The sequence below is a fragment of the Periplaneta americana genome, chromosome 16 (genome assembly GCF_040183065.1).
Source record: "Periplaneta americana isolate PAMFEO1 chromosome 16, P.americana_PAMFEO1_priV1, whole genome shotgun sequence".
NCBI lineage: Eukaryota > Metazoa > Arthropoda > Insecta > Blattodea > Blattidae > Periplaneta > Periplaneta americana.
In genome coordinates this window covers 18,801,712-18,873,800 of record NC_091132.1, presented here as the reverse complement: position 1 = coordinate 18,873,800, position 72,089 = coordinate 18,801,712, and positions in this window count along the sequence as shown.

Genomic DNA, 72,089 nt, shown 5'->3' with positions numbered 1-72,089 from the left:
ATATTATAAAAACATTTTTCAATTTTTTGATGTTTCAACAATTTTGAAACTTTAAAATATTTCCAAATTTTTTAAATCTTGGCAAAATTTAAAAATTTTTAAACTGTTTTGAATTTTGAAAAATTTGGAAATTTTTTTAATTTTGAGATATTTTGAAAATTTGTGATTTTTGAAATTTTGAATTTTTTCTTGAAAATTCGAAAATTTTTGGAATCTCGAAATATTTTTTTCAATTTTGAAAGGTTATGAAAATTTTTTGAACATTGAAAATTTTGAAAATTCTTTAACCTTTTCAATATCCTTTTCAGTTTTGAATGTTTTTGAAAGTAAAAAAAAAAAATTTTGAGAATCCTGACAATTTCTGAAAATTGGATTTATAATTTTGGGAAATTTAAAAAAATTTGAACTTTCTTCAACGCTGAAAAATTTTGAAAACTTTTGCAAATTTTTTTAAAATTTCGAAATTTTTTTCATCCCTGAGAAATTTCGAAAGTTTTGGAATTCAGCAAAATTTTGAAAAATTTTCGAAAATTTGGAAAATTATCATTTCAAGCAATCAGCCTCTGTTGGCACATTTTGTACAGATGAGGATATTGAAGACGTGTTTACGTAGTGTGAAATTCATAAGTTTCGTTTTAAACTAGTAGATTTTGTACTTTACATTGCAAAAATTGTCTACTGCGCTGTAAATGCTTCGATTTCAGACAGTGCCAATGATGACAACTCTGTTAAACGTGAAAAACATAAGATGTTGAATTTACTCTCAAAAACAGACTCGTAGTGATCCAAAATTCGTAAAATATGTAATCCACACAGGATCCAAATAACGAATAAATATTTTGAATGTTGGTTTCATCCTCTACCAAATAATCAATACAAAGTGAGCTATATATATTTGAGCATATCTTGAAAGAAGCATAAATTGAAATGTTCAGAATGTGGACGTATCCGTTTTAAATCTAAAATGTTCAGAGTCTAGAGTCTTTCTAAAAATGGAGCTATGAGTAGGCTACGTCTACCATCCCGTTCCTTTTTCGTTCTATATATTCTGCTGTTTCTAATAACTGAGAAAAGTTACAAAAATTCATATTTGGCTCACTTCATCCCTAAACTTGAAAAGAAAACTCAGCACAAATTGTAAATCTCTGACATCAAGACTTAAATCGCACACAGCACGCCGTGTATGGTCGGAATTTAAATAATTTACATAAAACAACACCTAAGACATCGGAATGTAATCTGCCGTTGTAAGAAAACCAAGAAAGTTAGCAGGGAATTAAAATCTGTATACTCCTGCCATCTGTTGAGATGTTTGACAGCTGACTGCTGCACTGCTCTTAGAACTGTTGCATTCAGAATTTAAAATCTTTGCTTTCCATCAAATTTGTATCAATGACTTATTAATTTTAACGCATAAAAATCGAAATATTTTAACTTATATCGAGATAAATATAAAAACAAGTAAGTTAGCAAGGAATTAAAATCTGTATACTCCTGCCATCTGTTGAGATGTTCGAAAGCTGAGTACTGCATTCCTCCTAGTGCATTCAGAATTTTAAATTTTTGCCTTCCATCCAATTCGTATCAATGTGTTATTAAATTTAGCGCATAAAAACCGAAATATATTTAATCTATATTCAGATAAATATAAAAACAAAAGATCAGATAATATTGACAAAACCTAAATGTACCACAACTGTAGTATATAATCACGGTAGCATCTTCGGCCCAAGGGTATATAACAACGTAATCGGTGATTTCCGAAACGTGCAATTTGCTAATGCACCTCACTTAAAAAAAAAGCATTAAAATTGCTGTTTAGAGTAAACATTTAAGTTCAATAATTGTCACACATTTGTTTCTCTTCCACACGTTTTAATTTTTACTCTGTATCTAATAAAATCTCATAACATTATGTTGAATACGTCCTGAGCAAGAGTACGCAAATTAAAACTTTCTGTGGACTCAAGAAACTGCTTTAATACAAAGAGCAAAATTTATTTCTATTCTAGCAATATACAATCTATTATTATTATTATTATTATTATTATTATTATTATTATTATTATTATTACTAGTATACGCAAAATGTAAGATACCACGTACAATGTATACCTCATTTTTGAACAATATGTCATTTACCATTGTTTATCACCGACACCCTCAAATATGAATTACAATTTTCAGAACACTGTCGCAACCAGCCTTTTAAGTGACGTCAATATAAAATAAATTTTTTAATATATCATTTCAAAGTATCAGCCTCTCTTGTCACAAAATTTTGTACAGATGAGCGTATTGTAGAAACGTATTTACGTAGTTCAAAATTAATATGTTTCGTATGAAAATTGTGGATTTTGTACTTCACATTGCAAGAAATTGACTACTGCATTGCAAATGCAATACAGCATTGTAAATGCTTTAATTTCAAACAATTTTAATGAGGTGAACTTTCTTAAATCTGGAAAACATGAAAATTTGTTGAGGTTAATTTCCGAAACTCTCGTGTGTAGTGATCCTAACTTGGTAAACTATGTAATCCCTTCTGGAATCAAAATGCCAAAATAAATATATTGATTGTTGGCGTTTCCCCTACCAACTAATTAATAATTAGTACGCTATATATCCTTGAAGATACCTTGAAAGGGGAATGAATTGATATGTTGAGAATGTAGGACGCATCAGTTTCAAACCAAAAATTATCAGCGTCTAGAATTTTTTCTAATAAATGGAGCTATCAGTAGGCTACATCCACCATTTCGCTCCTTTTCCATTCTATATAATCTTCTGATTCCAATTGTTTCTGAGAATTATTATAGATATCGATATTTGGCTCATTTTTTCCCTGAACTTCAAAGGAGAACTCAGCATAAATTGTAAATCTTTGAAAGCAAGCTTAAACTCATACATCCCGTCCCGTTGTGTCTTCTACGAACCCGCTCATGCATGACCCACATGTTGCCAAGTTTCCCCGTCTGACCTCTTACAGTCGATCGTGTCTTAGCGTGTTACATTACGTACATGAGATGATACATAAGTATGACATGAATAAACATTCGCAATAAGTATTTGAGATTGTATACTTTCGAAATCACGATAAATCAGAACTGTGCCCAAATACTGCGAAAGGAAGTTGATAAGCATTTTAAGTATATTAGGATAGTTTTTAATCCACGATAAAAATGCGAAATTGACTACAAAGTGCGAAATGTATGCCTTTCTACCGTATTCCTTGCCTTTATTGCATTCGGTGATAGATGGAAGTGCAAAAAGGATTTTTATGCCAAACCCCGCTATTGTACTTTGCGTAATCGGGCACGTAACATTAGAGATTTTCAACCATAGCGTATTCTCTGTTACCGTTAACAGTAACGTCACGTGTCCGAGTACGATGATTACAGTACTGGGCCTTTCCATAAAAATACTTTTACACTCTTATAAGTAAAGACGGCTTGTTCAGTTATTCATAGCAACCTAAACAATTACTTTAGTGCAAGAATGACTAAAATTTGTCTCATTCACAGCTGATATTTTATTCACTCCTAGAAATACATTTAAAACCTAAATATTACTAGACAAATACAATAAAACCATCACTATGACGATAATAGTCCTCAAATTAATGTAACATTTAATATTAAAATTGACATTAAAATCAAGAGGCCATAGCAATAATGGAAGTAGATTTCTGCGGAACTATCGTCGACACAGACGATTTGGTGACACTAAGCATTTTATCGGAAGAAAACTTCTTCGTTACATATTTTGCATCCGAAGAGTGTAATTTTAAGCTTATTTATTCTGTATCCAACGTGAAATATATTGTTGTCAATTCGTTAAATCATAGCCACGTGTACTAAATATTTAGTTGAGCTAACCGCGGACAACAGTTGGCTTACATAAGTCTCTTGTCACATAAATAATTATTTAGCCAATCCATCTGTCACTGAATACGATAGAAACAAGGAAAATAGAAGAAAGACATACATTTCCGATTTTGTATATTATTTCGAATTAAATGGGAGAATTAAAAACTACACTAGTATATTTAACGTGTTTCTAAACGTAAAATTAATAACGAACGAAAATTAGCTGATCTTTTACGGTGAAAGGGTTGCTCTAGTTCTTGATTTTTGTACTGGATACAGGTAGTGAGTAGCTGTTCTAAAAGCGTGTTCTAAAGTGTCAGTGAAAATGGTTATAGTATATCTGCATCATTTCTTGTTTTTCATGTTTGGTTTCCGAAAATACTTGGTAAAATTGTTTCATAATTTCGAAAATCAGTAATGTCATGTTGCCTAAATATTTATGTGCATGTTTTCCTTGGACTAAGGGTGAAAATAACCGCGGTATGGTCGGAATTTAAATAATTTATATAAAACAACACCTAAGACATCGGAATGTAATCTGCCGTTGTAGGAAAATAAAGTAAGTTACCAACAAATTATAATAAGAGAGAAATGCGCACGAGTGTGCATTGTTAGAGATACTAGTAAATGTCACTTTTTCCTATCTCGGTTATTGATTTGTCTGCCCTCTGACACGTCAGTATGTGATATTGCCGACATAATTCACCACATAATTTGCACACGCAATCTCCGTCAGCAGTATGGAAGCCTGATCTGATGCACAGTCTGTGGTGGTAGCCATGGATTGATAATCTCGTCACCACATGTCGCAACGGTTGGTTTGGTCCCATCCAGTTTCTGTCTATCACGGCTCCGGTGCTGTAGAACCCGTCCGGAATCTGGCGTCTTTTCTCTTCTCTTTCCGATAGAAGCTGCTCGTAGCCGCTGGTAGATGGCAGTAAGTAGTCCGTTCTGAGGTCTTCTATCAGGATGGTTTCCCTTGAAAGTATATATATCAGCCTCGACGGTGCATATTTTGATGTTCCCAGGGCTCTTTTCAGGAAGGTGGCTTTAACACTTTCTAGCATCTCTAGATCCTTCTTCTTTAAGTACTGCCAGATTATTTGAACCCCGTACGTCAGTACTGGCATTATCTTCGCCCTGAATAGCTTCATTGCTGTTTCCAACGACAGTGATTGTAGGTGTTTTATGTCGCTTATTGCCCTGATCGCGGCCACTGACCTCTCCTTTACATGCATAGTAAAACAGGTCCCTGATGTTTGGAAGATCACTCCGAGGTATCTGAACGAGTTCACTACTCCTAGTGGCTCTTGGTTATGCTGGATTATATCATTCCTCGATATCCGACCTCCTTTGCGAAATATCATAACCTTAGTCTTTTCTGTGTTTATATGAAGTCCGTTGTTATTCGCCCAGTCATTCAATCTATCGAAGCACGATTGCAGATCCTCCACATTTGCTGCTGTTAAGGCCATGTCGTCCGCATACACGTATACGTCCGTCTGTCCACCTCCGCGAACTGCTTCTATCACGTCCGCTGTCATTAGGTTGAAGAGTAGGGGGCTGACGGGATCTCCCTGCAACACACCGTTTGTTTGCGTGATGGGTCTTGATGTCCTTAGGTTGTCGCTTATGTTCACCACATTATACTCTAACATATTCCTTATTATGTTAGTGAGATAATTCCGTCCAAACTTGGTCTCCAGCTTTGAAACTAATATCTGTCTATCTAGCAGATCGAAGGCCTTTTTATAGTCTATGAAAACTACGTATCGTTTCCCTTTGTCATGACGTAGAGCTTCCTCTATTACTTGTAATAATTTTGTGACAGCCTGGAGCGTTGATCTTCCTTTCCGGAAACCAAATTGCTCTTCTGGTATTATATTTCCTGCAAGTTCCGAGAGTCTTTGTGTGATGATTTTGGTGAAGATCTTGAAAGCAGCATTCTCTAGAGCGATGCCCCTATAAGCGTCCGGTAGCGTTGTATCTCCTCTCCCTTTGTAGAGGACTTTGATTGTCGACGTCCTCCATACTTCAGGCAATTTGCTTGTCTCCAGGCACTTATTGAATAGCATTGCCCATGTTTCCCTCAAGATTGGTAGAGTGTCTTTTAAATTCTCGTTGAAGATTGCGTCTGGACCTGCGGCTTTTTTGCATTTTAGACTCCGTATTGCTGCAGTGACTTCTTCTTCTGTAATTTTTGGGAAATCCTGTGCTTCTGTTATTATGGTTGTAGGGTATGCTCTCTCAGTATGCCTGTTGTTTAATGTTTTCTGGAAGTGTTCCTCCCAAGTACTCATAGATATTTCCTGTGAGAACTTCGGTTTTCTGGATTTTAGTGCTACATATGGGTCTTTCACTGCTTCTTCGACAAGTCTTCTGCCTTCTTTCTCTACGTGCGCTGCTTTTTTCTCTTTTATCAGTAGTTTGTATTGTCTTCTAGCCTGGCCATACTGTTGTAGTGTCTCCGGGGATTTTGCTTTCTTGGCTGAGTGTAGAAGGTTGAGCACGTCGCATCTCTTCCTGTAGCAAGTAATGTCAAACCATGGTTGGGCCTTTCTATCTCTTTTTTCAGTTACAATTTGCACTGTTCTAATGATGTCCGTTATTTTGCAAGCAGCTTCATTTACTTTGCCATCCTCGATGTTCTTGTTCACCGTTATTATTTGTTCTGTGGTTTCTTCCAGTGATGCTGTGTCTACGTGTCGTGTTGTTTTCTTGCTATTGCTTAATTCTTCCTTCTTATGAGATATCTCGAGGTTTGCCAAAATGGGAATATGCTTCCTGAGAGGGGTTGTAGCCGACTTTGTCAGTGCTTGAACGTAGATTTTTGTGACACGCGGATTCAGGAAAATGAGGTCGATTGTGCTGGCACCATTATAGCTGATATACGTGGGTTCTTTTGGATCGTTTATAAGCTTGAAGCCTTCCTGTTCAAGATACGCTATTGTTTGGGCTGCTTTAATGTTGTGAATGTCCGTCCTACAATTGAAGTCACCGGCTATCACGACCGCTTCTTCTGTACTTGTGTTTGCTATAGATTCGTTCAATGCTTCAATTATCTCTTGGGCAGAAAATTCCGGCTGAAAGTATCCGCCAATGATAGTGATGCAATTTGTTTTTAGCATGAACAGATTTGGGGTCCTCTTTAAAACAGTTATAGGAGCTAGCCATGGCTTCACTAGACATGTTATGCCGCCACTTGGTCTTCCCATATTTCCTTGGTTAGCTAGCACGTGGTAGTTGTAAAACCCTGGGAGGTCTACTTCTTTTGTGAGGAATGTTTCGGTAAGTATCGTAATGTCTTCCTTGAATATGTTTACTGGCATGATATTCCTTACACCGTTCAGTCCTTCTATGTTCCATAGGAGCATGGATGCTTTCCCGCTCCTAGAAGGAGCTGCTTGCTGGCTGATGACTGTCCAGCAGCGCACCGGTGTTTCTTTTTCTTCCCCGAAAAAGGTACTGCCTGACAAGAACATCTTTTGGCCAGAAATCTGGCAGATTCACCCTGTTCAGGTCTGCGAACGGTATGCCTACTCTAAATGCTTTGTTCGTCCCTTTCGTCTCGAGTTGTATACACTCTCGTACTTCTTGAACACCATTCCTAGTTAGGTAATTTCTGAGTTCCTCCGACGTGGTGGCACTGTGAAGCTTGCCTACATAGAGCCACCCGATACGTTCTGCTGCTCTCAGAGAATTATCTGGTTTGTTTCCTGTTATTCGATCCGCTTTCGCGCTTGTCTCTGTACTACATTCGACCACGCGATTTCTCCATGGTCTCCGTCTGGTTCTATCGCCGTACCTGGTTCTCTGCTTGCCTCCTGAACATTTTGCTCACTATCTCCTCGGATTATTGGTTCGCCATGCTGATTTCCTTCTTGGACATCTGTCTTTGTTACTTCTGTGCTTGTTTCCTTCTCCTTGACAATATCGACATGCTTTGGTTCCTCCTCTTGCGCTTCGGTGCTCCCTCGTTGGGTGTCGTTCTTTGCTGTGATAGCGGGGTGGATGTTCTGGGACATCCTAGACAGCACTTTCTCCTCGATATTGGTTTCAAAGGCGCGCAGTTCCGCTGATATTACATTTCTGATCCTTTCCTCGATACTGAGGTCCTCTTGGATTGATAATAAGTTAACAATCATGTCCACTTTGTTTGTTAGCTTGGAGAGTTCGTCCTCTATTGTCTCCAATCTTTTCAGCTTTGGTTTGCCGTCGCCGCAGAGCCACATTAATTTGCAATTAGGTCGTTTTAAATTGTCAAGCTCTGCTTGGGTTAGTCCGGCGCACTTCTTATGGGTCCGGTTATGGCAGCTGTCGCATTTGACTGAGTTACTGTCATCGGTGAGGTCGTTCATGCAGGTTCCGCATATCTCCGTAGCGGCGCTGTTCTGCTGTGGAGTTCCGCTTCCTGGTTTCATGGTCTCTCGGCAGTTTTCTCGGTCCCGTGTTACTTATCTTTGCCACTAGCTGTCTCTGTTTTATTTCCGTTGTCGCACCCTGTTGTTCGTCTGTTCTCTCCTACGTCACTTCCGGTTTTAGATATTTCAGTTTGGCCAACCTTATTGACGCTGCTTTGTTCCTTTGTCTTGCTCCTTAACCTCAATTTGAGGTATGAACTTTTTGTTCGTTGATTACTCCCTCAATAAATTATTGCCATCGTTGCTAACATATACATTTTATCCTTATCTGTATTACTCACGTTTGCATTAACTTCTCGGCTTCTAGTTACACACCTTTGTCGCTAATATTTATTCATTCTATACGTCATTCATCACTGAGCTTGCAATAACAAACACAGGTTATAAGTCATTTTTCAAATTAAATCTGTATAATTCTGCCATCTGTTAAGATGTTGGAAAGGTGACTGGTGCATTCCTCTTAGAACTGCAGCCCATCAGTATTTAATATTTTTGCTTTTCATCAAATTTCTATCAATGACTTATTAATTTTAGCGCATAAAAATCGAAATATATTTAATTTATATTCAGATAAATATAAAAACAAATTAGCAAGGAAGTAAAATGTCTATACTCCTGCCATCTGTTGAGATGTTCGAAAGCTGACTACACCCTTCCTCCTACAACTGTTACGTTCAGAATTTAAAATGTTTGCCTTCCATCAAATTTGTATCAATGTCTTATTAAATTTAGCGCATAAAAACCGAAATATATTTAATTTACATTCAGATAAATATAAAAACAAAAGATCAGACAACATTGACGGAACCTAAATGTACCATAACTGTAGTATATAATCACGGCAGCAACTTCGGCCCAAGGGTCTGTAACAATGTAATAGATGAATTCCGAAACATACAATATGCTAATGCACCTTGATTAAAAAAAAAACAAAAACAAAAAAAGCATTAAAATTTGCTGTTTAGAGAAAACATTTAAGTTCAATAATTGTGACACATGTGTTTCTCTTTCACGCTGTTTAATTTTTACTCTTTTAACTAATAAAATCTCTTAACATTATGTTGAATACGCCCTGAACAAGAGTACGCAACTCAAAACTTTCTCTGGGCTCCAGAAACTGCTGTTATACAAAAAGCAAAATATATTTTTATTCTGGCAATAAAGAAATCTATTATTATAATTGTTATTATTATAATTATTATAACAATTATTTTTACTATTATTATTACAATTATTATTATTATTATTATTATTATTATTATCATCATTATTACTAGTATACGTAAAATGTAAGATACAACGTACAATGTATACCTCATTTTTGAACAAAATGTCATTTACCATTTTTTATGACCGACACCCTTAAATTGTTTTTGAGAACTATTAGAGAAATCAATATTTGGCTTATTTCTGCCCTGAACTTGAAAAGAACACAGCATAAATTGTGAATCTTAGAAAGCCAGCTTAAACTCGTACACCCCGTCCCGTTGGGTCTCCTTTGTACACACTCATGCATGACCCACATGTTGCCAAGTTTCCCCGTCTCATTTCTCACAGTCGATCGTGTCTTAGCGTGTTACATTATGTACATGAGATCATATATAAGTTGACGTTAATAAACATTCACAATAAGTATTTGAGAATGTGTACTTTCGGAATAACGATAAATCAGAACTGTGCACAATTATACCGAAAGAAAGTATTGGAATTTTCGAAAATTTTTGAAAATTTAGATATTTTCTTGAATTTTGATGAAATTTGAAAATTTGAAAATCTTCCAATTTTTTGAAATTTTGAAAATTTCTGGAATTTTTTTTAATTCTTTGAAAATTTTGAAATTTTTTCAATTGTGAGATATTGAAAATTTTGGAAAATTTGAAATTTTTTTAATTTTGGAAATTTTAGGAATTTTCTCAATTTTTGAAAATTTAGAAATTTTTTCAAATTTGAGATTTTGAAATTTTTTAAATTTTCATCAATTTCGGAAATTTTTGAAATTCTCGAAAATTTTTGAAAATTCTGAAAATTTTTGGGATCTTGAAAATTTCTGGAATTACGAAAATTCTTTGATAATATTCAAAGTTTGTTCAATTTTGAAGATTTTTGAAAATTATTGAAAATTCTGAATATTTCCGAAAATTATCAAATCATTTGAATTTTCAAAATGTTTGAAAATGAAGTTTTTAAAAATTTTGAGAATATTTTAAGTTTTTCAAAATTCATGAGAATTTTCACAATTATTAATTTTGTTTTAAATTCTCGGACTTTTGAAAAAATTTTCAAAATTACAAAGATATTTTTCAATTTTTGATGTTTCAACATTTTTGAAGATTTAAAATATTTTCAAATTTTTTTTTTAATCTTGGCAAAATTTGAAAATTTTTAAACTGTTTTGAATTTTGAAAAATTTGGAATTTTTTTAATTTTGAAAATTATGGGAATTTGTATGATTTTGGAAAATTTTTGGAATTTCGAAAAATTTTGTGACATTTTTGTAATTTTGGAAAATTTTTTAAAATTTTGCAATTTTTCAAATTTTGAAAGATTTTAAAAATCTTTATGTATTGAAAATTTCGATTTCTTTGAATTTTTAAATATTTTTGAAAATTTAGAAAAATTTAGAAAAATTCGAAATTTTTCTTAAAGTTTAGGAATTTTGGAAAATTTTGAATTTTTTTAAATATATTTGAGAATTTTTAAAATTTTTGGAATTTTAGACAAAGTTTTAAAATGTTGATATGTTTTTAATTTTCAATGAAAATTTTGAAAATTTTTGGAATGTTGGAGTTTTTGAAAATTATGAACATTTTTAAATTTTTTAAAACATTTAAAAGATTTGGAAAATTTCAAATATGTCCCTTAACTTTTGGAATTTTGAAAATTATGAACTTTTTTAAATTTTTTAAAACATTTAAAAGATTTGGAAAATTTCAAATATGTCCCTTAATTTTTGGAATTTTGAAAAATAATTTTGAAATATTTTGAATTTTGAGAAAGTTGGAAAATTTGTGATTTTTTAAATTTTGATTTTTTTTTAATTTCGAAAATATTTGGAATCTTGAAATACTTTTTCAATTTTGAAAGATTATGAAAATTTTTTGAACATTGAAAATTTTGAAAAAACTTTCACCTTTTCAATATCCTTTTCAGTTTTTTATGTTTTTGAAAATTTAAAAAATTTTTGAGAATCCTGAAAATTTTTGGAAATTGGAATTATAATTTTGGGAAATTTAAAAAATTTTGAACTTTCTTCAAGGTTGAAAATTTTGGAAATTTATTTTCAAATTTCGAAATTTTTTTGATCATTGAAAAATTGCGAAAGTTGTGGAATTCTGCAAATTTTTTAAAAATTTTCGAAATTTTGGAAAATTATCATTTCAAGCAATCAGCCTCTGTTGGCACATTTTGTACAGATGAGGATATTGAAGACGTGTTTACGTAGTGTGAAATTCATAAGTTTCGTTTTAAACTTGTAGATTTTTTGGACTTTACATTGCAAAAATTCTTACTGCGTTGTAAATGCATCGATTTCAGACAGTGGCAATGATGAGAACTCTGTTACACGTGAAAAACATAAGATGTTGAATTTACTCTCAAAAACAGACTCGTAGTGATCCAAATTCGTAAAAGATGTAAGCCACACTGGATCCAAATAACGAATAAATATTTTGAATGTTGGTTTCATCCTCTACCAAATAATCAATACAAAGTGAGCTATATATATATATTTGAGCATATCTTGAAAGAAGCATAAATTGAAATGTTCAGAATGAGGACGTATCCGTTTTAAATCTAAAATGTTCAGAGACTAAAGTTGCTCTAAAAATGGAGCTATCAGTAGGCTACGTCTACCATCCCGTTCCTTTTTCGTTCTATATATTCTGCTGTTTCTAATAACTGAGAAAAATTACAAAAATTCATATTTGGCTCACTTCATCCCTAAACTTGAAAACAAAACTGCATAAATTGTAAATTTCCGACATCAAGACTTAAATCGCACACAGCACGCCGTCTATGGTAGGAATTTAAATAATTTACATAAAACAACACCTAAGACATCGGAATGTAATCTGCCGTTGTAAGAAAACCAAGAAAGTTATCAGGAAATTAAAATCTGTATACTCCTGCCATCTGTTGAGATGTTTGACAGCTGACTGCTGCACTGCTCTTAGAACTGTTGCATTCAGAATTTAAAATCTTTGCATTCCATCAAATTTGTATCAATGACTTATTAATTTTAACGCATAAAAATCGAAATATTTTTACTTATATCCAGATAAATATAAAAACAAGTAAGTTAGCAAGGAAATAAAATCTGTATATTCCTGCCATCTGTTGAGATGTTCGAAAGCTCAGTACTGCATTCCTCCTAGTGCATTCAGAATTTTAAATTTTTGCCTTCCATCAAATTTGTATCAATGTGTTATTAAATTTAGCGCATAAAAAACCGAAATTTATTTAATCTATATTCAGATAAATATAAAAACAAAAGATCAGATAATATTGACAAAACCTAAATGTACTACAACTGTAGTATATTATCACGGTAGCAACTTCGGCCCAAAGGTCTATAACAACGTAATCGGTGATTTCCGAAACGTGCAATATGCTAATGCACCTCACTTTAAAAAAAAGCATTAAAAATTGCTGTTTAGAGAAAACATTTAAGTTCAATAATTGTCACACATTTGTTTCTCTTCCACACTTTTTAATTTTTACTCTGTTATCTAATAAAATCTCATAACATTATCTTGAATACGTCCTGAGCAAGAGTACGCAGCTTAAAACTTTCTGTGGACTCAAGAAACTGGTTTTATACAAAGAGCAAAATTTATTTTTATTCCTGCAATATAAAATATATTACTATTATTATTATTATTATTATTATTATTATTATTATTATTATTATTATTATTATTACTAGTATACGCAAAATGTAAGATACCAGGTACAATGTATACCTCATTTTTGAACAATATGTCATTTACCATTGTTTATGACCGACACCCTCAAATATGAATTACAATTTTCAGAACACTGTCGCAAGCAGCCTTTTAAGTGACGTGAATATAAAATAACTTTTTTAATATATCATTTCAAAGTATCAGCCTCTCTTGTCACCAAATTTTGTACAGATGAGTGTATTGTAGAAACGTATTTACGTAGTTCAAAAATTCATATGTTTCGTATGAAAATTGTGGATTTTGTACTTCACATTGCAAGAAATTGACTATTGCATTGCAAATGCAATACAGCATTGTAAATGCTTTAATTTCAAACAATTTTAATGAGGTGAACTTTCTTAAATCTGGAAAACATGAAAATTTGTTGAGGTTAATTTCCGAAACTCTCGTGTGTAGTGATCCTAACTTGGTAAACTATGTAATCCCTTCTGGAATCAAAATGCTAAAATAATTATATTGATTGTTGGCGTTTCCCCTGCCAACTAATTAATACATAGTACGCTATATATCCTTGAAGATACCTTGAAAGAGGCATGAATTGATATGTTGAGAATGTAGGACGCATCAGTTTCAAACCAAAAATTATCAGCGTCTAGAATTTGTTCTAATAAATGGAGCTATCAGTAGGCTACATCTACCATACCGCTCCTTTTCCATTCTATATAATCTTCTGATTCCAATTGTTTCTGAGAATTATTATAGATATCCATATTTGGCTCATTTTTTCCCTGAACTTCAAAGAAGAACTCAGCATAAATTGCAAATCTTTGAAAGCAAGCTTAAACTCATACATCCCGTCCCGTTGTGTCTTCTACGAACCCGCTCATGCATGACCCACATGTTGCCAAATTTTCCCCGTCTGACCTCTTACAGTCGATCGTGTCTTAGCGTGTTACATTACGTACATGAGATGATGCATAAGTATGACATGAATAAACATTCGCAATAAGTATTTCAGATTGTATACTTTCGAAATGACAATAAATCAGAACTGTGCCCAAATACTGAGAAACGAAGTTGATAAGCATTTTAAGTATATTAGGATAGTTTTTAATCCACGATAAAATGCGAAATTGACTACAAAGTGCGAAATGTATGCCTTTCTTCCGTATTCCTTGCCTTTATTGCATTCGGTGATAGATGGAAGTTCAAAAAGGATTTTTATGCCAAACCCCGCTATTGTACTTTGCGTAATCGGGCACGTAACATTAGAGACTTTCAACCATAGCGTATTCTCTGTTACCGTAAACAGTAACGTCACGTGTCCGAGTACGATGATTACAGTACTGGGCCTTTCCATAAAAATACTTTTACACTCTTATAAGTAAAGACGGCTTGTTCAGTTATTCATAGCAACCTAAACAATTACTTTAGTGCAAGAATGACTAAAATTTGTCTCATTCACAGCTGATATTTTATTCACTCCTAGAAATACATTTAAAACCTAAATATTACTAGACAAATACAATAAAACCATCACTATGACGATAATAGTCCTGAAATTAATGTAACATTTACCATTAAAATTGAAATTCAAATAAAGAGGCCATAGCAATAATAGATGTAGATTTCTGCGGAACTATAGTCGACACAGACGATTTGGTGACACTAAGTATTTTATCGGAAGAAAACTTCTTCTTTACATATTTTGCATCCGAAGAGTGTAATATTAAGCTTATTTATTCTGTATCCAACGTGAAATATATTGTTGTCAATTCGTTAAATCATAGCCACGTGTACTAAATAGTTAGTTGAGCTAACCGGGGACAACAGTTGGCTCACATAAGTCTCTTGTCACATAAATAATTATTTAGCCAATCCATCTGCCACTGTATACGATAGAAACAAGGAAAATAGAACAAAGACATACATTTCCGATTTTGTATATTATTTCGAATTACATAGGGGAATAAAAAACTACACTAGTATATTAAACGTGTTTCTAAACATAAAATTAATAACGAACAAAAATTAGCTGATCTTTCACGGTGAAAGGGTTGCTCTAGTTCTTGATTTTTGTACTGGATACAGGTAGTGAGTAGCTGTTCTAAAAGCGTGTTGTAAAGTGTCAGTGAATATGATTATAGTATATCTGTATCATTTCTTGTTTTTCATGTTTGGTTTCCGAAAATACTTGGTAAAATTGTTTCATAACTTTGAAAATCAGTAATGTCATATTGCCTAAATATTTATGTGGATGTTTTCCTTGGACTAAGGATGAAAATAACCGCGGAATGGTCGGAATTTAAATAATTTAGATAAAACAACACCTAAGACATCGGAATGTAATCTGCCGTTTTGGAAAATAAAGTAAGTTATCAAGAAATTCAATTTCTATACTCCTGCCATCTGTTGAGATGTTGGAAAGCTGATTGCTGCATTGCTCTTAGAACTGCGGCCCATCAGTATTTAATATTTTTGCTTTTCATCAAATTTGTTTCAATGACTTATTAATTTTAGCGCATAAAAATCGAAATATATTTAATTTATATTCAGATAAATATATAAAAAAAGTTAGCAAGCAAAGTGAAATGTGTATTCTCCTGCCATCTGTTGAGATGTTCGAAAGCTGACTACACCCTTCCTCCTACAACTGTTACGTTCAGAATTTAAAATTTTTGCCTTCCATCAAATTTGTATCAATGTGTTATTAAATTTAGAGCATAAAAACCGAAATATATTTAATTAATATTCAGATAAATATAAAAACAACAGATCAGACAACATTGACGGAACCTAAATGTACCATAACTGTAGTATATTTTCACGGCAGCAACTTCGGCCCAAGGGTCTGTAACAATGTAATAGATGAATTCCGAAACATACAATATGCTAATGCACCTTGATTAAAAAAAAAACAAAAACAAAAAAAGCATTAAAATTTGCTGTTTAGAGAAAACATTTAAGTTCGTGTTGTAAACCGCACGAGGAGACAGTTGGTCGGATACAGCGAATACAAGCGATTGCTTTAGTTTGTGGGAAATAATACACCATGGAGATGGAAGACATACTGTACATAAGGATTTTCTGGGTTGTGCTGTGTCTCATAATTATTTCACTTGGAACTGCAACGCTGCTTATCATGCTGTAATTTCTAATACAATATAGCACAAGATTATGTTCAGCTAGAAACTGCAGTCGGATTCAATGCACCAGAGTACTCCTCAATTCGATATCAACAGATGTGATCCTCAATTTTTAATCCTTGATTTGACATCAAGTGTAACATTATTCTGAGAATGTAAGGCGTAAATGTGTGTACAACTTTGTTGTTCACCAAATCGTGAAAATTAATGCCTGTAGTTAGTTAAGAATGAATAATTTTCAAATTTGTTGTTGTTTTGTTAAATAATGTTATAAAATATGTCATTCATGTCACATTTACAACATTGTTAAATAAAATGAAGTAAAACTTGTAAAAAAAAATAATAATAATTGTGACACATGTGTTTCTCTTTCACGCTGTTTAATTTTTACTATTTTAACTATTAAAATCTCCTAACATTATGTTGAATACGTCCTGAGCAAGAGTACGCAACTCAAAAATATCTGTGGGCTCAAGAAACTGCTTTTATACAAAGAGCAAAATGTATTTTTATTCTAGCAATAAATAATCTATTATTATTATTATTATTATAATTATTATAACAATTATTTTTACTATTATTATTACAATTATTATTATTATTATTATTGTTATTATTATTATCATCATTATTACTAGCATACGTAAAGTGTAAGATTGTTGTCGTCATTACAATTCGCTAAATAATAGCCAAATGTACATAATATTTAGTTGAGCTAACCGCGGACAACAGTTGGCTTACATAAGACTCTTGTCACATAAATTATTATTTAGCCAATCCATCTGCCACTGAATACGATAGAAACAAGGAAAATAGAAGAAAGACAAACATTTCCGATTGTGTATATTATTTAGAATTACATAGGGGAATAAAAAAACTATACTAGTATTTTAAACGTGTTTCTAAACATAAAATTAATAACGAACGAAAATTAGCTGATCTTTCACGGTGAAAGGGTTGCTCTAGTTCTTGATTTTTGTACTGGATACAGGTAGTGAGTAGCTGTTCTAAAAGTGTGTTGTAAAGTGTCAGTGAATATGGTTATAGTATATGTGTATCATTTCTTGTTTTTCATGTTTGGTTTCCGAAAATACTTGGTAAAATTGTTTCATAACTTTGAAAATCAGTAATGTCATGTTGCCTAGATATTTATGTGCATGTTTTCCTTGGACTAAGGCTGAAAATAACCGCGGTATGGTCGGAATTTAAATAATTTAGATAAAACAACACCTAAGACATCGGAATGTAATCTGCCGTTGTAGGAAAATAAAGTAAGTTATCAAGAAATTAAATTTGTATACTCCTGCCATCTGTTGAGATGTTGGAAAGCTGACTGGTGCATTCCTCTTAGAACTGCTGCCCATCAGTATTTAATATTTTTGCTTTTCATCAAATTTGTGACAATGACTTATTAATTTTAGCTCATAAAAATCGAAATATATTTAATTTATATTCAGATAAACATAAAAACAAGTTAGCAAGGAAATAAAATGTGTATACTCCTGCCATCTGTTGAGATGTTCGAAAGCTGACTACACCCTTCCTCCTACAACTGTTATATTCAGAATTTAAAAATTTTTGCCTTCCATCAAATTTGTATCAATATCTTATTAAATTTAGCGCATAAAAACTGAAATATATTTAATTTATATTCCGATAAATATAAAAACAAAAGATCAGACAACATTGACGGAACCTAGATGTACCACAACTGCAGTGAATAATCAGGGTAGCAATTTCGGCCCAAGGGTCTGTAACAATGTAATAGATGAATTCCGAAACGTACAATATTCTAATACACCTCCATTTATAAAAAAAAAAGCATTAAAAACTGCTCTTTAGAGAAAACATTTAAGTTCAATAATTGTGACACATGTGTTTCTTTCACGCTTTTTAATTTTTACTCTGTTAACTAATAAAATCTCATAACATTATGTTGAATACGTCCTGAGCAAGAGTACGCAACTCAAAACTTTCTGTGGGCTCCAGAAACTACTGTTATACAAAGAGCAAAATGTATTTTTATTCTAGCAATAAAGAAATCTATTATTATTATTATTATTGTTATTATTATAATTATTATAAAAATTATTTTTACTATTATTGTTACAATTATTATTATTATTATTATTATTATTATTATTATTATTATTAATATTATGATTATTATCATTACTATTATTATTATCATCATCATCATCATTATTAATAGTGTACATAAAATGTAAGATACAACGTACAATGTATACCTCATTTTTGAACAAAATGTCATTTATCATTTTTTATGACCGACACCCATAAATTGTTTCTGAGAACTATTATAGAAATCAATATTTGGCAGATTTCTTCCCTGAACTTGAAAAGAAGAAAACAGCATAAATTGTAAATCTTAGAATGCCAGCTTAAACTCATACACCCCGTCCCGTTGAGTCTCCTTTGTACACACTCATGCATGACCCACATGTTGCCAAGTTTCCCCGTCTCATCTCTTACAGTCGGTCGTGTCTTAGCGTGTTACATTACGTACATGAGATCATATATAAGATGACGTTAATAAACATTCAAAATAACTATTTGAGAATGTATACTTTCGGAATAACGATAAATCAGAACTGTGCACAATTATACCGAAAGAAAGTATTGGAATTTTGGAAAATTTTTGAAAATTTAGATATTTTCTTGAATCTTGAAAAAATTTGAAAAATTCAAAATCTTCAAATTTTTTGGAATTTTGAAACTTTCTGGATTTTTTTAATTTTTTGAAAATTTTGAAATTTTTTCAATTGTGAGATATTGAAAATTTTGGAAATTTTGATTTTTTTTTAATTTTGGAAATTTTAGGAATTTTCTGAACTTTTGAAAATTTAGAAATTTTTTCAAATTTGAGATTTAGAAATTTTTTAATTTTCATCAATTTCGGAAATTTTTTAATTCTCGAAAATTTTGGAAATTCTGAAATTTTTTTGGATCTTGAAAATTTTTGCAATTACGAAAATTCTTTGATAATATTGAAAATTTTTTCAATTTTGAAGATTTTGAAAATTATCGAAAATTCTGAATATTTCCGAAAATTTTCAAATCCATTTGAATTTTCAATGTTTATGAAAAAATTTTCTATATTATAAAAACATTTTTCAATTTTTTGACGGTTCAACATTTTTGAAAATTTAAAATATTTTCAAAATTTTTTGAATCTTGGCAAAATTTAAAAATTTTTGAACTGTTATGAATCTTGAAATATTTGGAAATTTTTTTAATTTTGAAAATTATGGAAATTTGTATAATTTTGGAAAATTTTTTAATTTGGAAAAATTTTGTAACATTTTTGTAATTTTGGAGTTTTTGAAAATTATGAACATTTTAAAATTTTTTTAGAAAATTTAAAAGATTTGGAAAATTTCAAATACGTCACTAATTTTTGGAATTTTGAAAAATATTTGAAAATTTTGAAATATTTTGAATTTTGAGAAATTTTTAAAATTTGTGATATTTGAAATTTTGAATTTTTTTTTAAATTTCGAAAATTTTTTGGACTCTCGAAAATTTTTTTTCAATTTTGAAAGATTATGAAAATTTTTTGAACATTGAAAATTTTGAAAATTGTTTAACCTTTTCAATATCCTTTTCAGTTTTGAATGTTTTTGAAAATTTAAAAAATTTTTGAGAATCCTGAAAATTGTTGAAAATTGGAATTATAATTTTGGGAAATTTAAAAAATTTTGAACACACTTCATCCTTGAATATTTTTGAAAATTTCGAAAATTTATGCAACTTTTTTTAAAATTCGAAATTTTTTTTATCCCTGAAAAATTTCGAAAGCTTTGGAATTCAGCAAAACTTTGAAAAATTTGCGAAATTTTGGAAAATTATCATTTCAAGCAATCAGCCTCTGTTGGCACATTTTGTACAGATGAGGATATTGAAGACGTGTTTACGTAGTGTGAAATTCATAAGTTTCGTTTTAAACTTGTAGATTTTGTACTTTACATTGCAAAAATTGTATACTGCGTTGTAAATGCATCGATTTCAGACAGTGGCAATGATAAGAACTCTGTTAAACGTGAAAAACATAAGATGTTGAATTTACTCTCAAAAACAGACTCGTAGTGATCCAAAATTCGTAAAAGATGTAAGCAACACTGGATCCAAATAACGAATAAATATTTTGAATGTTGGTTTCATCCTCTACCAAATAATCAATACAAAGTGAGCTATATATATATTTGAGCATATCTTGAAAGAAGCATAAATTGATATGTTCAGAATGTGGACGTATCCGTTTTAAATCTAAAATGTTCAGACTCTAGAGTTTCTCTAAAAATGGAGCTATCAGTAGGCTACGTCAACCATCCCGTTCCTTTTTCGTTCTATATATTCTGGTGTTTCTAATAACTGAGAAAAATTACAAAAATTCATATTTGGCAGACTTCATCCCTAAACTTGAAAAGAAAACTCAGCATAAATTGTAAATCTCCGACATCAAGACTTAAATCGCACACAGCACGCCGGTATGGTCGGAATTTAAATAATTTACATAAAACAACACCTAAGACATTGGAATGTAATCTGCCGTTGTAAGAAAACCAAGAACGTTAGCAGGAAATTAAAATCTGTATACTCCTGCCATCTGTTGAGATGTTAGACAGCTGACTGCTGCACTGCTCTTAGAACTATTGCATTCAGAATTTGAAATCTTTGCTTTCCATCAAATTTGTATCAATGACTTATTAATTTTAACGCATAAAAATCGAAATATTTTAACTTATATCCAGATAAATATAAAAACAAGTAAGTTAGCAAGGACTTAAAATCTGTATACTCCTGCCATCTGTTGAGATGTTTGACAGCTGACTGCTGCACTGCTCTTAGAACTATTGCATTCAGAATTTGAAATCTTTGCTTTCCATCAAATTTGTATCAATGACTTATTAATTTTAACGCATAAAAATCGAAATATTTTAACTTATATCCAGATAAATATAAAAACAAGTAAGTTAGCAAGGAATTAAAATCTGTATACTCCTGCCATCTGTTGAGATGTTCGAAAGCTCAGTACTGCATTCCTCCTAGTGCATTCAGAATTTAAAATTTTTGCCTTCCATCAAATTTGTATCAATGTGTTATTAAATTTAGCGCATAAAAAACCGAAATATATTTAATCTATATTCAGATAAATATAAAAACAAAAGATCAGACAATATTGACAAAACCTAAATGTACCACAACTGTAGTATATAATCACGGTAGCAACTTCGGCCCAAGGGTCTATAACAACGTAATCGGTGATTTCCGAAACGTGCAATATGCAAATGCACCTCACTTAGAAAAAAAAGCATTAAAAATTGCTGTTTAGAGAAAACATTTAAGTTCAATAAATGTCACACATTTGTTTCTCTTCCACACTTTTTAATTTTTACTCTGTTATCTAATAAAATCTCATAACATTATCTTGAATACGTCCTGAGCAAGAGTACGCAACTTAAAACTTTCTGTGGACTCAAGAAACTGCTTTTATACAAAGAGCAAAATTTATTTTTATTCCTGCAATATAAAATATATTACTATTATTATTATTATTATTATTATTATTATTATTATTATTATTATTATTACTATTATTATTATTATTATTATTACTAGTATACGCAAAATGTAAGATACCAGGTACAATGTATACCTCATTTTTGAACAATTTGTCATTTACCATTGTTTATGACCGACACCGTCAAATATGAATTACAATTTTCAGAACACTGTCGCAAGCAGCCTTTTAAGTGACGTGAATATACAATAACTTTTTTAATATATCATTTCAAAGTATCAGCCTCTCTTGTCACCAAATTTTGTACAGATGAGTGTATTGTAGAAACGTATTTACGTAGTTCAAAATTCATATGTTTCGTATGAAAATTGTGGATTTTGTACTTCACATTGCAAGAAATTGACTACTGCATTGCAAATGCAATACAGCATTGTAAATGCTTTAATTTCAAACAATTTTAATGAGGTGAACTTTCTTAAATCTGGAAAACATGAAAATTTGTTGAGGTTAATTTCCGAAACTCTCGTGTGTAGTGATCCTAACTTGGTAAACTATGTAATCTCTTCTGGAATCAAAATGCCAAAATAAATATATTGATTGTTGGCGTTTCCCCTACCAACTACTCAATACATAGTACGCTATATATCCTTGAAGATACCTTGAAATAGGCATGAATTGATATATTGAGAATGTAGGACGCATCAGTTTCAAACCAAAAATTATCAGCGTCTAGAATTTTTCCTAATAAATGGAGCTATCAGTAGGCTACATCTACCATTCCGCTCCTTTTCCATTCTATATAATCTTCTGATTCCAATTGTTTCTGAGAATTATTATAGATATCCATATTTGGCTGATTTTTTCCCTGAACTTCAAAGAAGAACTCAGCATAAATTGTAAATCTTTGAAAGCAAGCTTAAACTCATACATTCCGTCCCGTTGTGTCTTCTACGAACCCGCTCATGCATGACCCACATGTTGCCAAGTTTCCCCGTCTGACCTCTTACAGTCGATCGTGTCTTAGCGTGTTACATTACGTACATGAGATGATACATAAGTATGACATGAATAAACATTCGCAATAAGTATTTGAGATTGTATACTTTCGAAATCACGATAAATCAGAACTGTGCCCAAATACTGCGAAATGAAGTTGATAAGAATTTTAAGTATATTAGGATAGTTTTTAATCCACGATAAAATGCGAAATTGACTACAAAGTACGAAATGTATGCCTTTCTTCCGTATTCCTTGCCTTTATTGCATTCGGTGATAGATGGAAGTGCAAAAAGGATTTTTATGCCAAACCCCGCTATTGTATTTTACGTAATCGGGCACGTAACATTAGAGATTTTCAACCATAGCGTATTCTCTGTTACCGTAAACTGTAACGTCACGTGTCCGAATATGATGATTACAGTACTGGGCCTTTCCATAAAAATACTTTTACACTCTTATAAGTAAAGACGGCTTGTTCAGTTATTCATAGCAACCTAAACAATTACTTTAGTGCAAGAATGACTAAAATTTGTCTCATTCAAAGCTGATATTTAATTCACTCCTAGAAATGCATTTAAAACGTAAATATTACTAGACAAAACACACAACAAAACCAACACTATGACGATTATAGTCCTGAAATTAATGTAACAATTACCATAAAAATTGAAATTAAAATAAACAGGCCATAGCAAAAATAGGTGTAGATTTCTGCGGGACTAACGTCGACACAGACGATTTGGTGATATTAAGCAATTTATCGGAAGAAAACTTCTTCATTACATATTTTGCATCCGAAGAGTGTAACTTTAACCTTATTTATTCTGTATCCAACGTGAAATATATTGTTGTCAATTCGTTAAATCATCGCCACCTGTACTAAATAGTTTGTTGAGCTAACCGGGGACAACAGTTGGCTTACATAAGTCTCTTGTCACATATACTATTATTTAGCCAATCCATCTGCCACTGAATACGATAGAAACAAGGAAAATAGAAGAAAGACATACATTTCCGATTTTGTATATTATTTCGAATTACATGGGGGAATTAAAAACTACACTAGTATATTTAACGTGTTTCTAAACATAAAATTAATAACGAACGAAAATTAGCTGATCTTTCACGGTGAAAGGGTTGCTCTAGTTCTTGATTTTTGTACTGGATACAGGTAGTGAGTAGCTGTTCTAAAAGCGTGTTGTAAAGTGTCAGTGAATATGGTTATAGTATATCTGTATCATTTCTTGTTTTTCATGTTTGGTTTCCGAAAATACTTGGTAAAATTGTTTCACAACTTTAAAAATCAGTAATGTCATGTTGCCTAAATATTTATGTGCATGTTTTCCTTGGACTAAGGCTGAAAATAACCGCGGTATGGTCGGAATTTAAATAGTTTATATATAACAACACCTAAGACATCGGAATGTAATCTGCCGTTGTAGGAAAATAAAGTAACTTATCAAGAAATTAAATTTCTATACTCCTGCCATCTGTTGAGATGTTGGAAAGCTGACTGCTGCATTGCTCTCAGAACTGCTGCCCTTCAGTATTTAATATTTTTGCTTTTCATCAAATTTGTTTCAATGACTTATTAATTTTAGCGCATAAAAATCGAAATATATTTAATTTATATTCAGATAAATATAAAAACAAGATAGCAAGGAAGTAAAATGTGTATACTCCTGCCATCTGTTGAGATGTTCGAAAGCAGACTACACCCTTCCTCCTACAACTGTTACGTTCAGAATTTAAAATTTTTGCCTTCCATCAAATTTGTATCAATGTCTTATTAAATTTAGCGCATAAAAACAGAAATATATTTAATTTATATTCAGATAAATATAAAAACAAAAGATCAGACAACATTGACGGAACCTAGATGTACCACAACTGCAGTATATAAACAGGGTAGCAACTTCGGCCCAAGGGTCTGTAACAATGTAATAGATGAATTCCGAAACGTACAATATGCTAATACACCTCAATTTATAAAAAAAAGCATTAAAAACTGCTCTTTAGAGAAAGCATTTAAGTTCAATAATTGTGACACATGTGTTTCTTTCACGCTTTTTAATTTTTACTCTGTTAACTAATAAAATCTCATAACATTATGTTGAATACGTCCTGAGCAAGAGTACGCAACTCAAAACTTTCTGTGTGCTCCAGAAACTGCTGTTATACAAAGAGAAAAATGTATTTTTATTCTAGCAATAAAGAAATCTATTATTATTATTATTGTTATCATTATAATTATTATAACAATTATTTTTACTATTATTGTTACAATTATTATTATTATTGTTATTATTATTATTACTATCATTATTATTATTATTATTATCATCATCATCATCATCATTACTACTAGTGTACGTAAATATAAGATACAACGTACAATGTATACCTCATTTTTGAACAAAATGTCATTTACTATTTTTTATGACCGACACCCTTAAATTGTTTCTGAGAACTATTATAGAAATCAATATTTGGCTGATTTCTTCCCTGAACTTGAGAAGAAGAATTCAGCGTAAATTGTAAATATTAGAAAGGCAGCTTAAACTCATACACCCCGTCCCGTTGAGTCTCCTTTGTACACACTCATGCATGACCCACATGTTGCCAAGTTTCCCCGTCTCATCTCTTACAGTCGATCGTGTCTTAGCGTGTTACATTACGTACATGAGATCATATATAAGAGGACCTTAATAAACATTCACAATAAGTATTTGAGAATGCATACTTTCGGAATAACGATAAATCAGAACTGTGCACAATTATACCGAAAGAAAGTATTGGAGTTTTGGAAAATTTTTGAAAATTTAGATATTTTCTTGAATCTTGAAAAAATTTGAAAAATCCAAAATCTTCAAATTTTTTGGAATTTTGAAAATTTCTGGATTTTTTTTAATTTTTTGAAAATTTTGAAATTTTTTCATTTGTGAGATATTGAAAATTTTGGAAATTTTGAATTTTTTTTTAATTTTGCAAATTTTAGGAATTTTCTGAATTTTTCAAAATTTAGTAATTTTTTCAAATTTGAGATTTTGAATTTTTTTTAAATTTTCATCAATTTCAGAAATTTTTTAAATTCTCGAAAATTTTTGGAAATTCTGAAATTTTTTTGGATCTTGAAAATTTTTGGAATTACGAAAATTCTTTGATAATATTGAAAATTTGTTCAATTTTGAAAATTTTGAAGATTGTCGAAAATTCTGAATATTTCCGAAAATTTTCAAATCCATTTGAATTTTCAATGTTTATGAAAATGAAGTTTTTCAAAATTGATGAGAATTTTCACAATTTTTTTAATTTTTGGATTTTTGAAAAAATTTTCAATATGATAAAAACATTTTTCAATTTTTTCATGTTTCAACACTTTTGAAAATTTAAAATATTTTCAAAATTTTTTGAATCTTGGCAAAATTTAAAAATTTTTAAACTGTTTTGAATTTTGAAAAATTTGGAAATTTTTTTAATTTTGAAAATTATGGAAATTTGTATGATTTTGGAAAATTTTTGAATTTGGAAAAATTTTGTAACATTTTATGTAATTTTGGAGTTTTTGAAAATTATGAATTTTTAAATTTTCTCAAACATTTAAAAGATTTGGAAAATTTCAAATATGTCCCTTCATTTTTGGAATTTTGAAAAATATTTGAAAATTTTGAAATATTTTGAATTTTGAGATATTTTGAAAATTTGTGATTTTTGAAATATTTAATTTTTTTTAAATTTCGAAAATTTTTGGAATCTCGAAATATTTTTTTCAATTTTGAAAGATTATGAAAATTTTTTGAACATTGAAAATTTTGAAAATTTTTTAACCTTTTCAATATCCTTTTCAGTTTTGAATGTTTTTGAAAATTTAAAAATTTTTGAGAATCCTGAAAATTTTTGAAAATTGGAATTATAATTTTGGGAAATGTAAAAAATTTTGAACTTTCGTCAACGTTGAAAGTTTTTCAAAATTTTGAAAATTGTTGCAAATATTTTTAAAATTTCGTAATTTTATTGATCCCTGAAAAATTTCGAAAGTTTTGGAAATCAGCAAAATTTTGAAAAATTTTTCGAAATTTTGGAAAATTATCATTTCAAGCAATCAGCCTCTGTTGGCACATTTTGTACAGATGAGGACATTGAAGACGTGTTTACGTAGTGTGAAATTCATAAGTTTCGTTTTAAACTTGTAGATTTTGTACTTTACATTGCAAAAATTGTCTACTGCGTTGTAAATGCATCGATTTCAGACAGTGGCAATGATAAGAACTTTGTTAAACGTGAAAAACATAAGATGTTGAATTTACTCTCAAAAACAGACTCGTAGTGATCCAAAATTCGTAAAAGGTGTAAGCCACACTGGTTCCAAGTAACGAATAAATATTTTGAATGTTGGTTTCATCCTCTACCAAATAATCAATACAAAGTGAGCTATATATATTTGAGCATATCTTGAAAGAAGCATAAAATGAAATGTTCAGAATGTGGACGTATCCGTTTAAAATCTAAAATGTTCAGAGTCTAGAGTTTCTCTAAAAATGGAGCTATCAGTAGGCTACGTCCAACCATCCCGTTCCTTTTTCGTTCTATATATTCTGCTGTTTCTAATAACTGAGAAAAATTACAAAAATTCATATTTGGCTCACTTCATCCCTAAACTTCAAAAAAGGAAAACTCAGCATAAATTGTAAATCTCTGACATCAAGACTTAAATCGCATACAGCACGCCGTGTATGGTCGGAATTTAAATAATTTACATAAAACAACACGTAAGACATCGAAATGTAATCTGCTGTTGCAAGAAAACCAAGAAAGTTAGCAGGAAATTAAAATCTGTATACTCCTGCCATCTGTTGAGATGTTTGACAGCTGACTGCTGCACTGCTCTTAGAACTGTTGCATTCAGAATTTAAAATCTTTGCTTTCCATCAAATTTGTATCAACGACTTATTAATTTTAACGCATAAAAATCGAAATATTTTAAATTACATCCAGATAAATATAAAAACAAGTAAGTTAGCCAGGAATTAAAATCTGTATACTCCTGCCATCTGTTGAGATGTTCGAAACTGAGTACTGCATTCCTCCTAGTGCATTCAGAATTTAAAATTTTTCCCTTCCATCAAATTTGTATCAATGTGTTATTAAATTTGGAGCATAAAAACCGAAATATATTTCATCTATATTCAGATAAATATAAAAACAAAAGATCAGACAATACTGACAAAACCTAAATGTACCACAACTGTAGTATATAATCACGGTAGCAACTTCGGCCCAAGGGTCTATAACAACGTAATCGGTGATTTCCGAAACGTGCAATATGCTAATGCACCTCACTTAAAAAAAAAGCATTAAAAATGCTGTTTAGAGAAAACATTTAAGTTCAATAATTTTCACACATTTGTTTTTCTTCCACTCTTTTTCATTTCTACTCTGTTATCTAATAAAATCTCATAACATTATGTTGAATACGTCCTGAGCAAGAGTACGCAACTTAAAACTATCTGTGGACTCAAGAAACCGCTTTTATGCAAAGAGCAAAATTTATTTTTATTCTAGCAATATAAAATCTATTATTATTATTATTATTATTACTAGTATACGCAAAATGTAAGATACCACGTACAATGTATACCTTATTTTTGAACAATATGTCATTTACCAATGTTTATGACCGACACCCTCAAATATGAAATACAATTTTCAGAACGCTGTCGCAAGCAGCCTTTTAAGTGACGTCAATATAAAATAAATTTTTTAATATATCATTTCAAAGTATCAGCCTCCCTTGTGACAAAATTTTGTACAGATGACTGTGTTGTAGAAACGTATTTACGTAGTTAAAAATTCATATGTTTCGTATGAAAATTGTGGATTTTGTACTTCACATTGCAAGAAATTGACTACTGCATTGCAAATGCAAAACAGCATTGTAAATGCTTTAATTTCAAACAATTTTAATGAGGTGAACTTTCTTAACTCTGGAAAACATGAAAATTTGTTGAGGTTAATTTCCGAAACTCTCGTGTGTAGTGATCCTAACTTGGTAAACTATGTAATCTCTTCTGGAATCAAAATGTCAAAATAAATATATTGATTGTTGGCGTTTCCCCTACCAACTAATTAATAATTAGTACGCTATATATCCTTGAAGATACCTTGAAGGAGGCATGAATTGATATGTTGAGAATGTAGGACGCATCAGTTTCAAACCAAAAATTATCAGCGTCTAGAATTTTTTCTAATAAATGGAGCTATCAGTAGGCTATATCTACCATTTCGCTCCTTTCCATTCTATATAATCTTCTGATTCCAATTGTTTCTGAGAATTATTATAGATATCCATATTTGGCTGATTTTTTCCCTGAACTTCAAAGAAAAACTCAACATAAATTGTAAATCTTTCAAAGCAAGCTGAAACTCATACATCCCGTCCCGTTGTGTCTTCCACTAACCCGCTCATGCATGACCCACATCTTAACAAGTTTCCCCGTCTGACCTCGTACAGTCGATCGTGTCTTAGCGTGTTACATTACGTACATGAGATGATACATAAGTATGACATGAATAAACATTCGCAATAAGTATTTGAGATTGTATACTTTCGAAATCACGATAGAACAGAACTGTGCCCAAATAATGCGAAAGGAAGTTGATAAGCATTTTAAGTATATTAGGATAGTTTTTAATCCACTATAAAATGCGAAATTGACTAGAAAGTGCGAAATGTATGCCTTTCTTCCGTATTCCTTGCCTTTATTGCATTCGGTGATAGATGGAAGTGCAAAAAGGATTTTTATGCCAAACCCCGCTATTGTACTTTGCGTAATAGGGCACGTAACATTAGAGACTTTCAACCGTAGCGTATTCTCTGTTACCGTAAACAGTAACGTCACGTGTCCGAGTACGATGATTACAGTACTGGGCCTTTCCATAAAAATACTTTTACACTCTTATAAGTAAGGACGGTTGTTCAGTTATTTATAGCAACCTAAAGAATTACTTTAGTGCAAGAATGACTAAAATTTGTCTCATTCACAGCTGATATTTTATTCACTCCTAGAAATGCATTTAAAACATAAATATTACTAGACAAATACAATAAAACCATCACTATGACGATAATAGTCCTGAAATTAATGTAACATTTACAATTAAAATTGACATTAAAATAAAGAGGCCATAGCAATCAAAAATCTGAAAGTTAGAATTTATAAAACAGTTATATTACCGGTTCTTCTGTATGGTTGTGAAACTTGGACTCTCACTCTGAGAGAGGAACATAGGTTCAGGGTGTTTGAGAATAAGGTGCTTAGGAAAATATTTGGGGCTAAGCGGGATGAAGTTACAGGAGAATGGAGAAAGTTACACAACACAGAACTGCACGCATTGTATTCTTCACCTGACACAATTAGGAACATTAAATCCAGACGTTTGAGATGGGCAGGGCATGTAGCACGTATGGGCGAATCCAGAAATGCATATAGAGTGTTAGTTGGGAGACCGGAGGGAAAAAGACCTTTAGGGAGGCCGAGACGTAGATGGGAGGATAATATTAATATGGATTTGAGGCAGGTGGGGTATGATGATAGAGACTGGATTAATCTTGCTCAGGATAGGGACCGCTGGCGGGCTTATGTGAGGGCGGCAATGAACCTTCGGGTTCCTTAAAAGCCATTTGTAAGTAAGTAAGTAAGGCCATAGCAATAATAGATGTAGATTTCTGCGGAACTATCGTCAACAGAGACGATTTGGTGACATTAAGTATTTTATCGGAAGAAAACTTCTTCTTTACATATTTTGCATCCGAAGAGTGCAATTTTAAGCTTATTGATTCTGTATCCAACGTGAAATATATTGTTGTGAATTCGTTAAATCAGAGCCACGTGTACTAAATATTTAGTTGAGCTAACCGCGGACAACAGCTGGCTTACATAAGTCTCTTGTCATATAAATTATTATTTAGACAAACCATCTGCCAATGAATACGATAGAAAAAAGGAAAATAGAAGAAAGACATACATTTCAGATTGTGTATATTATTTCGAATTACAGGGGGAATTAAAAACTACACTAGTATATTTAACGCGTTTCTAAACATAAAATTAATAACGAACGAAAATCAGCTGATCTTTTACGGTGAAAGAGTTGCTCTAGTTCTTGATTTTTGTACTGGATACAGGTAGTGAGTAGCTGTTCTAAAAGCGTGTTGTAAAGTGTCAGTCAATATGGTTTTAGTATATCTGTATCATTTCGTGTTTTGCATGTTTGATTTCCGAAAATACTTGGTAAAATTGTTTCATAATTTTGAATATCAGTAATGTCATGTTGCCTAAATATTTATGTGCATGTTTTCCTTGGACTAAGGGTGAAAATAACCGCGGTATGGTCGGAATTTAAATAATTTAGATAAAACAACACCTAAGACATCGGAATGTAATCTGCCGTTGTAGGAAAATAAAGTAAGTTATCAGGAAATTAAATCTGTATACTCCTGCCATCTGTTGAGATGTTCGAAAGCTGACTACGGCATTCCTCCTAGGACTGTTGCATTCAGAATTTAAATTTTTTGCCTTCCATCAAATTTGTATCAATATCTTATTAAATTTAGCGCATAAAAACCGAAATATATTTACTTTCTATTCAGATAAATATAAAAACAAAAGATCAGACAACATTGACGGAACCTAGATGTACCACAACTGCAGTATATAATCAGGGTAGCAACTTCGGCCCAAGGGTCTGTAAAAATGTAATAGATGAATTCCGAAACGTACAATATGCTAATAACCTCAATTTAAAAAAAAAGCTTTAAACACTGCTCTTTAGAGAAAACATTTAAGTTCAATAATTGTGACACGTGTCTCTTTCACGCTTTTTAATTTTTACTCTGTTAACTAATAAAATCTCATGACATTATGTTGAATACGTCCTGAGCAAGAGTACGCAACTCAAAACTTTCTGTGGGCTCCAGAACCTGCTGTTATACAAAGAGCAAAATGTATTTTTATTCTAGCAATAAAGAAATCTATAATTATTATTGTTATTATTATAACAATTATTTTTACTATTATTATTACAATTATTATTATTATTGTTATTGTTATTATTATTATTATCATGATCATCATTATTACTAGTGTACGTAAAATGTAAGAACAACGTACAATGTATACTTCATTTTTTAACAAATTGTCATTTACCATTTTTTATGACCGACACCCTAAATTGTTTCTGAGAACTATTATAGAAATCAATATTTGGCTGATTTCTTCCCTCAACCTGAAAAAAAGAATTCAGCATAAATTGTAAATCTTAGAAAGCCAGCTTAAACTCATACACCCCGTCCCGTTGAGTCTCCTTTGTACACACTCATGCATGACCCACATGTTGCCAAGTTTCCCCGTCTCATCTCTTACAGTCGATCGTGTCTTAGCGTGTTACATTACGTACATGAGATCATATATAAGATGACGTTAATAAACATTCACAATAAGTATTTGAGAATGTATACTTTCGGAATAACGATAAATCAGAACTGTGCAGAATTATACCGAAAGAAAGTATAGGAATTTTGGAAGATTTTTGAAAATTTAGATATTTTCTAGAATTTGGAAAAATTTGAAAAATTGAATATCTTCAAATTGTTTGGAATTTTGAAAATTTCTAGAATTTTTAAATTTTTTTTTAAATTTTGAAATTTTTTTCAATAGTGAGATATTGAAAATTTTGGAAATTTTGAGTTTTTTTTTTAATTTTGGAAATTTTAGGAATTTTCTGAATTTTTGAAAGTTTAGAAATTTTTTCAAATTTGAGATTTTCAAATTTTTTAAATTTTCATCAATTTCGGAAGTTTTTGAAATTCTCGAAATTGTTTGAAAAATCTGAAATTTTTTTGGATCTTGAAAATTTTTGGAATTACGAAAATTCTTTGATAATAATGAAATTTTTTTCAATTTTGAAGATTTTGAAAATTATTGAAAATTCTGAATATTTCCGAAAATTTTTTAATCGTTTTCAATTTTGAATGTTTTTGAAAATGAAGTTTTTCAAAATTTTGAAAATATTTTAAGTTTTTCAAAATTGATGAGAATTTTCACAATTTTTTTAATTTTTTTAAAATTTTTGGACTTTTGAAAAAATTTTCAAAATTATAAACATTTTTCAATTTGTTTGATGTTTTAACATTTTTTTAAATTTAAAATATTTTCAAAATTTTTTCAATGTTGGCAAAATTTAAACATTTTTTAACTGTTTTGAATTTTAAAAAATATGGAAATTTTTAGAATTTTGAAAACTGGAAATTTCTATGATTGAAAATTTTTGGAATTTCGATAAATTTTTTTTCAATTTTCTAATTTTGGAAAATTTTTTAAAATTTTGCGATTTTTTCAATTTTGAAAGACTCTAAAATTCTTTGTATTGAAAATTTCGAATTCTTTGAATTTTGAAATATTTTTGAAAATTTTGAAAAATTTAGAAAAATTCGAAATGTTTCTTGAAAGTTTAGGAATTTTGAAAAATTTTGAATTTTTTAAATATATTTGAAATTTTTTAAAGTTTTTGGAATTTTAGAAAATGTTTTGAAATGTTGATATGTTTTAATTTTCAATGAAAATTTTAAAAATTTTTGGAATTTTGGAGTTTTTGAAAATTATGAACATTTAAAAATTTTTTAAAACATTTAAAATATTTGGAAAATTTCAAATATGTCTCTTAATTTTTTGAATTTTGAAAAATATTTGACAATTTTGAAATATTTTGAATTTTGAAAATTTGTGATTTTTGAAATTTTGAATTTTTTTTTAAATTTCGAAAATTTTTGGAATCTCGAAATATTTTTTCAATTTTGAAAGATTATGAAAATTTTTTGAACATTGAAAGTTTTAAGAATATTTTAACCTTTTCAATATCCTTTTCAGTTTTGAATGTTTTTGAAAATTTAAAAAATTTTTGACAATCCTGAAAATTTCTGAAAGTTGGAATTATAATTTTGGGAAATTTAAAACATTTTGAACACTCTTCAAAGTTGAAAATTTTTTTAAATTTTGAAAAATTTTTGCAAATTTCTTTAAAATTTCGAAATTTTTTTGATCCCTGAAAAATTTCGAAAGTTTCGGAATTCTGCAAAATTTTGAAAAATTTTCGAAATTTTGGAAAATTATCATTTCAAGCAATCAGCCTCTGTTGGCACATTTTGTACAGATGAGGATATTGAAGACGTGTTTACGTAGTGTGAAATTCATAAGATTCGTTTTAAACGTGTAGATTTTGTACTTTACATTGCAAAAATGGTCTACTGCGTTGTAAATGCATCGATTTCAGACAGTGGCAATGATGAGAACTCTGTTAAACGTGAAAAACATAAGATGTTGAATTTACTCTCAAAAACAGACTCGTAGTGATCCAAAATTCGTAAAAGATGTAAGCCACAATGGATCCAAATAACGAATAAATATTTTCAATGTTGGTTTCATCCTCTACCAAATAATCAATACAAAGTGAGCTATATATATTTGAGCATATCTTGAAAGAAGCATAAATTGATATGTTCAGAATGTGGACGTATCCGTTTTAAATCTAAAATCTTCAGAGTCTAGAGTTTCTCTAAAAATGGAGCTATCGGTAGGCTACGTCTACCATCCCGTTCCTTTTTCGTTCTATATACTCTGCTGTTTCTAATAACTGAAAAAAATTACAAAAATTCATATTTGGCTCACTTCATCCCTAAACTTGAAAACAAAACTCAGCATAAATTGTAAATCTCCGACATCAAGACTTAAATCGCACACAGCACGCCGTGTATGGTCGGAATTTAAATAATTTGCATAAAACAACACCTAACACATCGGAATGTAATCTGCCGTTGTAAGAAAACCAAGAAAGTTAGCAGGAAATTTAAAATCTGTATACTCCTGCCATCTGTTGAGATGTGTGACAGCTGACTGCTGCACTGCTCTTAGAACTGTTGCATTAAGAATTTAAAATCTTTGCTTTCCATCAAATTTGTATCAATGACTTATTAATTTTAACGCATAAAAATCGAAATATTTTAACTTATATCCAGATAAATATAAAAACAAGTAAGTTAGCAAGGAATTAAAATCTGTATACTCCTGCCATCTGTTGAGATGTTCGAAAGCTCAGTACTGCATTCCTCTTAGTGCATTCAGAATTTTAAATTTTTGCTTTCCATCAAATTTGTATCAATGTGTTATTAAATTTAGCGCATAAAAAAACCGAAATATATTTAATCTATATTCAGATAAATATAAAAACCAAAGATCAGACAATATTGACAAAACCTAAATGTACCACAACTGTAGTATATAATCACGTTAGCAACTTCGGCCCAAGAGTCTATACAAACGTAATCGGTGATTTCAGAAACGTGCAATATGCTAATGCACCTCACTTAAAAAAAAACATTAAAAATTGCTGTTTAGAGAAAACATTTAATTTCAATAATTGTCACACATTTGTTTCTATTCCACTTTTTTTAATTTTTACTCTTATCTAATAAAATCTCATAACATTATGTTGAATACGTCCTGAGCAAGAGTACGCAACTTAAAACTTTCTGTGGACTCAAGAAACTGCTTTTATACAAAGAGCAAAATTTATTTTTATTCTAGCAATATGAAATCTATTATTATTATTATAATTATAATTATTATTGCCGAGTAGCTCAGTTGGTAGAGCAGCTGGCTACGGACTGAAAGGTCCGGGGTTCGATCCCAGGTGGTGACAGGATTTTTTCTCGTTGCCTAACTTTCAGAACGGCCCCGAGGTTCACTCAGCCTCCTATAAAATTGAGTACCGGGTCTTTCCCGGGGGTAAAAGGCGGTCAGAGCGTGGTGCCGACCACACCACCTCATTCTAGTGCCGAGGTCATGGAAAGCATGGGGCTCTACCTCCATGCCCCTCAAGTGCCTTCATGGCACGCTACGGGAATACCTTTACCTTATTATTATTATTACTAGTATACGCAAAAAGTAAGATGCCAGGTACAATGTATACCTCATTTTTGAACAATATGTCATTTATCATTGTTTATGACCGACACCCTCAAATATGAATTACAATTTTCAGAACACTGTCGCAAGCAGCCTTTTAAGTGACGTCAATATAAAATAAATTTTTTAATATATCATTTCAATGTATCAGCCTCTCTTGTCACAAAATTTTCTACAGATGAGTGTATTGTAGACACGTATTTACGTAGTTCAAAATTCATATGTTTCGTATGAAAATTGTGGATTTTGTACTTCACATTGCAAGAAATTGACTACTGCACTGCAAATGCAATACAGCAATGTAAATGCTTTAATTTCAAACAATCTTAATGAGGTGAACTTTCTTAAATCTGGAAAACATGAAAATTTGTTGAGGTTAATTTCCGAAACTCTGGTGTGTAATGATCCTAACTTGGTAAACTATGTAATCCCTTCTGGAATCAAAATGCCAAAATAAATATATTGATTGTTGGCGTTTCCCCTACCAACTAATTAATAATTAGTACGCAATATATCCTTGAAGATTCCTTGAAAGAGGCATGAATTGATATGTTGAGAATGTAGGACGCATCAGTTTCAAACCAGAAATTATCAGCGTCTACAATTTTTTCTAATAAATGGAGCTATCAGTGGTGCAATTTTTTGAATAGTTATTAAGATGAAACAATTGTTTCATCTTAATCCTTCTATAATACTTGGCATACAATAATTGTTTGAATTAGTAATATAAGTCCTATTGCCAATGGATGTCTTATTTGCGTGAAAATTATTCTTGCAGTTAATATTATAATTATAATATTTTTAATATTGTTAATTTTATTAGTAACAACAATGTAATTTATTCGTCACAACAGTAATTCCTTTCTACAATTCATCTTAAACGCTCTCGTCAACAATTGGATCTTCACTCAACACAGTATTCGTTATAGCACTCCACCGGCGACAATGACAATTTACTTGGACTATTACGCACAACAATGAACTGTTAATCTTAACTAATATTTACAAAGCACTATTTACAAATCAGAACTACCAGTTCTCAGTTCACAGTTCTTCTATCTCAGTCACTCGAGTTCACAGTATCTCGAACCACAGACCTTCAGAGACAGTTCACTGTACTCGAACTCGGGTCCCTCCAACTGCGGTCCACTGCACTCGAACTCAGGTCCCTCCAACTGCGTTCCCTTGCTCTCGAACTCAGGCCTTCGGATGCTGACGCAGATGCGGACGCACACTCGAGTCGAACTCCGGTACACAAGACTGGCTTGCTTGCTCTGGCTCTCTCACTGACTGGCTGACTAATCAACTGAAAACTGCTGTCGTTCCTTCGCGTCCGTAATTTATAACCACAGCGACGTAGCCTCGAAGGTTCCATGCGTCTCTAGAGATGGCACTCCAGAAAAAGCCAGAGCCCTCTCCTCTCTAACAGCACCAGATGCGCGCGCACTCACGCTCCACTCTCTCGCCGCGTTGGCCCTTTCCCATCTTCGCCGGGCGCCATTCCTCCGTGCTCCGCGCGATCTGCTTTCTTGCGGGACGCTGGTCGTGACTTCGAATCTCACGTCGCTGTCACATTGCCCTCTCCTTAGGACTGCTCGTCCCGGGCAGTCCCTTGGTAGGCTGCTAATCGGTCCAGATGCACCACCATCATCTTCCCTCGAGGTTGTCGCTGGATGCGGTACACCACGTCGTTGTTCCGGGTCACCACGCGGTATGGTCCATCCCAGGCACGCTGCAGCTTTGGTGATTTCCCTTTGGTCCTGGTAGGTCGATACAGCCACACCAGGTCGCCCTCCTGGAATCCTGCAGAGTTGGCTAATCTGTCGTAGCGCACCTTCATCCTGTCGCTGGCCATCTTGAGGTGCTCTCTGGCCAGTTGGTGAATTCCATTCAACTTCTCGGTGAGTTCTGCCACATAGTCCGTCGCTGGCTGGTCGGCGCTGGGTGGCTGTGCCAAACAGCAGATCACAGGGCAGGCGCAGCTCTCTCCCGAAGACCATGTTTGCCGGTGTCATCCCTGTTGTATCGTGGACCGAAGCTCTGTAGGCCAAGAGGAACAGTGGGACTCTGGCATCCCAGTCTCGTTGATGGTTGGACACCACCTTCCGCAGATGCTCTTCCAAGGTTTTGATGTAGCGTTCCACCATACCATCGGACTGTGGGTGGAGGGGAGTGGTCCTGGTTTTATGCACCCCCAGACGCTCGAACAATTCTCCCATCAGGTTGGATTCGAAGTTGCGCCCCTGATCGCTATGCAATTCCCGGTGCACCCCGAATCGGCAGATGAAGTTGTCAAGCAGCGCGTCGGCCACCATCGAAGCCTCTTGGTTGGGAATCGCGTACACCTCTGGCCATTTTGTGAAGTAATCCATGGCGACTAGCAGGTAGCGGTTCCCGCGATCCGTGACCGGGAACGGTCCAGCAACGTCGATGGCGATCCTCTCAAAAGGAGCTCCCACGTTGTACTGCTGCATGGCTCCCCTGCTGCGGGTCGTTGGTCCGCGACTGGCTGCACAGGTGTCGCATCTTCGGCACCATTGTTCCGTGTCGGTTCTCTGATGTAACCAATAGAAACTCTGCCTTAACTTGTCCAGCGTCCTGTTGGATCCCAGGTGGCCTCCAGTCACTCCAGCATGAGTATCCTCCAGCACTTCCTTCACTTTGCTCCTGGGCAGGACAAGTTGTTCTATGCGAGTCCTTCCATCGGCCGACTCCCAAATCCTCTTCAGGATACCGTCCTTGACAGTGAAGGATTCCCACTGGGCCCAGTAGCTCTTGTAAGTGGTGCTACGGTTGGCGATATCGGCCCATACTGGTCTCTGGCCGGACTCCACATCACGCAGTAGCTGTCCAATGTTTGGGTCCTCCAGCTGCTCCCTCCTTATGGCGGCGTTATCTCTTCCTGGGCTAGGCTGGGCGGCAATTGCTCGGACTGCGTGGGCGCCATCCCGCTCTTCTACTTTCAGGCAGTCGTGACAGGGCATCAGCGTTGGAATGTTTCTTCCCTTTTCGGTGTACAGAGGTGAAGTTGTACTCCTGCAGACGTTGAACACAACGGGCGGTCTGCCCCTCCAGATTCTTGAAGCCCAATAGCCAGGTGAGTGCAGAATGGTCTGTCCTCAGATGGAATTCCTGGCCATACAAATATTTGTGGAAGTGCTTCAGGGGTTCCAAAATGGCAAGAAGTTCTCTACGCGTCACACAGTAGTTTCTCTCAGCCTTGGATAGTGTTCGGTTGAAGTAGGCAATCACCCTCTCTTGCCCGTCCTGTTCCTGAGAGAGTACTCCGCCGATGCCTACGTTGCTAGCGTCCGTGTCGAGCGTGAACTTCCTTCCAGGGATGGGATATCCCAGTACAGGAGCAGTGCAGAGCGCCTCTTTCAGCGACTGAAAGGATGACTCCGCCTCGTCTGTCCACTCGAATTGTCGTTTCTCCTCGATCAGCTGGGTTAGAGGCTTAGCGATGTTGGCGTACCCAGCTACGAACCTTCTGTAATAAGTGCAGAGGCCGAGAAAGCGGCGCAGCTCCTGCTTGTCCCTCGGTCTCGGCCATCCTCTTACGGCTTTTAGCTTCTCCGGGTCCGTAGCTACTCCGTTGGTCCCTACTACGTGTCCCAAGTAGTTGACTTTCTTCTGGAATAGATTACATTTCTTCGGGTTCAACTTCAGTCTGGCTTGTCGCAGTCTCTCGAACACTTTCCTCAGGTTCAACAGCTGTTCGCCGAAAGTCTTGCCCACCACGATGACGTCATCAAGGTACAGCAAACAGGTGTCGTATGTCAGGCCTCTCATTACGGACTCCATTAGTCTCTGGAATGTAGCCGGAGCGTTGCAGAGGCCGAACGGCATAACGGTGAACTGCCATAGTACCTGGCCTGTAGAGAATGCCGTTTTCTCCTTGTCCTCAGGATGTAGCGCCACCTGCCAGTATCCTGACTTGAGATCCAACGTCGAGAACCACTCTGCTCCGGCCAGGGTGTCCAAGGTGTCGTCTATTCGTGGAAGCGGAAAGCAGTCCTTCTTAGTGACGTCATTCAGTCTTCTGTAGTCCACGCAGAAACGCAGGTCCCCATTCTTCTTCTTCACCAGCACCACAGGTGATGACCAAGGGCTGTCGGATTCCTCGATGACCCCTCTTGCTTTCATGCCCTCCAGTTGGCTATCAATCTCCCTCTGTTTAGCTAGAGGGACGCGTCGAGGAGGTTGTCTGATTGGGCGAGCATTTCCGGTGTCGATGCGGTGCTGAACTTTCTCCGTTCTCCCATAGTCGTTTTCAGACAGACTGAAGACGTCCTGAAATTCTGTCAGTAGATCGTGGACTTGTCTTCTTTCTCCTTTGCTTAAATTCTTCGGCAATTCTCGAGCCAGCTCTTTCAGTGATGGGTCTAGATCTGGACGTGATCGGTGACACTCCTCGTTATCTGCTAGAGACGTCACAGACACCACCGGCTCGACGTTACCTAATAGAGTTCCACTAGGCACCTCCTTGTCCCGATTGGTGACATTCAGGACCCTCACCCTCTGATTCGGGAGTAGGGATCTGGCCACATAAACCCCATCTATCGGAGTTTGTTTGCGAATCGAGGAGCAGGTTTCTCTTAGGTTGTCCGTCCAGTCTTGCCGTCACCACCATCTCACAGCCTGCCGGGATAGTCACATGATTCTCCAGGGTGAGTCTGCTGGCCATGGGTTGGTCTTCGACGTCCCTCAGGAACACTGCATCCTGACCAAAACGCGGGATACGGCGCCTGACGTCCACCGTTGCATCGAAGATCCGCATGGCGTCGAGTCCCAGAATGACGTCTTCAGTGATGTTGGCGACGAACACCCACATCTCCAGTCTCCTCTTTCCCAATTTCAGATCCAGGAAAACTCCTCCTTTTGGATGGGCAGGTTCTCGCCTGAGGCAGTACATAGCTCATACCGGCGCAGCGGCGTCCTCCCAGGTAGGCCACGCACGACTTCCGGTCTGGCGATAGTGAGCGACGCCCCGGTGTCTACCAGTACTCTGCATGGGCGGCCTCTTATCCATCCGTCAGCAATCAGCCCATCGTCGCATCTTCTGTTAACCGTCTTCAAGATCAGCCGAGGGGATGGTGATGACGGCGCCGACGTGCCCCTCATCGCATCGGCCCCTTTTAGTTTTCCTGTTTGTGACCAGATCGGTCACAGTCCCTCCTCTGATGCCCAGGCTCGCCGCAGGACCAGCAGGTAGACAATCCTCGTCTTCGTCGCTCGGGTGATTTCGGTTGACGCTCCTCGACGTCGGCCGCCGCGACGCTCCTAATCCGATGCGATGCCGAGACGTTCGCAGTCAACTTGGCTGCCTCCATCCTGAGGGCCGCCGCCAGAGCTGCGTTGATGGTGCGATGCTCTGCTAAGAGTAGCTGTTGTCTTATTTCCGGGTCTCGAACTCCGCTGCCGAAGGTGTAGGCCGCCTCTCCAGCGATGAAATCATTAGGTAGGCCATTGAGGGCCTTATGGGCAAGTTGTTCCACCGCCATCGCGAATTCTTGCAGGGACTCGCCTGACTGTTGGACCCTCGTTTTTAGTTGGGTCCTAAATGCTGCAGCAAGTTGATGGTCACCATAACGTCCCTCCAAGGCCGCCATTATCTCAGCGGCTGTCCCGTCTTCTGGAACGCTGTGAAGAATCTCCGACGCCTGTCCCTGAAGCGCGGCCAGCAGTTGAGTAGTTTTCTCTGCCGGTGTCCACCCATTGTGCTCTGCGATGGCCTCGAACTGGCGACGGAATATCGCCCAAGACGTCGTACCGTCGAACTTCGGCGTCTTGACGTTGTAATGTCTGGCTGAAGGCGATGGTTCCGCAGGGCCACTATATGGAGTCCTCAACTCTGTGGCCGCTTCTTGCATGGCACATCGAACCTCCTCGGCAACTATCTGTTTATGTTCTCTAGCCTGGCGATCCACCAACGCGAGGATGTGCTTGTTTTCTTCAGCATGTCGGTCCATCAACGTGAGTATGTGCTTGTTTTCCTCGGCGTGTTTGTCCATCACCTCACTCGTCTGCTCTTGACGACGCTCGAGATCGCGGATTTTGCAGTCGAAATGGTCTACATCCTGTCTCAACTCGGCTACTGTCTCGTTTATAGTTGTAAAATTCTGGTTTAGTTTATCCAAATAGGCCTTAAGTTCGTCTTTCACGATGGCGACAATTCCATCTACGTGAGCCGAAACGCTTTCAATTTCCGTAGTGACGTCATCTTTCACTCCGCTTATGTCAACTTTCATCTCTGTTTTCACTTCACTTATGTCACTTTTCATCTCCGTTTTCACATCGCTTATGTCACTTTTCATCTCCGTTTTCACATCACTTATGTCGTTCTTAACCTCACTGATGTGCCTGTTCACGTCGTTCATGTTATCTTTTACTTCACTGATATCGTTCTTCATTTCTGCTTTTACTGCACTTATGTCGTTTTATCATTTCAGCTTTCATTTCCGCGATGGCTTGCAGGATTTGCTGTAGGTTCTCCATTGTCGATAATATCCCGATTCTGACACCAGTGTTAATTTTATTAGTAACAACAATGTAATTTATTCGTCACAACAGTAATTCCTTTCTACAATTCATCTTAAACGCTCTCGTCAACAATTGGATCTTCACTCAACACAGTATTCGTTATAGCACTCCACCGGCGACAATGACAATTTACTTGGACTATTACGCACAACAATGAACTGTTAATCTTAACTAATATTTACAAAGCACTATTTACAAATCAGAACTACCAGTTCTCAGTTCACAGTTCTTCTATCTCAGTCACTCGAGTTCACAGTATCTCGAACCACAGACCTTCAGAGACAGTTCACTGTACTCGAACTCGGGTCCCTCCAACTGCGGTCCACTGCACTCGAACTCAGGTCCCTCCAACTGCGTTCCCTTGCTCTCGAACTCAGGCCTTCGGATGCTGACGCAGATGCGGACGCACACTCGAGTCGAACTCCAGTACACAAGACTGGCTTGCTTGCTCCGGCTCTCTCACTGACTGGCTGACTAATCAACTGAAAACTGCTGTCGTTCCTTCGCGTCCGTAATTTATAACCACAGCGACGTAGCCTCGAAGGTTCCATGCGTCTCTAGAGATGGCACTCCAGAAAAAGCCAGAGCCCTCTCCTCTCTACCAGCACCAGATGCGCGCGCACTCACGCTCCACTCTCTCGCCGCGTTGGCCCTTTCCCATCTTCGCCGGGCGCCATTCCTCCGTGCTCCGCGCGATCTGCTTTCTTGCGGGGCGCTGGTCGTGACTTCGAATCTCACGTCGCTGTCACAATATGTAGGCTACATCTACCATACCGCCCCATTTTCCATTCTATATAATCTTCTGATTCCAATTGTTTCTGAGAATTATTATAGATATCCATATTTGGCTGATTTTTTCCCTGAACTTCAAAGAAGAACTCAGCATAAATTGTAAATCTTTGAAAGCAAGCTTAAACTCATTCATCCCGTCCCGTTGTGTCTTCTACGAACCCGCTCATGCATGACCCACATGTTGCCAAGTTTCCCCGTCACACCTCTTACAGTCGATCGTGTCTTAGCGTGTTACATTACGTACATGAGATGATATATATGAGTATGACATGAATAAACATTCACAATAAATATTTGAGATTGTATACTTTCGAAATCACGATAAATCAGAACTGTGCCCAAATACTGCGAAAGGAAGTTGATAAGCATTTTAAGTATATTAGGATACTTTTTAATCCACGATAAAATGCGAAATTGACTACAAAGTGCGAAATGTATGCCTTTATTCCCTATTCCTTGCCTTTATTGCATTCGGTGATAGATGGAAGAGCAAAAAGTATTTTTATGCCAAACCCCGCTATTGTACTTTGCGTAATCGGGCACGTAACATTAGAGACTTTCAGCCATAGCGTATTCTCTGTTACCGTAAACAGTAACGTCACGTGTCCGAGTACGATGATTACAGTACTGGGCCTTTCCATAAAAATACTTTTACACTCTTATAAGTAAAGACGGCTTGTTCAGTTATTCATAGCAACCTAAACAATTACTTTAGTGCAAGAATGACTAAAATTTGTCTCATTCACAGCTGTTATTTTATTCACTCCTAGAAATGCATTTAAAACCTAAATATTACTAGACAAATACAATAAAACCATCACTATGACGATAATAGTCCTGAAATTAATGTAACATTTACCATTAAAATTGACATGAAAATAAAAAGGCCATAGCAATAATAGATGTAGATTTCTGCGGAACTATCGTCGACACAGATGATTTGGTGACATTAAGCATTTTATCGGAAGAAAACTTCTTCTTTACATATTTTGCATCCGAAGAGTGTAATTTTAAGCTTATTTATTCTGTATCCAACGTGAAATATATTGTTGTCAATTCGTTAAATCATAGCCACGTGTACTAAATATTTGGTTGAGCTAACCGCGGACAACAGTTGGCTTACATAAGTCTCTTGTCACATAAATTATTATTTAGCCAATCCATCTGCCACTGAATACGATAGAAACAAGGAAAATAGAAGAAAGACATACATTTCCGATTTTGTATATTATTTCGAATTACATAGGGGAATAAAAAACTACACTAGTATATTAAACGTGTTTCTAAACATAAAATTAATAACGAACGAAAATTAGCTGATCTTTCACGGTGAAAGGGTTGCTCTAGTTCTTGATTTTTGTACTGGATACAGGTAGTGAGTAGCTGTTCTAAAAGCGTGTTGTAAAGTGTCAGTGAATATGGCTATAGTATATCTGTATCATTTCTTGTTTTTCATGTTTTGTTTCCGAAAATACTTGGTAAAATTGTTTCATAACTTTGAAAATCAGTAATGTCATGTTGCCTAAATATTTATGTGCATGTTTTCCTTGGACTAAGGGTGAAAATAACCGCGGTATGGTCGGAATTTAAATAGTTTATATATAACAACACCTAACACATCGGAATGTAATCTGCCGTTGTAGGAAAATAAAGTAAGTTATCAAGAAATTAAATTTGTATACTCCTGCCATCTCTTGAGATGTTGGAAAGCTGACTGCTGCATTGCTCTTAGAGCTGCTGCATTAAGAATTTTAAATCTGTGCTTTCCATCAAATTTGTATCAATGACTTATTAATTTTAGCGCATAAAAATCGAAATATATTTAATTTATATACAGCTGAATATAGAAACAAGTAAGTTAGCAAGGAAGTAAAAATCTGTAAATTCCTGCCATCTGTTGAGATGTTCGAAAGCTGACTACGGCATTCCTCCTAGGACTGTTGCATTCAGAATTTAAATTTTTTACCTTCCATCAAATTTGAATCAATACCTTATTAAATTTAACGCATAAAAACCGAAATATATTTACTTTCTATTCAGATAAATATAAAAACAAAAGATCAGACAACATTGACGGAACCTAGATGTACCACAACTGCAGTATATAATCAGGGTAGCAACTTCGGCCCAAGGGTCTGTAAAAATGTAATAGATGAATTCCGAAACGTACAATATGCTAATAACCTCAATTTAAAAAAAAAGCTTTAAACACTGCTCTTTAGAGAAAACATTTAAGTTCAATAATTGTGACACATGTGTTTCTTTCACGCTTTTTAATTTTTACTCTGTTAACTAATAAAATCTCATGACATTATGTTGAATACGTCCTGAGCAAGAGTACGCAACTCAAAACTTTATGTGGGCTCCAGAAACTGCTGTTATACAAAGAGCAAAATGTATTTTTATTCTAGCAATAAAGAAATCTATAATTATTATTGTTATTATTACAATTATTATAACAATTATTTTTACTATTATTATTACAATTATTATTGTTATTATTATTATTATTATTATTATTATTATTATTATTATTATTATTATTATTATCATCATCATCATCATCACTATTACAAGTGTACGTAAAATGTAAGATACAACGTACAATGTATACCTCATTTTTTAACAAAATGTCATTTACCATTTTTTATGACCGACACCCTTAAATTGTTTCTGAGAACTATTATAGAAATCAATATTTGGCTGATTTCTTCCCTCAACCTGAAAAAAAGAATTCAGCATAAATTGTAAATCTTAGAAAGCCAGCTTAAACTCATACACCCCGTCCCGTTGAGTCTCCTTTGTACACACTCATGCATGACCCACATGTTGCCAAGTTTCCCCGTCTCATCTCTTACAGTCGATCGTGTCTTAGCGTGTTACATTACGTACATGAGATCATATATAAGACGACGTTAATAAACATTCACAATAAGTATTCGAGAATGTATACTTTCGGAATAACGATAAATCAGAACTGTGCACAATTATACCGAAAGAAAGTATAGGAATTTTGGAAGATTTTTGAAAATTTAGATATTTTCTTGAATTTGGAAAAATTTGAAAAATTGAATATCTTCAAATTGTTTGGAATTTTGAAAATTTCTAGAATTTTTAAAATTTTTTTAAAATTTTGAAATTTTTTTCAATAGTGAGATATTGAAAATTTTGGAAATTTTGAGTTTTTTTTAATTTTGGAAATTTTAGGAATTTTCTGAATTTTTGAAAGTTTAGAAATTTTTTCAAATTTGAGATTTTCAAATTTTTTAAATTTTCATCAATTTCGGAAATTTCTGAAATTCTCGAAATTGTTTGAAAAATCTGAAATTTTTTTGGATCTTGAAAATTTTTGGAATTACGAAAATTCTTTGATAATAATGAAATTTTTTTCAATTTTGAAGATTTTGAAAATTATTGAAAATTCTGAATATTTCCGAAAATTTTTTAATCGTTTTCAATTTTGAATGTTTTTGAAAATGAAGTTTTTCAAAATTTTGAAAATATTTTAAGTTTTTCAAAATTGATGAGAATTTTCACAATTTTTTTAAATTTTTTAAAATTTTTGGACTTTTGAAAAAATTTTCAAAATTATAAACATTTTTCAATTTTTTTGATGTTTTAACATTTTTTTAAATTTAAAATATTTTCAAAATTTTTTCAATGTTGGCAAAATTTAAACATTTTTTAACTGTTTTGAATTTTAAAAAATATGGAAATTTTTAGAATTTTGAAAACTGGAAATTTCTATGATTTTTAAAAATTTTTGGAATTTCGAAAAATTTTGTAACAATTTTCTAATTTTGGAAAATTTTTGAAAATTTTGCGATTTTTTCAATTTTGAAAGACTCTAAAAATCTTTGTATTGAAAATTTCGAATTCTTTGAATTTTGAAATATTTTTGAAAATTTTGAAAAATTTAGAAAAATTCGAAATGTTTCTTGAAAGTTTAGGAATTTTGAAAAATTTTGAATTTTTTAAATATATTTGAAATTTTTTAAAGTTTTTGGAATTTTAGAAAATGTTTTAAAATGTTGATATGTTTTTAATTTTCAATGAAAATTTTGAAAATTTTTGGAATTTTGGAGTTTTTGAAAATTATGAACATTTAAAAATTTTTTAAAACATTTAAAATATTTGGAAAATTTCAAATATGTCTCTTAATTTTTTGAATTTTGAAAAATATTTGACAATTTTGAAATATTTTGAATTTTGAAAATTTGTGATTTTTGAAATTTTGAATTTTTTTTTAAATTTCGAAAATTTTTGGAATCTCGAAATATTTTTTCAATTTTGAAAGATTATGAAAATTTTTTGAACATTGAAAGTTTTAAAAATTTTTTAACCTTTTCAATATCCTTTTCAGTTTTGAATGTTTTTGAAAATGTAAAAAATTTTTGACAATCCTGAAAATTTCTGAAAGTTGGAATTATAATTTTGGGAAATTTAAAACATTTTGAACACTCTTCAACGTTGAAAATTTTTGAAAATTTTGAAAAATTTTTGCAAATTTCTTTAAAATTTCGAAATTTTTTTGATCCCTGAAAATTTTCGAAAGTTTCGGAATTCTGCAAAATTTTGAAAAATTTTCGAAATTTTGGAAAATTATCATTTCAAGCAATCAGCCTCTGTTGGCACATTTTGTACAGATGAGGATATTGAAGACGAGTTTACGTAGTGTGAAATTCATAAGATTCGTTTTAAACGTGTAGATTTTGTACTTTACATTGCAAAAATGGTCTACTGCGTTGTAAATGCATCGATTTCAGACAGTGGCAATGATGAGAAGTCTGTTAAACGTGAAAAACATAAGATGTTGAATTTACTCTCAAAAACAGACTCGTAGTGATCCAAAATTCGTAAAAGATGTAAGCCACAATGGATCCAAATAACGAATAAATATTTTGAATGTTGGTTTCATCCTCTACCAAATAATCAATACAAAGTGAGCTATATATATTTGAGCATATCTTGAAAGAAGCATAAATTGATATGTTCAGAATGTGGACGTATCCGTTTTAAATCTAAAATCTTCAGAGTCTAGAGTTTCTCTAAAAATGGAGCTATCGGTAGGCTACGTCTACCATCCCGTTCCTTTTTCGTTCTATATACTCTGCTGTTTCTAATAACTGAAAAAAATTACAAAAATTCATATTTGGCTCACTTCATCCCTAAACTTGAAAACAAAACTCAGCATAAATTGTAAATCTCCGACATCAAGACTTAAATCGCACACAGCACGCCGTGTATGGTCGGAATTTAAATAATTTGCATAAAACAACACCTAACACATCGGAATGTAATCTGCCGTTGTAAGAAAACCAAGAAAGTTAGCAGGAAATTTAAAATCTGTATACTCCTGCCATCTGTTGAGATGTGTGACAGCTGACTGCTGCACTGCTCTTAGAACTGTTGCATTAAGAATTTAAAATCTTTGCTTTCCATCAAATTTGTATCAATGACTTATTAATTTTAACGCATAAAAATCGAAATATTTTAACTTATATCCAGATAAATATAAAAACAAGTAAGTTAGCAAGGAATTAAAATCTGTATACTCCTGCCATCTGTTGAGATGTTCGAAAGCTCAGTACTGCATTCCTCTTCGTGCATTCAGAATTTTAAATTTTTGCTTTCCATCAAATTTGTATCAATGTGTTATTAAATTTAGCGCATAAAAAAACCGAAATATATTTAATCTATATTCAGATAAATATAAAAACCAAAGATCAGACAATATTGACAAAACCTAAATGTACCACAACTGTAGTATATAATCACGGTAGCAACTTCGGCCCAAGGGTCTATACAAACGTAATCGGTGATTTCAGAAACGTGCAATATGTTAATGCACCTCACTTAAAAAAAAACATTAAAAATTGCTGTTTAGAGAAAACATTTAATTTCAATAATTGTCACACATTTGTTTCTATTCCACTTTTTTTAATTTTTACTCTGTTATCTAATAAAATCTCATAACATTATGTTGAATACGTCCTGAGCAAGAGTACGCAACTTAAAACTTTCTGTGGACTCAAGAAACTGCTTTTATACAAAGAGCAAAATTTATTTTTATTCTAGCAATATGAAATCTATTATTATTATTATTATAATTATAATTATTATTGCCGGGTAGCTCAGTTGGTAGAGCAGCTGGCTACGGACTGGAAGGTCCGGGGTTCGATCCCAGGTGGTGACAGGATTTTTTCTCGTTGCCTAACTTTCAGAACGGCCCCGAGGTTCACTCAGCCTCCTATAAAATTGAGTACCGGGTCTTTCCCGGGGGTAAAAGGCGGTCAGAGCGTGGTGCCGACCACACCACCTCATTCTAGTGCCGAGGTCTTGGAAAGCATGGGGCTCTACCTCCATGCCCCTCAAGTGCCTTCATGGCACGCTACGGGAATACCTTTACCTTATTATTATTATTACTAGTATACGCAAAAAGTAAGATGCCAGGTACAATGTATACCTCATTTTTGAACAATATGTCATTTATCATTGTTTATGACCGACACCCTCAAATATGAATTACAATTTTCAGAACACTGTCGCAAGCAGCCTTTTAAGTGACGTCAATATAAAATAATTTTTTTAATATATCATTTCAATGTATCAGCCTCTCTTGTCACAAAATTTTCTACAGATGAGTGTATTGTAGACACGTATTTACGTAGTTCAAAATTCATATGTTTCGTATGAAAATTGTGGATTTTGTACTTCACATTGCAAGAAATTGACTACTGCACTGCAAATGCAATACAGCAATGTAAATCCTTTAATTTCAAACAATCTTAATGAGGTGAACTTTCTTAAATCTGGAAAACATGAAAATTTGTTGAGGTTAATTTCCGAAACTCTCGTGTGTAATGATCCTAACTTGGTAAACTATGTAATCCCTTCTGGAATCAAAATGCCAAAATAAATATATTGATTGTTGGCGTTTCCCCTACCAACTAATTAATAATTAGTACGCAATATATCCTTGAAGATACCTTGAAAGAGGCATGAATTGATATGTTGAGAATGTAGGACGCATCAGTTTCAAACCAGAAATTATAAGCGTCTACAATTTTTTCTAATAAATGGAGCTATCAGTGGTGCAATTTTTTAAATAGTTATTAAGATGAAACAATTGTTTCATCTTAATCCTTCTATAATACTTGGCATACAATAATTGTTTGAATTAGTAATATAAGTCCTATTGCCAATGGATGTCTTATTTGCGTGAAAATTATTCTTGCAGTTAATATTATAATTATAATATTTTTAATATGTAGGCTACATCTACCATACCGCCCCATTTTCCATTCTATATAATCTTCTGATTCCAATTGTTTCTGAGAATTATTATAGATATCCATATTTGGCTGATTTTTTCCCTGAACTTCAAAGAAGAACTCAGCTTAAATTGTAAATCTTTGAAAGCAAGCTTAAACTCATACATCCCGTCCCGTTGTGTCTTCTACGAACGCGCTCATGCATGACCCACATGTTGCCAAGTTTCCCCGTCTGACCTCTTACAGTCGATCGTGTCTTAGCGTGTTACATTACGTACATGAGATGATACATAAGTATGACATTAATAAACATTCGCAATAAATATTTGAGATTGTATACTTTCGAAATCACGATAAATCAGAACTGTGCCCAAATACTGCGAAAGGAAGTTGATAAGCATTTTAAGTATATTAGGATACTTTTTAATCCACGATAAAATGCGAAATTGACTACAAAGTGCGAAATGTATGCCTTTATTCCCTATTCCTTGCCTTTATTGCATTCGGTGATAGATGGAAGAGCAAAAAGTATTTTTATGCCAAACCCCGCTATTGTACTTTGCGTAATCGGGCACGTAACATTAGAGACTTTCAGCCATAGCGTATTCTCTGTTACCGTAAACAGTAACGTCACGTGTCCGAGTACGATGATTACAGTACTGGGCCTTTCCATAAAAATACTTTTACACTCTTATAAGTAAAGACGGCTTGTTCAGTTATTCATAGCAACCTAAACAATTACTTTAGTGCAAGAATGACTAAAATTTGTCTCATTCACAGCTGCTATTTTATTCACTCCTAGAAATGCATTTAAAACCTAAATATTACTAGACAAATACAATAAAACCATCACTATGACGATAATAGTCCTGAAATTAATGTAACATTTACCATTAAAATTGACATGAAAATAAAGAGGCCATAGCAATAATAGATGTAGATTTCTGCGGAACTATCGTCGACACAGACGATTTGGTGACACTAAGCATTTTATCGGAAGAAAACTTCTTCTTTACATATTTTGCATCCGAAGAGTGTAATTTTAAGCTTATTTATTCTGTATCCAACGTGAAATATATTATTGTCAATTCGTTAAATCATAGCCACGTGTACTAAATATTTAGTTGAGCTAACCGCGGACAACAGTTGGCTTACATAAGTCTCTTGTCACATAAATTATTATTTAGCCAATCCATCTGCCACTGAATACGATAGAAACAAGGAAAATAGAAGAAAGACATACATTTCGTATTTTGTATATTATTTCGAATTACATAGGGGAATAAAAATCTACACCAGTATATTTTACATGTTTGTAAACATAAAATTAATAACGAACGAAAATTAGCTGATATTTTACGGTGACAGGGTTGCTCTAGTTCTTGATTTTTGTACTGGATACAGGTAGTGAGTAGCTGCTCTAAAAGCGTGTTGTAAAGTGTCAGTGAATATGGCTATAGTATATCTGTATCATTTCTTGTTTTTCATGTTTGGTTTCCGAAAATACTTGGTAAAATTGTTTCATAACTTTGAAAATCAGTAATGTCATGTTGCCTAAATATTTATGTGCATGTTTTCCTTGGACTAAGGGTGAAAATAACCGCGGTATGGTCGGAATTTAAATAATTTAGATAAAAGAACACCTAAGACATCGGAATGTAATCTGCCGTTGTAGGAAAATAAAGTAAGTTATCAAGAAATTAAATTTGTATACTCCTGCCATCTGTTGAGATGTTGGAAAGCTGACTGCTGCATTGCTCTTAGACCTGCTGCATTAAGAATTTTAAATCTGTGCTTTCCATCAAATTTGTATCAATGACTTATTAATTTTAGCGCATAAAAATCGAAATATATTTAATTTATATTCAGCTGAAGTAAGTAAGTTAGCAAGGAAGTAAAAATCTGTAAACTCCTGCCATCTGTTGAGATGTTCGAAAGCTGACTATGGCATTCCTCCTAGAACTGTTGCATTCAGAATTTGAAATTTTTTCCTTCCATCAAATTTGTATCAATATCTTATTAAATTAAGCGCATAAAAACCGAAATATATTTAATTTATATTCAGATAAATATAAAAACAAAAGATCAGACAACATTGACGGAACCTAGATGTACCACAACTGCAGTATATAATCAGGGTAGCAACTTCGGCCCAAGGGTCTGTAACAATGTAATAGATGAATTCCGAAACGCACAATATGCTAATACACCTCAATTTAAAAAAAAGCATTAAAAACTGCTCTTTAGAGAAAGCATTTAAGTTCAATAATTGTGACACATGTGTTTCTTTCACGCTTTTTAATTTTTACTCTGTTAACTGATAAAATCTCATAACATTATGTTGAATACGTCCTGAGCAAGAGTACGCAACTCAAAACTTTCTGTGGTCTCCAGAAACTGCTGTTATACAAAGAGCAAAATCTATTTTTATTCTAGCAATACAGAAATCTATAATTATTATTGTTATTATTACAATTATTATAACAATTATTTTTACTATTATTATTACAATTATTATTGTTATTATTATTATTATTATTATTATTATTATTATTATTATTATTATTATTATCATCATCATCATCATCACTATTACTAGTGTACGTAAAATGTAAGATACAACGTACAATGTATACCTCATTTTTTAACAAAATGTCATTTACCATTTTTTATGACCGACACTCTTAAATTGTTTCTGAGAACTATTATAGAAATCAATATTTGGCTGATTTCTTCCCTGAACTTGAAAAGAAGAACACAGCATAAATTGTAAATCTTAGAAAGCCAGCTTAAACTCATACACCCCGTCCCGTTGAGTCTCCTTTGTACACACTCATGCATGACCCACATGTTGCCAAGTTTCCCCGTCTCATCTCTTACAGTCGATCGTGTCTTAGCGTGTTACATTACGTACATGAGATCATATATAAGATGACGTTAATAAACATTCACAATAAGTATTTGAGAATGTATAATTTCGGAATAACGATAAATCAGAACTGTGCACAATTATACCGAAACAAAGTATTGGAATTTTGGAAAATTTTTGAAAATTTAGATATTTCCTTCAATTTTGAAAAAAATTTGAAAAATCGAAAATCTTCAAATTTTTGGAAATTTGAAAATTTCTGGAGTTTTTTTAATTCTTTTAAAATTTTGATATTTTTTCAATTGTGAGATATTGAAAATTTTGGAAATTATGATATTTTTTTATGTTGGAAATTTTAGGAATTTTCTGAATTTTTTTAAATTTAGAAATTTTTGAAATTTGAGATTTTGAATTTTTTTAAATTTTCATCAATTTCGGAAATTTTTGAAATTCTCGAAAATGTTTGAAAATTCTGAAATTTTTTACAATCTTGAAAATTTTTGGATTTACGAAAATTCTTTGATAATAATGAAAATTTTTTCAATTTTGAAGATTTTGAAAATTATTGAAAATTCTGATTATTTCCGAAAATTTTCAAATCCTTTTGAATTTTGAATGATTTTCAAAATGAAGTTTTCAAAATATTGAGAATATTTTAAGTTTTTCAAAATTGATGAGAATTTTCACAATTTTTTTTTTTAATTTTTAAAATTTTTGGACTTCTGAAAATGTTTTTACAAAAGTATAAAAACATTTTTCAATTATTTGATGTTTCAACATTGTTAAAAATTCTAATATTTCCAAAATTTTTTTAATTTTGGCTAAATTTAAAATTTTTTAAAAAGTTTTGAATTATGAAAAATTTGGAAATTTTTTGAATTTTGAAAATTATGGAAATTTGGATGATTATGGAAAATTTTTGGAATTTCGAAAAATTTTGTAACATTTTTGTAATTTTGGAAAATTATTGAAAATTTTGCAATTTTTTCAATTTTGAAAGATTTTATAAATCTTTATGTATTGAAAATTTCGAATTCTTTGAATTTTGAAATAATTTTGAAAATTTTAAAAAATTTAGAAAAATTCGAAATTTTTTTAAAGTTCAGGAATTTTGGAAAATTTTGATTTTTTTTCATATACTTGAAATTTTTTAAAATTTTTGGAATTTTAGAAAAAGTTTTAAAATGTTGATTTGTTTTCAATTTTCAATGAAAATTTTGAAAATTTTTGGAATTTTGGAGTTTTTGAAAATTATGAACTTTTTTCAATTTTTAAAACATTCAAAAGATTTGGAAAATTTCAAATATGTCCCTTAATTTTTGGAATTTTGAAAAATATTTGAAAATTTTGAAATATTTTGAACTTTGAGAAATTTTGAAAATTTGTGATTTTTGAAATTTTGAATTTTTTTTAAATTTCGAAAATTTTTGGAATCTCGAAATATTTTTTCAATTTTGAAATATTATGAAAATTTTTTCAAAATTGAAAATTTGGATAATTTTTTAACCTTTTCAATATCCTTTTCAGTTTTGAATGTTCATGGAAATTTAAAAAATTTTTGAGAATTCGGAAAATTTTTGAAAATTAAAATTATAATTTTGGGAAATTTAGAAAATTTTTAACTTTCAACGTTGAAAATTTTTGAAAATTTTGAAAATTTTGGCAAATTTTTTTAAAATTTCGAAATTTTTTTGATCCTTGAAAAATTTCGAAAGTTGTGGAATTCTGCAAAATTTTGAAAAATTTTCGAAATTTTGGAAAATTATCATTTCAAGCAATCAGCCTCTGTTGGCACTTTTTGTAGAGGTGAGGATATTGAAGACGTGTTTACGTAGTGTGAAATTCTTAAGTTCCGTTTTAAACTTGTAGATTTTGTACTTTACATTGCAAAAATTGTCTACTGCGTTGTAAATGCATCGATTTCAGACAGTGGCAATGATGACAACTCTGTTAAACGTGAAAAACATAAGATGTTGAATTTACTCTCAAAACCAGACTCGTAGTGATCCAAAATTCGTAAAAGATGTAAGCCACACTGGATCCAAATAACGAATAAATATTTTGAATGTTGGTTTCATCCTCTACCAAATAATCAATACAAAGTGAACTATATATATTTCAGCATATCTTGAAAGAAGCATAAATTGATATGTTCAGAATGTGGACGTATCCGTTTTAAATTTAAAATGTTCAGAGTCTAGAGTTTCTCTAAAAAATGGAGCTATCAGTAGGCTACGTCTACCATCCCGTTCCTTTTTCGTTCTATATATTCTGCTGTTTCTAATAACTGAGAAAAATTACAAATATTCATATTTGGCTCACTTCGTCCCTAAACCTGAAAAGAAATCTCAGCATAAATTGTAAATCTCTGACATCAAGAATTAAATCGCACACAGCACGCCGTGTATGGTCGGAATTTAAATAATTTACATAAAACAACACCTAAGACATCGGAATGTAATCTGCCGTTGTAAGAAAACCAAGAAAGCTAGCAGGAAATTAAAATCTGTATACTCCTGCCATCTGTTGAGATGTTTGACAGCTGACTGCAGCACTGCTCTTAGAAGTGTTGCATTCAGAATTTAAAATCTTTGCTTTCCATCAAATTTGTATCAAAGACTTATTAATTTTAACGCATAAAAATCGAAATATTTTAACTTATATCCACATAAATATAAAAACAAGTAAGTTAGCAAGGAATTAAAATCTGTTTACTCCTGCCATCTGTTGAGATGTTCGAAAGCCGAGTACTGCATTCCTCCTAGTGCATTCAGAATTTAAAATTTTTGCCTTCCATCAAATTTGTATCAATGTGTTATTAAATTTAGAGCATAAAAACCGAAATATATTTAATTTATATTAAGATAAATATAAAAACAAAAGATCAGACAACATTGACGGAACCTAGATGTACCACAACTGCAGTATATAATCAGGGTAGCAACTTCGGCCCAAGGGTCTGTAACAATGTAATAGATGAATTCCGAAACGTACAATATTCTAATACACCTCCATTTATAAAAAAAAAAAGCATTAAAAACTGCTCTTTAGAGAAAACATTTAAGTTCAATAATTGTGACACATGTGTTTCTTTCACGCTTTTTAATTTTTACTCTGTTATCTAATAAAATCTCATAACATTATGTTGAATACGTCCTGAGCAAGAGTACGCAACTTAAAACTTTCCGTGGACTCTAGAAACTGCTTTTATACAAAGAGAAAATTTATTTTTGTTCTAGCAATACAAAATCTATTATTATTATTATTATTATTATTATTATTATTATTATTATTATTATTATTATTATTATTATTATTACTAGTATACGCAAAATGTAAGATACCACGTACAATGTATACCCCATTTTTTAACAATGTCATTTACCATTGTTTATGACCGACACCCTCAAATATGAATTACAATTTTCAGAACACTGTCGCAAACAGCCTTTTAAGTGACGTCAATATAAAATAATTTTTTTAATATATCATTTCAAAGTATCAGCCTGTCTTGTCACAAAATTTTGTACAGACGAGTGTATTGTAGAAACGTATTTACGTAGTTCAAAATTCATATGTTTCGTATGAAAATTGTGGATTTTGTACTTCACATTGCAAGAAATTGACTACTCCATTGCAAATGCTATACAGCATTGTAAATGCTTTAATTTCAAATAATTCTAATGAGGTGAACTTTCTTAAATCTGAAAAACATGAAAATTTGTTGAGGTTAATTTCCGAAATTCTCGTGTGTAGTGATCCTAACTTGGTAAACTATGTAATCCCTTCTGGAATCAAAATGCCAAATTAAATATATTGATTGTTGGCGTTTCCCCGACCAACTAATTAATAATTAGTACGCTATATATCCTTGAAGGTACCTTGAAAGAGCCATGAATTGATATGTTGAGAATGTAGGACGCATCAGTTTCAAACCAAAAATTATCAGCGTCTAGAATTTTTTCTAATAAGTGGAGTTATCAGTAGGCTACATCTACCATTTCGCTCCTTTTCCATTCTATATAATCTTCTGATTCCAATTGTTTCTGAGAATTATTATAGATATCCATATTTGGCTGATTTTTTTCCCTGAACTTGAAGAGAAGAACTCAGCATAATTTGTAAATCTTAGAAAGCAGGACTTAAAACTCATACATCCCGACCTGTTGTGTCTTCTACGAACCCGCTCTTACATGACACACATGTCACGTTTCCCCGTCTGACCTCTAACAGTCGATCGTGTCTTAGCGTGTTACATTACGTACATGAGATGATATATAAGTATGACATGAATAAACATTCGCAATAAGTATTTGAGATTGTATACTTTCGAAATCACGATAAATCAGAACTGTGCCCAAATACTGCGAAAGAAAGTTAATAAGCATTTTAAGTATATTAGGATAGTTTTTAATCCACGATAAAATGCAAATTGACTACAAAGTGCGAAATGTATGCCTTTATTCCGTATTCCTTGCCTTTATTGCATTCGGTGATAGATGGAAGTGCAAAAAGGAAATTTATGCCAAACCCCGCTATTGTACTTTGCGTAATCGGACACGTAACATTAGAGACTTTCAACCATAGCGTATTCTCTGTTACCGTAAACAGTAACGTCACGTGTCCGAATACGATGATTACAGTACTGGTCCCTTCCATAAAAATACTTTTACACTCTTATAAGTAAAGACGGCTTGTTCAGTTATTCATAGCAACCTAAACAATTACTTTAGTGCAAGAATGACTAAAATTTGTCTCATTCACAGCTGATATTTTATTCACTCCTAGAAATGCATTTAAAACCTAAATATTACTAGACAAATACAATAAAATCATCACTATAACGATAATAGCCTGAAATTAACGTAACATTTACCATTAAAATTGGAATTTTAAAATAAAGAGACCATAGCAATAATAGATGTAGATTTCTGCGGAACTATCGTCGACACAGACGATTTGGTGACATTAAGCATTTTATCGGAAGAAAACTTCTTCTTTACATATTTTGCATCCGAAGAGTGTAATTTTAAGCTAATTTGAATCGCTCCATGCAGAAAGGGCTTCAGTCACAAATTTTGAAAAAAACGAGATATCAATGGAAATCATATCTTTATGGATGGTTCCATCAGCCTGTGCAGAAAGGTATTCAGTCCAATGCTTGGAAAGAAAGAAACTGAAGCGTCAGGCTCAGAGTTCTATGCAGAAAGGAATACAAAGAACACACTGTTTTCCTTAGTTTTCTCAAAACCAGGTCTAATAGACTGAAGCCCTTTCTGCATGGGGCGATACATTTATTCTGTATCCAACGTGAAATATATTATTGTCAATTCGTTAAATCATAGCCACGTGTACTAAATATTTAGTTTAGCTAACCGCGGACAACAGTTGGCTTACATAAGTCTCTTGTCACATAAATTATTATTTAGCCAATCCATCTGCCACTGAATACGATAGAAACAAGGAAAATAGAAGAAAGACAAACATTTCGTATTTTGTATATTATTTCGAATTACATAGGGGAATAAAAAAAACTACACTAGTATATTTAACGTGTTTCTAAATATAAAAATAATAACGAACGAAAATTAGCTGATCTTTCACTGTGAAAGGGTTGCTCTAGTTCTTCATTTTTGTACTGGATACAGGTAGTGAGTAGCTGTTCTAAAAGCGTGTTGTAAAGTGTCAGTGAAAATGGTTATAGTATATCTGTATCATTTCTTGTTTTTCATGTTTGGTTTCCGAAAATACTTGGTAAAATTGTTTCATAATTTTGAAATCAGTAATGTCATGTTGCCTAAATATTTATGTGCTTGTTTTCCTTGGACTAAGGGTGAAAATAACCGCTATATGGTGGGAATTTAAATAATTTAGATAAAACAACAACTAAGACATCGGAATGTAATCTGCCGTTGTAGGAAAATAAAGTAAGTTATCAAGAAATTAAATCTGTATACTCCTGCCATCTGTTGAGATGTTGGAAAGCTGACTGCTGCATTGCTCTTAGAACTGCTGCATTAAGAATTTAAAATCTTTGCTTTCCATCAAATTGGTATCAATGACTTTTTAATTTTAGCGCATAAAAATCGAAATATAATTAATTTATATTCAGATAAATATAAAAACAAGTAAGTTTGCAAGGTAGTAAAATTCTGTAAACTCCTGCCATCTGTTGAGATGTTCGAAAACTGACTATGGCATTCCTCCTAGAACTGTTGCATTCAGAATTTGAAATTTTTTCATTCCATCAAATTTGTATCAATATCTTATTAAATTTAGCGCATAAAAACCGAAATATATTTAATTTATATTCAGATAAATATAAAAACAAAAGATCAGACAACATTGACGGAACCTAGATGTACGACAACTGCAGTATATAATCAGGGTAGCAACTTCGGCCCAAGGGTCTGTAACAATGTAATAGATGAATTCCGAAACGCACAATACGCTAATACACCTCAATTTAAAAAAAAAAAGCATTAAAAACTGCTCTTTAGAGAAAACATTTATGTTCAATAATTGTGACACATTTGTTTCTTTCACTCTTTTTAATTTTTACTCTGTTAACTGATAAAATCTCATAACATTATGTTGAATACGTCCTGAGCAAGAGTACGCAACTCAAAACTTTCTGTGGTCTCCAGAAACTGCTGTTATACAAGGAGCAAAATCTATTTTTATTCTAGCAATAAAGAAATCTATTATTATTGTTATTATTATAATTATTATAACAATTATTTTTACTATTATTATTACAATTATTATTGTTATTATTATTATTATTATTATTATTATTATTATTATCATCATCATCATCATCATCATTATTACTAGTGTACGTAAAATGTAAGATTCAACGTACAATGTATACCTCATTTTTGAACAAAATGTCATTTACCATTTTTTATGACCGACACCCTTAAATTGTTTCTGAGAACTATTATAGAAATCAATATTTGGCTGATTTCTTCCCTGAACTTGAAAAGAAGAACACTGCATAAATTGTAAATCTTAGAAAGCCAGCTTAAACTCATACACCCCGTCCCGTTGAGTCTCTTTTGTACACACTCATGCATGACCCACATGTTGCCAAGTTTCCCCGTCTCATCTCTTACAGTCGATCGTGTCTTAGCGTGTTACATTACGTACATGAGATCATATATAAGATGACGTTAATAAACATTCACAATAAGTATTTGAGAATGTATAATTTCGGAATAACGATAAATCAGAACTGTGCACAATTATACCGAAAGAAAGTATTGGAATTTTGGAAAATTTTTGAAAATTTAGATATTTCCTCGAATTTTGAAAAAATTTGAAAAATCTAAAATCTTCAAATTTTTGGAAATTTGAAACTTTCTGGAGTTTTTTTAATTCTTTTAAAATTTTGATATTTTTTCAATTGTGAGATATTGAAAATTTTGGAAATTATGATATTTTTTTATGTTGGAAATTTTAGGAATTTTCTGAATTTTTGAAAATTTAGAAATTTTTCAAATTTGAGATTTTGAATTTTTTTAAATTTTCATCAATTTCGGAAATTTTTTAAATTCTCGAAAATTTTTGAAAATTCTGAAACTTTTTAGGATCTTGAAAATTTTTGGATTTACGAAAATTCTTTGATAATAATGAAAATTTTTTCAATTTTGAAGATTTTGAAAATTATTGAAAATTCTGATTATTTCCGAAAATTTTCAAATCCTTTTGAATTTTGAATATTTTTCAAAATGAAGTTTTCAAAATATTGAGAATATTGTAAGTTTTTCAAAATTGATGAGAATTTTCACAATTTTTTTTTTTAATTTTTAAAATTTTTGGACTTCTGAAATTGTTTTCAAAAGTATAAAAACATTTTTCAATTATTTGATGTTTCAACATTGTTGAAAATTCTAATATTTCCAAAATTTTTTAAATCTTGGCTAAATTTAAAATTTTTTAAAAAGTTTTGAATTATGAAAAATTTGGAAATTTTTTGAATTTTGAAAATTATGGAAATTTGGATGATTTAGGAAAATTTTTGGAATTTCGAAAATTTTTGTAACATTTTTGTAATTTTGGAAAATTTTTGAAAATTTTGCAATTTTTTCAATTTTGAAAGATTTTATAAATCTTTATGTATTGAAAATTTCGAATTCTTTGAATTTTGAAATAATTTTGAAAATTTTAAAAAATTTAGAAAAATTCGAAATTTTTTTAAAGTTCAGGAACTTTGGAAAATTTTGAATTTTTTTTCATATACTTGAAATTTTTTTAAATTTTTGGAATTTTAGAAAAAGTTTTAAAATGTTGATTTGTTTTCAATTTTCAATGAAAATTTTGAAAATTTTTGGAATTTTGGAGTTTTTGAAAATTATGAACTTTTTTCAATTTTTTAAAACATTCAAAAGATTTGGAAAATTTCAAATATGTCCCTTAATTTTTGGAATTTTGAAAAATATTTGAAAATTTTGAAATATTTTGAATTTTGAGAAATTTTGAAAATTTGTGATTTTTGAAATTTTGAATTTTTTTTTAAATTTCGAAAATTTTTGGAATCTCGAAATATTTTTTCAATTTTGAAATATTATGAAAATTTTTTCAACATTGAAAATTTGGATAAATGTTTAACCTTTTCAATATCCTTTTCAGTTTTGAATGTTTATGGAAATTTAAAAAATTTTTGAGAAGTCGGAAAAATTTTTGAAAATTAAAATTATAATTTTGGGAAATTTAGAAAATTTTTTAACATTCAACGTTGAAAATTTTTGAAAATTTTGAAAATTTTGGCAAATTTTTTTAAACTTTCGAAATTTTTTTGATCCTTGAAAAATTTCGAAAGTTGTGGAATTCTGCAAATTTTTGAAAAATTTTCGAAATTTTGGAAAATTATCATTTCAAGCAATCAGCCTCTGTTGGCACATTTTGTAGAGGTGAGGATATTGAAGACGTGTTTACGTAGTGTGAAATTCATAAGTTTCGTTTTAAACTTGTAAATTTTGTACTTTACATTGCAAAAATTGTCTACTGCGTTGTAAATGCATCGATTTCAGACAGTGGCAATGATGACAACTCTGTTAAACGTGAAAAACATAAGATGTTGAATTTACTCTCAAAAACAGACTCGTAGTGATCCAAAATTCGTAAAAGATGTAAGCCACACTGGATCCAAATAACGAATAAATATTTTGAATGTTGGTTTCATCCTCTACCAAATAATCAATACAAAGTGAACTATATATATTTCAGCATATCTTGAAAGAAGCATAAATTGAAATGGTCAGAATGTGGACGTATCCGTTTTAAATTTAAAATGTTCAGAGTCTAGAGTTTCTCTAAAAAATGGAGCTATCAGTAGGCTACGTCTACCATCCCGTTCCTTTTTCGTTCTATATATTCTGCTGTTTCTAATAACTGAGAAAAATTACAAAAATTCATATTTGGCTCACTTCATCCCTAAACCTGAAAAGAAATCTCAGCATAAATTGTAAATCTCTGACATCAAGAATTAAATCGCACACAGCATGCCGTGTATGGTCGGAATTTAAATAATTTACATAAAACAACACCTAAGACATCGGAATGTAATCTGCCGTTGTAAGAAAACCAAGAAAGTTAGCAGGAAATTAAAATCTGTATACTCTTGCCATCTGTTGAGATGTTTGAATGCTGACTGCAGCACTGCTCTTAGAAGTGTTGCATTCAGAATTTAAAATCTTTGCTTTCCATCAAATTTGTATCAAAGACTTATTAATTTTAACGCATAAAAATCGAAATATTTTAACTTATATCCAGATAAATATAAAAACAAATAAGTTAGCAAGGAATTAAAATCTGTATACTCCTGCCATCTGTTGAGATGTTCGAAAGCTGAGTACTGCATTCCTCCTAGTGCATTCAGAATTTAAAATTTTTGCCTTCCATCAAATTTGTATCAATGTGTTATTAAATTTAGAGCATAAAAACCGAAATATATTTAATTTATATTCAGATAAATATAAAAACAAAATATCAGACAATTTTGACAAAACCTAAATGTACCACAACTGTTGTATATAATCACGGTAGCAACTTCGGCCCAAGGGTCTATAACAACGTAATCGGTGATTTCCGAAACGAGCAATATGCTAATGCACCTCACTTAAAAAAAAAAGAATTAAAATTGCTGTTTAGAGAAAAAATTTAAGTTCAATAATTGTCACACATTTGTTTCTCTTCCACTCTTTTTCATTTTTACTCTGTTATCTAATAAAATCTCATAACATTATGTTGAATACGTCCTGAGCAAGAGTACGCAACTTAAAACTTTCTGTGGACTCAAGAAACTGCTTTTATACAAAGAGCAAAATTTATTTTTGTTCTAGCAATATAAAATCTATTATTATTATTATTATTATTATTATTATTATTATTATTATTATTATTATTATTAATATTATTATTATTATTATTACTAGTATACGCAAAATGTAATATACCACGTACAATTTATACCTCATTTTTGAACAATGTCATTTACCATTGTTTATGACCGACACCCTCAAATATGAATTACAATTTTAAGAACACTGTCGCAAGCAGCCTTTTAAGTGACGTCAATATAAAATAAATTTTTTAATATATCATTTCAAAGTATCAGCCTCTCTTGTCACAAAATTTTGTACAGACGAGTGTATTGTAGAAACGTATTTACGTAGTTCAAAATTCATATGTTTCGTATGAAAATTGTGGATTTTGTACTTCACATTGCAAGAAATTGACTACTGCATTGCAAATGCAATACAGTATTGTAAATGCTTTAATTTCAAACAATTTTAATGAGGTGAACTTCCTTAAATCTGGAAAACATGAAAATTTGTTGAGGTTAATTTCCGAAACTCAAGTGTGTAGTGATCCTAACTTGGTAAACTATTTAATCCCTTCTGGAATCAAAATGTCAAAATAAATATATTGATTGTTGGCGTTTCCCTTACCAACTAATTAATAATTAGTACGCTATATATCTTTGAAGATACCTTGAAAGAGGCATGAATTGATATGTTGAGAATGTAGGACGCATCAGTTTCAAACCAAAAATTATCAGCGTCTAGAATTTTTTCTAATAAATGGAGCTATCAGTAGGCTACATCTACCATTCCGCTCCTTTTCCATTCTATATAATCTTCTGATTCCAATTGTTTCTGAGAATTATTATAGATATCCATATTTGGCTGATTTTTTCCCTGAACTTCAAAGAAGAACTCAGCTTAAATTGTAAATCTTTGAAAGCAAGCTTAAACTCATACATCCCGTCCCGTTGTGTCTTCTACGAACCCGCTCATGCATGACCCACATGTTGCCAAGTTTCCCCGTCTGACCTCTTACAGTCGATCGTGTCTTAGCGTGTTACATTACGTACATGAGATGATACATAAGTATGACATGAATAAACATTCGCAATAAGTATTTGAGATTGTATACTTTCGAAATCACGATAAATCAGAACTGTGCCCAAATACTGCGAAAGGAAGTTGATAAGCATTTTAAGTATATTAGGATAGTATTTAATCCACGATAAAATGCGAAATTGACTACAAAGTGCGAAATGTATGCCTTTCTTCCGTATTCCTTGCCTTTATTGCATTCGGTGATAGATGGAAGTGCAAAAAGGATTTTTATGCCAAACCCCGCTATTGTACTTTGCGTAATCGGGCACGTAACATTAGAGACTTTCAACCATAGCGTATTCTCCGTTACCGTAAACAGTAACGTCACGTGTCCGAGTACGATGATTACAGTACTGGGCCTTTCCATAAAAATACTTTTACACTCTTATAAGTATAGACGGCTTGTTCAGTTATTCATAGCAACCTAAACAATTACTTTAGTGCAAGAATGACTAAAATTTGTCTCATTCACACCTGATATTTTATTCACTCCTAGAAATGCATTTAAAACCTAAATATTACTAGACAAATACAATAAAACCATCACTATGACGATAATAGTCCTGAAATTAATGTAACATTTACCATTAAAATTGAAATTCAAATAAAGAGGCCATAGCAATAATAGATGTAGATTTCTGCGGAACTATAGTCGACACATACGATTTGGTGACACTAAGTATTTTATCGGAAGAAAACTTCTTCTTTACATATTTTGCATCCGAAGAGTGTAATATTAAGCTTATTTATTCTGTATCCAACGTGAAATATATTGTTGTCAATTCGTTAAATCATAGCCACGTGTACTAAATAGTTAGTTGAGCTAACCGGGGACAACAATTGGCTCACATAAGTCTCTTGTCACATAAATTATTATTTAGCCAATCCATCTGCCACTGAATACGATAGAAACAAGGAAAATAGAACAAAGACATACATTTCCGATTTTGTATATCATTTCGAATTACATAGGGGAATAAAAAACTACACTAGTATATTTAACGTGTTTCTAAACATAAAATTAATAACGAACGAGAATTAGCTGATCTTTTACGGTGAAAGGGTTGCTCTAGCTCTTGATTTTTGTACTGGATACAGGTAGTGAGTAGCTGTTCTAAAAGCGTGTTGTAAAGTGTCAGTGAAAATGGTTATAGTATATCTGTATCATTTCTTGTTTTTCATGTTTGGTTTCCGAAAATACTTGGTAAAATTGTTTCATAACTTTGAAAATCAGTAATGTCATGTTGCCTAAATATTTATGTGCATGTTTTCCTTGGACTAAGGGTGAAAATAACCGCGGTATGGTCGGAATTTAAATAATTTAGATAAAACAACACCTAAGACATCGGAATGTAATCTGCCGTTGTAGGAAAATAAAGTAAGTTATCAAGAAATTAAATTTGTATACTCCTGCCATCTGTTGAGATGTTGGAAAGCTGACTGCTGAATTGCTCTTAGAACAGCTGCATTAAGAATTTAAAATCTTTGCTTTCCATCAAATTTGTATCAATGACTTATTAATTTTAGCGCATAAAAATCGAAATAATTTTTTTTTATATTCAGCTAAATATAAAAACATGTAAGTTAGCAAGGAAGTAAAGATCTGTAAACTCCTGCAATCTGTTGAGATGTTCGGAAGCTGACTACGGCATTCCTCCTAGAACTGTTGCATTCAGAATTGAAAATTTTTGCCTTCCATCAAATTTGTATCAATATCTTATTACTTTTAGCGCATAAAAACCGAAATATATTTAATTTATATTCAGATAAATCTAAAAACAAAAGATCAGACAACATTGACGGAACCTAGATGTACCACAACTGCAGTATATAATCAAGGTAGCAACTTCGGCCCAAGGGTCTGTAACAATGTAATAGATGAATTCCGAAACGCACAATATGATAATACATCTCAATTTAAAAAAAAAGCATTAAAGACTGCTCTTTAGAGAAAACATTTAAGTCCAATAATTGTGACACATTTGTTTCTCTTCCACTCTTTTTAATTTTTACTCTGTTAACTAATAAAATCTCATAACATTATGTTGAATACGTCCTGAGCAAGAGTACGCAACTCAAAACTTTCTGTGGGCTCCAGAAACTGCTGTTATACAAAGAGCAAAATATATTTTTATTCTTGCAATAAAGAAATTTATTATTATTATTATTATTATTATTATTATTATTATTATTATTATTATTATTATTGTTATTGTTATTATTATAATTATTATAACAATTATTTTTACTATTATTATTACAATTATTATTATTATTGTTATTATTATTATTATTATTATTATCATCATCATCACCATCATCATTATTACTAGTGTACGTAAAATGTAAGATACAACGTTCAATGTATACCTCATTTTTGAAGAAAATGTCATTTACCATTTTTTATGACCGAAAACCTTAAATTGTTTCTGAGAACTATTATAGAAATCAATATTTGGCTGATTTCTTCCCTGAACTTGAAAAGAAGAACACTGCATAAATTGTAAATCTTAGAAAGCCAGCTTAAACTCATACACCCCGTCCCGTTGAGTCTCCTTTGTACACACTCATGCATGACCCCATGTTGCCAAGTTTCCCCGTCTCATCTCTTACAGTCGATCGTGTCTTAGCGTGTTACATTACGTACATGAGATCATATATAAGATGACGTTAATAAACATTCACAATAAGTATTTGAGAATGTATACTTTCGGAATAACGATAAATCAGAACTGTGCACAATTATACCGCAAGAAAGTATTGGAATTTTTGAAAATTTTTGAAAATTATTTGAAAAATTGAAAATCTTGAAATTTTTGGAATTTGTTAAAAATTTCTGGAATTTTTTTAATTTTTTGAAAATTTTGAAATATTCTCAATTGTGAGATATTGAAAGTTTTGGAAATTTTGAATTTTTTTTTTGAATTTTGGAAATTTTAGAAATTTTTTCAAATGTGAGATTTTGAAATTTTTTAAATTTTCATCAATTTCGGAAATTTTTGAAATTCTCCAAATTTTTTAAAATTCTGAAATTTTTTTGGATCTTGAAAATTTTTGGAATTACGAAAATTCTTTGATAACGAATTTTTTTTCAATTTTGAAGATTTTGAAAATTATTGAAAATTCTGAATATTTCCGAAATTTTTCAAATCTTTTTGAATTTTTAATGTTTTTGAAAATGAAGTTTTTCACAATTTTGAGAATATTTTAAGTTTTTCAAAATTGATGAGAATTTTCACAATTTTTTTAAATTTTTTAAAATTTTTCGCCTTTTGAAAAAATTTTCAAAATTATAACATATTTCAATTTTTTGATGTTTCAACATTTTTGAAAATTTAAAATATTTTCAAAAAATTTTTGAATCTTCGCAAAATTTAAAAATTTTTAAACTGTTTCGAATTTTGAAAAATTTGGAATTTTTTTTAATTTTGAAGATTGAAAAATTTGTATGATTTTTGACAATTTTTGGAATTTCGAAAAATGTAACATTTTTGTAATTTTGGAAAATTTTTGAAAATTGCAATTTTTCAATTTTGAAAGATTGTAAAAATATTTGTATTGAAAATTTCGAATTCTTTGAATTTTGAAATATTTTTGAAAGTTTTGAATAATTTAGAAAAGTTCGAAATTTTTTTTGAAAGTTTAGGAATTTTGAAAAATTTTGAATTTTTTTAAATATATTTGAATTTTTTTTAAATTTTTGGAACTTTAGAAAAAGTTTTAAAATGTTGATATGTTTTTAATTTTCAATGAAAATTTTGAAAATTTTTGGAATTTTGGAATTTTTGAAAATTATGAACTTTTTAAAATTTTTTAAGTCATTTAAAAGATTTGGAAAATTTCAAATATGTCCCTTAATTTTTTGAATTTTTAAAATATTTGAAATATTTTGAATTTTGAGAAATTTTGAAAATGTGATTTTTGAAATTTTGAATTTTTTTTTAAATTTCGAAAATTTTTGGAATCTCGAAATATTTTTTCAATTTTCAAAGATTATGAACAATTTTTGAACATTAAAAATTTTGAAAATTTTTTAATCTTTTCAATATCGTTTTCAGTTTTGAATGTTTTTGAAAATTATTTAGAATCCTGAAAATTTTTGAAAATTGGAATTATAATTTTGGGAAATTTAGAAAATTTTGAACTTTCTTCAACGTTGAAAATTTTTGAAAATTTTGAAAATTTTTGCAAATTTATTTTCAAATTTCGAAATTTTTTTGATCCTTGAAAAAGTTCGAAAGTTGTGGAATTCTGAAAATTTTTGAAAAAATTTCGAAATTTTGTAAAATTATCATTTCACGCAATCAGCTTCTGTTGGCACATTTTGTACAGATGAGGATATTGAAGACGTGTTTACGTAGTGTGAAATTCATAAGTTTCGTTTTAAACTTGTAGATTTTGTACTTTACATTGCAAAAATGGTCTACTGCGTTGTAAATGCATCGATTTCAGACAGTGGGAATGATAAGAACTCTGTTAAACGTGAAAAACATAAGATGTTGAATTTACTCTCAAAAACAGACTTGTAGTGATCCAAAATTCGTAAAAGATGTAAGCCACACTGGATCCAAATAACGAATAAATATTTTGAATGTTGGTTTCATCCTCTACCTAATAATCAATACAAAGTGAGCTATATATATTTGAGCATATCTTGAAAGAAGCATAAATTGAAATGTTCAGAATGTGGACGTATCCGTTTTAAATTTAAAATGTTCAGAGTCTAGAGTTTCTCTAAAAATGGAGCTATCAGTAGTCTACGTCTACCATCCCGTTCCTCTTTCGTTCTATATATTCTGCTGTTTCTAATAACTGAGAAAAATTACAAAAATTCATATTTGGCTGACTTCATCCCTAAACTTGAAAAGAAAACTCAGCATAAATTGTAAATCTCCGGCATCAAGACTTAAATCGCACACAGCACGCCGTGTATGGTCGGAATTTAAATAATTTACATAAAACAACACCTAAGACATCGGAATGTAATCTGCCGTTGTAAGAAAACCAAGAAAGTTAGCAGGAATTTAAAATCTGTATACTCCTGCCATCTGTTGAGATATTTGACAGCTGACTGCTGCACTGCTCTTAGAACTGTTGCATTCAGAATTTAAAATGTTTGCTTTCCATCAAATTTGTATCAGTGACTTATTAATTTTAACGCATAAAAATCGAAATATTTTAACTTATATCCAGATATATATAAAAACAAGTAAGTTAGCAAGGAATTAAAATCTGTATACTCCTGCCATCTGTTGAGATGTTCGAAAGCCGAGTACTGCATTCCTCCTAGTGCATTCAGAATTTAAAATGTTTGCCTTCCATCAAATTTGTATCAATGTGTTATTAAATTTAGCGCATAAAAACCGAAATATATTTAATCTATATTCAGATAAATATAAAAACAAAAGATCAGACAATATTGACAAAACCTAAATGTACCACAACTGTAGTATATAATCAGGGTAGCAACTTCGGCCCAACGGTCTGTAACAACGTAATCGGTGATTTCCGAAACGTGCAATATGCTAATGCCCCTCACTTACAAATAAAAAGCATTAAAAATTGCTGTTTAGAGAAAACATTTAAGTTCAATAATTGTCACACATTTGTTTCTCTTCCACACTTTTTAATTTTTAGTCTGTTATCTAATAAAATCTCATAACATTATGTTGAATACGTCCTGAGCAAGAGTACGCAACTTAAAACTTTCTGTGGACTCAAGAAACTGCTTTTATACAAAGAGCAAAATTTATTTTTATTCTAGCAATATAAAATCTATTATTATTATTATTATTATTATTATTATTATTATTATTATTATTATTATTATTATTACTAGTATACGCAAAATGTAAGATACCACGTACAATGTATACCTCATTTTTGAACAATATGTCATTTACCATTGTTTATAACCGACACCCTCAAATATGAATTACAATTTTCAGAACACTGTCGCAAGCAGCCTTTTAAATGACGTCAATATAAAATAAATTTTTTAATATATCATTTCAAAGTATCAGCCTCTCTTGTCACAAAATTTTGTACAGATGGGTGTATTGCAGAAACATATTTACGTAGTTCAAAATTCATATGTTTCGTATGAAAATTATGGATATTGTACTTCACATTGCAAGAAATTGACTACTGCATTGTAAATGCAATACAGTATTTTAAATGCTTTAATTTCAAACAATTTTAATCAGGTGAACTTTCTTAAATCTGGAAAACATGAAAATTTGTTGAGGTTAATTTCCGAAACTCTTGTTTGTAGTGATCCTAACTTGGTAAACTATGTAATCCCTTCTGGAATCAAAATGCCAAAATAAATATATTGATTGTTGGCGTTTCCCCTACCAACTAATTAATAATTAGTACCCTATATATCCTTGAAGATACCTTGAAAGAGGCATGAATTGATATGTTGAGAATGTAGGACGCATCAGTTTCAAACCAAAAATTATCAGCGTCTAGAATTTTTTCTAATAAATGGAGCTATCAGTAGGCTACATCTACCATTTCGCTCCTTTTCCATTCTATATAATCTTCTGATTCCAATTGTTTCTGAGAATTATTATAGATATCCATATTTGGCTGATTTTTTCCTTGAACTTCAAAGAAGAACTCTGCATAAATTGAGTAGCCCAGATGCAAAACCAGCTAACTGCCAAAAAAATGAAAAAATGAGATAATGGTAACCATGGTTTCAGTTCGTCATTAGCTACTTAATAAGCCATACATTCGGTTACAAATCCAACTCTAAACCCTTTAAATCTAGTAAATAAAATTGCATACGGTTGCAAAACCTGCTAAGTGTGGAGAGCGTAAGGATGCAATACCTGCTAACTGCAGAATGCCATGTTTACTTTTGCAAAACCTGCTAAATGTCACTGAGACAACATGGCCATATTGAGAGTTACGGATGCAAAAGCTGCTATTTCGATCTCCATAAGGATTACATTGAGCATACTAAAATAACGAATAAGATATTATTAGACGCTAATAATAAAGCTACTTTTTGCTCGTATAGTTAAATTGACTGTACTGCTGCATTTAAGACATCAGCTGAGAGTTTCTGCCCACGCTTTATCGGGGACTTCAAACCTTTTATGTTAAGTGTGTTGAAGTCTTGAAGTGGTTACTGTGATTATCTTGCAGTTTTTTTCGACTTTTGCCGAAATGAGTGTGGATGGATATCGTGTATCCTGTTTCAATAACTCTGTTAGTGTTGAGGGAGAAGATACAGATGATGAAGAGAATGGTACCAGTGAAAAGGCGAATCCAAAAGTTTAAACAATAAAGG